The 72,089-nt window shown below is 41.0% G+C and overlaps 1 long non-coding RNA gene and 1 pseudogene across 1 annotated transcript; one reads left to right on the plus strand and one right to left on the minus strand.

Moving 5' to 3' along the window:
* The first annotated feature begins 18,222 nt into the window (after positions 1-18,222).
* On the plus strand, positions 18,223-22,232 carry LOC134808098 (uncharacterized). Its single transcript, XR_010150316.1, has 2 exons — positions 18,223-18,584; positions 20,988-22,232. It is a non-coding gene; the product is annotated as an uncharacterized LOC134808098 (long non-coding RNA).
* Positions 22,233-22,875: 643 nt separating this feature from the next.
* On the minus strand, positions 22,876-24,121 carry LOC134808097 (carboxy-terminal domain RNA polymerase II polypeptide A small phosphatase 2-like; annotated as a pseudogene).
* Between the last annotated feature and the right edge of the window lie 47,968 nt (positions 24,122-72,089).

Genomic DNA, 72,089 nt, shown 5'->3' on the forward strand with positions numbered 1-72,089 from the left:
AAACAAACAAAACAGAAAAAGAGAAAGAAGAAACATCCACTCAGTTAAAAAAAAAGAAAAGAAAAAGAAAAGAAAAGAAAAAAAGGCAAAAGACATTATTTTACAGGTCTAGTGCCCTGTGCCCCTCACTGTAATGGGGGTGGATATGGGCTTCACAGGACATGAAATTCATCAAACAGTTGCTGGTTGAAGGTGGGAAAATCTTGCCGGAGCGACCTCAAGAGCAGATCCTGTGGTGCACTGTTTCATCCTGTAGCCCTGGAAAGAAAACCTGGCTGTGCCATGCTTTATATTCACCTGCATTGGCCCTGTTCAGAGTCCTGAGCACACGTGCACACCTAAGTCTGCCCAAACTTTCCCCATCCCAATATTCTCTGTGGTATTGAGCATGACACCCTGTCTTCACTGAGCATGTGCTCATACAGTTTTGTAGCCAACTCTTCATTTTACAACAGGAAGACTGAGACCCCCCCAAAAAGGAAAAGACTGGTCCATATCCCAGAAATTGGGCAGAGCACAGAGTATTAGGGAGGGATCCAGCTTCCTAGGCCTTGCATGCACCCCACCCATCAGGTTTGCTTTGGAAATGAGAGCCCCTGAGTCCTGGAAAACCCTGTGCTCTACTTTCTACCTGGGCTTTCTACTCTTCAATGTTGTCACGTAGGCATGCAGGCATGCACACACAAACACATCACACACACACACACACACACACACAGGCTTCTAAAGTGGAGATCTAAAGTGGAGATTCTAAAGTGGGGTTAGGGAAGAGGAAACCAAAGAAGTGACAAAAGGGGAAGAAACAGTAGATGCAGCTTTGCCATGAGGCAGAAGCATCCACTCCCCCAGCTACATGACCAGGAGCTGACAGCATGCGATGAGGGATCCTCCAGGTTCCCTGGGTTCTTCCAAGCCTGGGGACCTTCCCAGCTGTTTCAAGAGGACAGGACAGGGGTTGTGACTCCCACTTCTGTGGGCACCTGGAACTAAAATGAGCTATGCCCTCCACCCACCACCCCGTGTGATATAAAGAGAGGCTACGGGAAAGAAAGCCTTTGTTTTCTCCCTCATAAATAGGGGTACTCAGAAGGAATAATACCAAGGATTCTAGATACTCATAGGTGTCTGCTGCCCTTGGCTTTTCATTGGTAACTCACTGTGCTTTGAGACTCTGGGAAGAGGCTTTTCAGTTTCTAGAGGTCCTTCAGAGAAGAGAGAGGCCTAGAAACTTGGGCGGATGAGGACTTGGAATAAAGCAGAATATGACAATGCACTGGGTTCTGGAGTGTGGGGCCCAGAAAAAATACTAGTTTTTTGGGCTGTCCTTGAGGTCCTCATTCGGAAGTGGAAGAAAATAATGTCGCCGAATGCTGTTAAAATGTTTAATGAGTGCACAGCACACCCAAAGAGGCTGAGGAAAATAGGAATCAAGGGAGGCTTCCGAGGTCACTTTTATGGCCCTTGGAGCCTTCAGATACTGCTCCTTTTCCCAGGGGTCCCTGAAGAGCCACTGCCTTGAGAATTCCCCAATGCAGGTACCTGTTTTGTGATGCTTCTGCCTGGGACTACAGTGCTAGCGGAGGTCTCTAGGTGGCGGCAGACCACGTGTTTCTTGTGCCCGCTGGCCTTTACTGGAGTAGCTGGAGCCGGGGGAGAGACAGGCTGAGGTCCTGCAGTTCCTGTTATCATTCTTGATCTCCACATTATTGGGTGACCGAAAGCAGGAAGGACTTTGTGATTTTCCATGTTATTTTACTCAGCGGCTCTTCCCCTAGCACTCACCCTGTGGCAGCCACCTTGGTAGGTTCACCATGTGGTACCAAAAACGATTATGTTATCCCTGCATCACCGCGGGGAGCCCACAGTCTGAGGACGGCAGGACAAAAACACTAAAGCAAGTACATGCGAAAGAAAAGAGCATTTTATAATGGAAATAAAGTAGAATGTTGGGAGGGAGGGCTGGGGAGAGGTTGCCTGGAGGGGACATGAATACCTCACTGAGCTGACATTATGTTGTGACCAGAATGACAACTGCGTAGGTGTGGAAAGTGTGTCAGGGAAAAGCCACTCTTTGTGAAGAGACTCAGAGGCACAAGTCAGTTTAGCAGAGGAGGTTACAAAGGGACAAGTGTGGCTGCAGGCAGCCTGAGAAAGAAAGGAACAGAGGGGAGGGTGTATCCTGGGGCCTGAAAGAGGAGGTTAGTCATTTGCCCGTCTCTGACAACATTGCCCTGAATTTTAGCACATTTTGACAACAAATACTATCTCACAATTTTTGTGAACCAGAATCTCGATATAGCTTAGTAGGGTGCCTCTGCCTCAAGGTCCCCTATGAGGCTGGGGCTGTGATTTCAACTGAAGCTGGATTTGGGGAGAGATCAGCCTCCAATCTGCCTCATGGAAATTGGCAAGATTCAGTGTGAACTGAGAACCCCAGTTTCTTCCTGTTGATTGGCCTGGGCAGTTCCTCAGTTCTCTATCATGTGGGTCTGTGCCTAGAGCATCTTAGGACACTGGAGATCACTTCCTCATCTTGAAGAATACAATAGAGAGATGGAAAATGAAAGAGATAGACAGACATATGCACAGAAAAAGAGAAAGGGAGACAGAGAGATTGAGAGACGAAACACAGGACAGAGCAAGTGGGAGGAAAATAATAGCTGTTTTAGAAATATAACTTTGGAAGTTGCAGTAGACTATGTGATTCCACACCATATTCACATTCCAGAACATTAATCCCCAGTGTAATGGCCTTAGCAGGTCAGAGGTAATTAAGTCCTAAGCATGAGGCCCTCCTGATAGAGATTACTGGCTTTGTAAAAGAAACCGCAGAAGGCTGTTTCTCCCTCTCTCTGCTAAATGAGAATACAACCTGAAGTCTGGAGTTTGAAACTCAGAAGAGAGTCCTTACCAGACCCCAACCATGCTGGAAGCCAATCTCAAGTTTCTAGCCTCCAGAACTAAAGTCTTTTGTTTATAAGTTGCCTAGTCTATGTTTTTTGGTATAGAAGTCTGAACTAAGTCAGAAGTGATAACCTATCATATTTGTTGTATTCTCTTTGACAGAAACTAGAACCAGGTCCCCAAAGAGTTCAACCAATGACTAGCAGAAATTCTTCAGTTTGCAGAATGACAGATAAGAAAAGATAGAACTTGTCGAAAGACTGAAATTTATTCCACTTATGAGACTTCTAAAAAGTGGCTAAAATTGGTCGGAACCAATATGGTCAACTGGAGTCTGTGTGAAATAAGCTCACTGATGTAAGAGCCCAAGTTTCCATCACATGTTTCATACTAACTGTCCCCAAATTTGCACATGACCTGTGTGTAGCAAGAAAAGATGGCTGTTCATGCCCAATGACTTTCCATACATTTTTCCTTTCAGCAATTCCCTGCTAAACAAGAAGCCACCTCCTAAACCTTTCTGAGAATATTACTACATTTAAGTAAGCACAAGGAAAGAGGCTTCAGCTGGAATCCAATGTCTTTGTTGGAAACCCGGTGTTATAGTACCGGCTTCTGAGGCACTGAGCGGTGAGCTGCGTTTTTAAATAACAGAGTCACTCACAACTTAGTGTTGTTCTGAGACTTTGTTGGGGGTGCCCACCACATAGGCTGAGATGAGGCAGATACATATGATTCTAAATATAATGCACAGCACTGGAATATTTAATGCCAGAAGACAGTATCTGATTTTCTTTTGATTTCAACCTCTTCTGCTGTAGAATGGAAAAATAAGGCAATATATAAAAAATATGTATCTTTTATGTATACAGATGTATGAAATATGTATCTTTTATACATAAAGGTTTATATGTATAAGTTTATATATTATATATAATATATAAATATAAATATATATATACATAGTATATATATTTTTTTGAGACACAGTCTCGCTCTGTCACCCAGGCTGGAGTGCAGAGGCACGATCATGGCTCAATGTAATTTCTGCTTCCTTGGCTCAAGTGATTCTTACACCTCAGCCTCCTGAGTGGCTGGGATTACAGGCAAGCATCAACACATCTGGCTAATTTTTGCATTGTTAGTGGAGAAGGGTTTTTGCCATGCTGGCCATGGCTGGTTTCAAACCCCTGGCCTTAAGTATTCCACCCGCCTTGGTCTACCAATCTGCTAAGATTACAGGCAAGAGCAACTACATCCAACCGATTTTGATTCATTCAATCTCATATATCGCCAATGACTGTTTTTGGAAGTTGATGCTAGCCTAATCCCATTATGCATACTTCAGGGCTGGGGAGACCTGAAGCACACAGTCATTTTCATATGGTCACAGAAATGAAAAGGAAAAGAAGATTTTAATCCAACTCTGTTCTCTCAAACCTGGGGCCCTGGCTGTATTTAGATCTTTTCGTGGAGTAAGGGGCATAATTGTGTTTTCATAACTGTTTACAGGAAAAGAGTTGAGATGGGAGAGGAGGGTGAGCAATCAGCAGCCCAGCAGGGCCTTCGCATAGATTTATGGAGGAAAAGGGCTCAGGGGATAAAACCTTGAAGAAGTTAGCAGACTTCCCTTGTGACAGAACCTAACAGAATTTAGAACTTTGGGAACTAGACACCCACATTCTAGAGACAGCCCTGTATCTAGCTAATTTCATGGGAGATGCTTGAGAGAGCACTGTGTTCTCATTGTGTGCTATATTCCCAAGCTGTTGCCTGAGAAAGGTTCAAAGTGAGAGCCTTTTCTGACAATATACATATTGGCTCAGCCCACATCCTTCATACCACTGGCCATTCGACAAGAGGCAAACACAGGTAACACAGTGAAGCCCAGGTCAGGTCCGTCCATGTCAGGCCACCCGTGTCATCTAATCTGGGCAACCCGACCCTGCCTACCATTACCCTGTGTTGCAGGGGGAGCAGGAAAGGAGGGGGCTCTTTCTCACAGGGGCAGGTTGTAAGGCATTGGAACCCTGGCGGGTATGTCATGTTCATACCAAGGTCATGGCTGGTGGAATAAAAAGTTGAGCATTGTGGACCAAGTGTATCTACTCAGATGTGAATCCCAAGGCCTTAAGCTGTCCTCGGGTTTCCTCATTGGCTGGGGGTCTATGCGGATACTCCTATGTTCCTGATCTAGGAAACAGAATTTCTAATGGAGATGTCACCTGGTGGTAAAAACAAAGGAGACAATTAACTTTTTTTTTTCTTTTTTCTTTTTTTCTGCTTCACTGCTGGGAACACTCTTTGTAGAGTTTCATTAAAATCATTGAGCAGATATTTGATGGGTTCAAGTCCCCCATCTCCTTGGACAACTGACAGGTTCACCACACCCCCAAGCATGGCATACAGTGAGTTACGGTGAGAGCAGGCACATGGGGGTCTCTACAGACAGGGGTCAGACAAAACCAGGGTGGGCCCAGGATCCAGACCCAAATATGGAATTTCTCTGCGCTCTCTCTTAGGGGATTTCCATGAGTGACCCAAAGATCTGCCTCCCAAAAATCTAGCCTTAACTAGTCCCAAAGGCCACTTGGTTAAGTGTAAAGTCCCTTTTTAAGTTCTTGTAGAAATATCAGAGAAGGCCTTTGTGTTGTTTTTATTTTACACTAGGCTGTATTTATTCATGTTACTACAGTTTGTATGGTTTTAATTATTCCCCCCGGTATCACCTGTATCAGGCAGCTTCACGGCACTGCCAGACCTTCTCCAAGACTTGAAAGCCACCACTATCACTAATACTCTAGAAAAATAGGGAAGAGTTTACATGAAAAGGGGGTTATATTGTTCCCTGCATTTGTCTGCAATGTGTCATCTCAGAGAACACATCCCTCTAGCCCATCAGGGCAGAAGTGGTGCCCTCACATATCTTTGTAACGTTCTATAATGGGGGTCACTTCCCAGAGTGGTTCAGCCTTTCAGTGACTATTATTTCGGATCAAAATGGAATAAAACTAGAAATTAATAACAGAAGAAAACAAAAATAGCAAGATATATATGGAAATTAAACAACTCACTTTTGAGCATTCTCATGTTTAAGGGTTGTAAGACTTGATATTATGAAGAATGCTCATGATGCCTTAAGCGAGTTACAGATTCAATGCAATCCCTTTTAAATTAGCAATTTTTTTGAAATAGAAAAAGGAACCAACAAATTATATGGAATCTCAAGCGACCATAAAGAGCCCAAAAATGTTTAAAAAAAAAAAATGTTAGTGGCCTCAACTTTTCTGATTTCAAAGCACATTACAAAGCAACAGCAATGAAAACAGTTTGTTTCTGGCATAAAGACAGACAATTTTTCCAATAAAACAGAAGGTAGCACAGACGTAAACTTCGCACATATGAGCAAATAGTTATTTGCACACCCATATTCATTGCACTATTCACAAAGGCCAATAAGTGAAAGCAACACAAACTTTCCTCATAGAATGAATAAATAAATATAATTTGTAATACAAAACTAATGGAATATTACTCAGCTTTTAAAGGCAGAAAATCTTGTACCATCCATAATAAAGAGAAATCTTGAGAACATGATGCTAAGTAAAATTAGTCACAATAAAACAGATACTCTATGATTCTACTTATATGTAATATCTAAAGTATTGAAACTTAGAAACAGAAAATAGAATGATTTTTATCAGGAGCCAGGTGGTAAGGAAAATGAGTAGTTGTCATTTCATGTGTACTGAGTTTTAGTTTTGCAAAAGAAAAAAGTTTTACAAATATGTTGCAAAGCAATGTAAATACATTAACATGACTGAACTGTATAAGAAAAAAATATTAAAGATTCTAAATTTTATGTTATGTATTTTTACCACAATCGAAATTAAAAATGACACCCAAGGGCCAAGAGAGATGGCTCATGCCTGTAATCTCAGCACTCTAGGAGGCTGAGGCATGCAGATTACTTGAGGCCATGAGTTCAAGACCAGCCTGGCCAACATGGTGAAACCCCAGCTCTGTGAAAAATACAAAAATTAACCAGGCGTGGTGGTGCACACTTTTAATGCCAGCTACTCAAGAGGCAGCAGCTGGAGAATTGCTTTAACCTGGGAGGTGGAGGTTGCAGTGAGCCAAGATTGTGCCACTGCACTTTGGCGACAGGGTGAGAGTCTGTCAAATAAATAAATAAATAAATAAAGATACCCGAAGAGAGAGAGTTACAAAGTTTTTGAAAAATTATCTTCAAATTGCATACGTCTTTCTTTCACACTAAGATAATATAAACAATAGATGTTGAAATTAAGACAATTTCCATGATTACTCACTTAAACAGAATCAATTATTGGCCATCAAACAACAAGAAAATACACAAGTCATAAACAAAATAGGGACAATATTTATACAAGCAAACAAACAATTAAATCATTATATTAACAAAATACCATAGGGATGGTTCATATTTCACTTTTGCCTCACAATGTCTTAAGGTGTACAGAGTTGAATATTTTCATAGAAAATTATATTATATAAATTAAAACTAAAAACAATAAACTGATGTAAGGTGCCCTACCCTAAAACATGAAACACAGAAATGTAAAATTGCAAAACAAACTTAAAAGAAACCATCCCCGAATTCTAACTTGAATAATGTAATTCAAACTCATAATAAATAGGTAGAAAGTAAAAACACAATTAACTACTGTGAGACAGCCTACTCTAAAAAATACAGAAACATAAAATTATAAAACATAATTAAGAGAAATTTTAATCTATAAAATCCTGAATAAACATAGTGTCCAACTGAAAAAGAATCCTAGGTAACTACAATTTTCAACTCTTCCTTTGAATCCATAAAAAGTATAAATTTTGAATTATTTGGATACAATTAGGGCAACAACATTTAAAAGAAGCCACATTATAATTATTAAAAAGAGATGTGATGAGAAAGTTTTAAGGAATAAAAATTTAAGTAATACTAGAGAAAGTTTTAAATTATGCTACGGATGCATTGTTGCTTTCCTTACACAAAAGGGTATGGCTGTAATCTAGCCTTTAATAGAAAGGTCTTACATTTTCATATATGGTAACAATATAAATATTGTAAATACAGTATAAAACATTGACAGATAAAATAAAAATTGGAAATAAATTGTACTATTAGTCAAATAAAAGTTGGGAAAACTGGAAGAAAATGCTAATAGTAACATTGTGCCTAGAGTCAATTAAACATACAAGCCAAATATTTTAATAATTAATTATATAATTTATACATAACATATACATTTGAGCATGCTATTTTACAACTTCTCAAACTGAAATTACAGAAAAATGTGACACATGATAATTCAGAAAGTGAAAACACAGTCATAGTAATCTTCATATTAAAGAAAACAGAATCATAAAATAATAAGTGAGAAATAAGGTAACAATTGTGAATTCAATATATGTTGAACAATATTCTAATTTCCCTTACGGAAAAAGTTTTTGTAAGAAATCTGTAAAATGAGTACTTACAATAAACCATCCTACAGTAGAGACTGTTGGCATACAGTGTTTAAATTTCTATGATTAGGTCCTACTAAGGAAAAGAAAATTTTAAAATAAAATAATTAGATTTTCCTATTTAATAAGATAATTTTTGCCTATAAAGTTTTTCAGTCTAATTTTTTTGTAGAATTAGGTTTTAGCCTTCATAAGACTTGACATTAGAAAGCAGAAAACAGGTGTCATCTGTCTCTGGTGTTCCTGGAATTTCTAACCCAAATGCCAATTCCTCCACAGCTCCCCTCACACACTTCTGAATTGAAGCACAACAGATTTATTAAAAATAGCATAACAGCGGTCTCCAGAAATATGCAGAGATTTTCCCAGATCCCCCAAAGCAATGACAAACTATTCAGATCATTTAGGTTCTCACAAGATTCTGGGAGGACTTTGGCTTTCAGTGTGAATGCACTGGAAGATTCTAAGAGAGAGGGGGAGAGAGAGAATGTGTGTGTGTGTGTGTGTGTGTGTGTGTGTGTGTGTGTGTGTATGTGTGTTGAAATCAGAACCCCACCTTATGTGTTTATTGTGGAATTTGGAAATGAAAGCCTTAAGCCGAAAATTAAAATCACACACGATAGCAGGTTGCAAACTGTTTTCTGTGCTAGATGGGTCGTTCTAGGGTGTAGGACCCTGGTAACACCGTTTTCCCCTCCTTCCGGAAAGAGCTACTCACACTGCTCAAAGCCTGCATCCACATGTACCATGTCAAAGACCAGCTCAAGAGCCTGGACCCATATGCCACCTTCAGCAGGGTTGACTGCAGCGGCTTCTTCTTCCTGAGCATCTTCTCCAATGGTGACCTGAGAGTTGCGGGAGGCACTGGGGCCAGGATTGAACAGAGGAAAAAGGAGCATGGAGGCCAGGTGCTGAGGACCAGGCCATCTCACCTGGAGAGTTCTGGCCCTGAGACATCCAGACCAGCATGACGTTTAGGTGCAGACAGCTGGCCCTGGGTGGCCCTATGCTGATCACCGGCCTCGGCCACTCAAACAGTGGGAAATGGAAGAATGGCTTGGAAATGGGCCCTGTCGAATGTGTGTCATCTGAGCATATTCTCCCAGGGGTCCAAGAAGGGCTATCGTGTCTCCAGAACCAGAACTGGAAGGTAAACTGTCAGGGGGGACAAGGAAGAGGGTCCTCAGTTGGGTGGAGGGTCTCACAGCAAGACGCCTGGCTTAATCAAGCTTGGCCATTCCTGAAGCACGTTCAGTGACTAAAAGTGCCTACCATGAGCAGCTGGAACCCACTCCCTGAGAGCTGCAAGATGCATGGGGACCTCATGTACCTGTTTGTAATTACAGCCAAGGACCAGCAGGCGGCATTACCGCATCCACATGGGGCTTTTGCTGGAACCAGTAAGTCTCTGCCAGCCCCTCCCAGGCTCCTGGGATGCCACTTGTTCTGGGTCTGTGGACAGATAACCAGGACACTTGCTCAGTGTCCGTCCACTCCTTGTGGCCTGAAGCCTATCGCTCAACCCTAGCCCCACCAGACCTGCTTCCTAAGCCATTCGTCATGCCAGAAAGAAAGGCAATGCCTTTGTCCCACAGCCCCTGCCTTGTGTCATGTCATGTGGGGGTATGGAATGAATTGGTCAGCCAAAGCTCCAGTCCTTCTGCCTGAGAAATCTTTCCCCTCTTTCTGAGTTACCCTCTAGGGAGCTGTCAGTGGGAGAGAGAGCAGCTGTGAAAGAGAGTCCCACCTGCTTCTGTTTGACTTCAGGGCAGCCTCTCAGGGCAAGAACCCAGAGCAGGTGGAGGCCTCACAGAAGCCTGTGACAGGGCTCTGGGCTTGATGGGCTGAGCATCTCCCTATCTGCTGCCTGCAATGGGGCCCAGAACCATCCATTCAAGAGGGTCACCACCATATTGCAGGTGTGCAGCTGGACGGTTCCCAAGGCAGAGGCTGCCATGGACTGCAAGCGCACAGAGGATGTACACCTTGAGGGTGGACTATGAGGAGAACATTTTTGAAGAGGTGCATGCAGCCTGGCCCTGCCTTCACTGGGAACCCCCTTCCTTCTGGGTACTAGACAGAATTCTGTACTTTCCTGGAGGCTCCATTCTGGTCTGTTGATTTGGAAGTTTCAGGCTGTCTGTGAGGAAGTAACAAAAGAGATGTCTCAAAGCAGGTTGTGGGGCACGGGCTGACCCCTTGTCTCCCTCCCTAGTCCCTCTGCAGACACGGGGCTGGAAGAAGGACCTGTGGATAATTAGGGAACTGCTCTTCGAGAACCGGCCTGAGCAGCTGCTTCAAGGAAGAGCCACATTAACGGTGCCTATAGCCCCTGATGAGGGAATGGCAGCCTCAGGCCCGCCTGCCATCTGTGAGCAGGTTTTCTTGCTAACAGGATGAAAGCAAAGAAAGCTGGAATGAGCCCAGCCCTCTCAGGCAGCTTGAAGGCTGTTGGGGTTCTTTCCAGGCCTTCTAGCCTTCTGCTTCTTGGCAGGCCACCCAAGACCCTTTTCCGGCCTCTGAGACATTCATGCTCTGGGAGGAGAGGGTCCTACTTTTCACCAGGCTATGGGGCCAGGCCTATCCAGCTCCCCGCTTCCACTAACAACCATGGGGCTCTCACCTGAGCACACACTGCCCAAACATGGCCCTTCTAAGGCAGAAGATCATGTGTCTTGCAGTTTCAGTTTGCTAGGGCTTAAAAGTTATCAATGCTGTTATTAAGATAGGGAAATGAACGGGGAAAAGATGCTTTAAAAAATTTCCCATAATCATACCACGGAGATCATCAGCACAGATGACAGCACAGGCAGGGCTGCTGGGGAGGCTGAGGGAGAGTGTCCAGCCTGTTCTGCCACCTGATTCATGCCAGGGGTGCCTCGTGACACAGTCCCTTAGAGAAGCATGCAGACATCTCAGGAAGGACCTGGAAGGTGCAGATCAGGGCCACCCAGCACCACTGATGGTGGAGTGGGCCTACCTCCCATCAAGCTGTGTCTCCACAGCTGACCCTTGAAGCCAGGAGGTGATTTACAACATGTGCAAGGCAGTGAGCTCCATCAGCTGTGTGGCCTTCAACATTCACTTCAACTCGGACATCTCACCAGAAAGCAGTGGGGACTGGCCAATGCAGAAGCCTGCAAAGTGGAACAGAGCGTCATGGGGTGGGGGATGTGGAGACTGCCTGCTGATCTGAGCACTGCTCCCTGAGGGTGTGATCTGCAGGATTCCTGAAGGAGGGCTGTGAGCTCATCTGCGAGGCCCTGAGCCTGTGGAACATGGCTGAGGCCAAGCACATGCGGATTTGTGTCTACTTGCACCTCCTTGTTCATCTCAGTACACTACAGTGACTGTGCCGAGGTGGGCCTTTAGCATCCCCTGGGCTGTGTCAGCAAAGGACTCTGGGTCTGGCCTGGCATTGAGGGATGGCAAATAAGGGGCCTGGGTTTGCATTGTCACCCCCTATGGTAGCATAAAATGAGAGAGTCCAGACCTGCAGCACTGGAACCCTAACAAAGGGGTTAGGAGGCTGCTCACTTTCCCTCAGGGACCCATGTGGAGGAGCTGAGGGAGGTTAAGGAGACCCTAGGGACTCACTTGTTCTGTCTGGGCTTCCCCCTGCTCCATCATTTGATGACCATTTTTTGGGAAGAGCTCCGGAACCTCCTGTGCTCTAGTGAGATGGGGCCTCCCCTCACAGGGTATTCTGAGACTGTGAGTGAGAAGCTAACACAGTGCCTTGCAATACTCATGGGAGCTGTCATCCTCTGTGACCATCACGTGGCCTTGTAGTGTTCAGACTGCCTGGCCTGCCTGGGGTTTGGTGAGGCTGTTTTGTGGTCAGCTGCTTTAGAATCTCACTTTCTCTGCAATCAAACAGTGACTGTCTTCGTGTCTGTTTATGGGTTTAAAAAATCCTAATATTTCATTTATAGTAGTTTCAGCTTGCATGTGTTTATTTGTATAAATTTTATTAGAATAAAGAGAGCTTAAGACAATAGCCTTTTAAGGTCTTAATGAGGCATAGACTTTCATGTCACAACAGCTAATGTTGACCTCTTTTTCTACCTTTGTGTAATGTATACACATAAAGTACAGCCAGAGGTGACTAGAGCTGAGCTGCTTGGGCTTGCTTGCTGGCCTGCAGTCAGGTGGATTCTGGCTGTGAGGCGGTGCCCACCCTGGATCTACATCCCCCACCCCCTCTCCTTAGTCCCTGAGTAACCAACAAGGCCGTGCTAATGAGAGGGCGAGTGATGGGCATCGGGTACCCCAATACTATCCGGGAAGATTTGAATGCCATCTGGGCTGGAGCTGTTGGGATTAGGGGCTGTGGCTGCCTTGGCTTGTCATGGTGCCACCCACAGATGTGCCTGCCCTGTGCTGCTTCTCCAGCAACTGGCTGCTCACGGCCCTGAGCCTGTCACACCATTCTTGCTACCTCATGCTGCTTGTGTTTGAAAAACCCATCCAGAGATGGCATTGCTGGATGTGAGTGCTGAAAAGGGGGCAGCACCTTTGTCCTGGGGGATTAGGAGCTGACCAGATTCCTCCTGACTCCCTTCCAGAACAAGTGGGGCAGGTGCTGTAACTAATGATGCCCCCCAGAAGATGTGTTTGCACTGGCTGAGCAAATACACGATGCAGAGACCTAAATGAAGACACGTGAATGGGGTGTGTGGACATCAGTTAGCAACTGGGAAATAGGTGCCTCTCAGGCCTCTCGTGCTCCAGCAAGTGTGGAATATGCCTGTGCCCATGAGTGTAGACATCTGGAGTGTATACATTTGGCTGCTGTTTTTGCTGCCACTATCCCCAGGTCCAACCTGGCTTAAAGTCCAGGTTTTAAGTAAAAAATAGGAGGTTTTTTGCCACACAGCTACTTGAGAGGCTGAGGTGAAAGCATCACTGCAGCCTAAGAGTTTGAGGCTGCAGTGACCCATGATTCAGCCACTGCACTGACACAGTGAGACCTGCATGTGCCCTTCTACAGAGGATAGCTCTGGGGCATTTGGGGATCCCTACAGTCTGGGACATCTCCCTGTCCCCTGCTGCCTGTGCTTCTTCCCTTGCCTGCTGTCAGAGCCTAACATGGAGGAGGAGGTTGCTGCCCTGTGAGCCTGAGGGAGCTGTGTCTGACTGGGGCTTCTGTCTGGGGTTTTGTGAAGAGCTACTTATGAGTATGGTCTGTCCAGATACCTTGTTTCAAAGGAAGTGAGCATGAGCTAGCAAGGGTAGCCACCCCACAGCTGATAAACAACTTTGTCTTGTTTTTAAATCATCAATCTTCATTTCACATTGGAATAAAGTAATTGAAACCTGCTACCCCAGCCTCGCCCATGTGTTCTGTAACCCAGACTCATTTCGTTGTGTGAGCTGTTGTCAGAAATGTTATAAAAAAATTATGCATAAATAAGATCAAATGTAAAATTATGCTTATAATGTCACTTGAGTGGGTGGTAAGAGGGTAGAGTCACAGGAAATCTGTTGGGGTTTACACCCCTGCTACTTACCAAGCTCATGAGAGTGTGGCAGAGGTGATCATCACCTGATATTTGTGGCAGAAGAGAAAAGTCTAGCGTGAAGGCCAGGTAGGGGAGAGGTGTCAGGCTGTGGGGCCAGGCCCTGCGCATGCTGGGCCTGTTATGTCACTGAACATCTAACTACCCGGGAACCAGCTCTTTTCACATCATCTGAGGTAAGAGGATGGAGAAGCACTCTCCAGAAGTCACACTGGGCTGGGAGAATGGAGGAGAGCCTACAACTCACCATCCTAAGGTAGGTTTTAGATTGAGCTGGACTGTCTTCGAGAGCTAATGAGATGGGAGGAAGACAGTCCCCCAGGTGCACCTGACAGCCAGAGCCTATGAAGTTAGGGGGGTTGTGTGGGGTGGCCTGTCCCTATGAGAGGAGGAGCTTAAAGCTACTAAAGCTGGTGGCTGCTGCTCTGCCATCCCTCTACAGAGCAGGCAGGTCCTCAGCTGCATGTATAGCTGAATGTCTTTTGGAGTGTTAGAGAGTCCTCTATGTCTTAGATATTTTGAAAAGAAAAACAAATCTCAATTTTAATGTTGATTAGTTTCTCTGAGCCGGTTGGGAAAAAAGATGTCCTTCACCTCAAAGGTTTAAGTGACACCGAAGGGTAGCCACCAGTGTCTCGGCCACTGAAGCCTCACCCATGCTCCTACTACCAGTTTGATTTGCAGCCCCATAGTTGTGTTGTACTAAATATTCTTTCCTCTGGCCTTGTCCAGTGAACACGGTTCACATGGCTAACACCACTTCTTGAGATGCGAGCACCATGCAAAGCTGAGAACGGATTGGGTTTTGTGACCATTGTGCCTCCTCCTCACCTGAGAGGCCCATTTTTCCTGGTTGATTCATTAAGTGTATTAAGGCTGTCAGTCATCTTTGGACAACTCATATGACAAGTGGCTGTTGATTCATAAAGAAAATGAAGCCTTTAGATGTGAAACCCTCGTTTTCTCTTGTCCTTCTCTTAGGTGAAAGATTTTATTTTTTCCAAAGGCTACATACTGGTATCCCAGCAGGTGTAGTGTGAGAACTGGCATATGTTAGGCTATGGTGTCAGTGTGGATGGGCAATTCTTCATGATGGAAAACCAAGTCTCACTGAGTTGCTGGAGCCACACTGACTTTTCTCCACATCCCCCACCATGGGCTTTCACTTTTCTCCTGTGCTTGAATTTTTTTCACATACAAATTCTTTATACACACACACAGACAGACACACACATATCTCACTCTGTCAATGCAGTGGCTGAATCATGGGTCACTGCATCTTCAAATTCTTAGGCTCCAGTGATGCTTTCAAATCAGCCTCTCAAGTAGCTCGGACTACAGGCATGCAAAGCTACACCCAGACAATTTTTTAATTTTTTTCTTGAGACTGAGCCTACTTATGTTGCCCAGACTCGTCTTGAACTCCTGGGATCAAGCGATAATCCCACCTTGGCCACCTAAAGTGTTTAGATTACAGGTGTGAGCTAGCACTCTCAGCAAAAATATATTTTAAAGAACCGTTACAACCAAATTATGAGTTATCATTATGCCACTGCCCTCCAGCCTGGGCACCAGAGCAAGACCTTGTATCCAAAAACTAAGCAAAACTAAACAAGAACAAAAAAAAACCTTATAAAGAAATTAAACTTTGAAGGTTGTGTCATCTGTGTCCTTCCCTGCCCTCCAAGCTATCAATGTTAAATATAATGGTTATTGAGAAAATGGTTAGATATTATTAAGAAATTTCTATATATCCTCCAGCTGAGAATAGGTATTCTGATGTGGCCCAAATATTTTCTCACCGCTACCTTCAGAGTCTAAACTAGGAAGTCAGGACACCTGCAGAGGACAGTTGACCATTTTCAAATAGAAAGAGAAATACCCCGTTCATGAGAGTAATCCAGTGATTTTCAAAAAGACAAGACACACTGACATCCAGCGCAGTCAGGGCACAATTACCTTGGAAAAATCACCTCACACAGAATGGTTGAGGAGACTTTCTAAGGTGAGCAAATTTGGGCAACATAATCCTTTCTTATTTATTTCCAGCCCCCGCTGCCCCCCTGATTCCTAATGGCCACACCACAGTGTGGTCAGCAGTGGGATGCAGTGTTGTGAGAGAGGGGCTCAGGGATGGGATGAAGGTATTTACCGCGTTACAAAAATGCAGGTTAAAAAGTTGCTAAAAAGATGTCTAAATATTCTAATTCCTACTGTTACATAGCTGCTAAGATGCATTATACAACAGACCCAGGTAAGGGAAAGAGCATGTGCATTTCAAGTCTCAGCTCACTTCTTAATTAGCTGTGATACTCTGGGCATGTGACCCCAAATATACGAGCCTGTTTGCCTGTCAACCCAAAACAATCCTAAGCAAAAACAACAAAGCTTGAGGCATCCTGCTACCAGACTTCAAACTATACTACAAGGCTACAGTAACCAAAACAGCACAGTACTGATACCAAAACAGATATATAGACCAATGGAACAGAACAGAGGCCTCAGAAATGACATCACACATCTACAACCATCTGATCTCCGACAAACCTGACAAAAACAAGCAATGGGAAAGATTTCCTACTTACCAAATGGTGCTGAAAGAACTGGCTAGCCACATTCAGGAAACAGAAATTGTACCCCTTCCTTACACCTTATACAAACATTATCTTAAGATGGATTAAAGTCTTAAATGTAAAACACCAAACCATAAAAACCCTAGAAGAAAACCTAGGCAATACCATTCAGGACATAGGCATGAGCAAAGACTTCATGAATAAAATACCAAAAGCAATCACAACAAAAGCTAAAATTGACAAATGAGATCTAACTAAACTAACGAGCTTCTGCACAGCAAAAAAAGCTATCACCAGAGTGACCAGGCAACCCACAGAGTGAAAGAATATTTTTGCACTCTATCCATGTGTCAGAGGTCTAATATCCAGAATCCACAAGGAACTTAAACAAATTCACACACACACACAAAAAAACCATCAAAAAGTGGGCACAGAATATAAACAGACTCTTTTCAAAAGAAGATATTTGGCTGGGCATGGTTGATCAAGTCTGTAATCCCAGCACTTTCAGCCGTGGAGGCAGGTGGATCATGAGATCAGGTGTTCAAGACCAGCCTGGGCCACATGGTGACACGGCATTTCTACTAAAAACACAAAAAATTAGTAGGATGTGTTGGCGGGCGGCCTGTAATCCCAGCTTCTGGGGAGGCTAAGGCAGGAGAATCACTTGAACCTGGGTGGCAGATGTTGCAGTGAGCCGAGATCCTTCCACTGCACTCCAGCCTGGGTGACAGAGCAAGGCTCCACCTTAAAAATAATAATAATAAATAAAATAAGTAGAAAAAGAAGAAGAAGAAGAAGAAGAAGATGGAGAAGGAGGAGGAGGAGGAGCAGAAGAAGAAGCAGAAGAAGAAGAAGATGGAGAAGGAGGAGGAGGAGGAGAAGAAGAAGAAGCAGAAGAAGAAGAAGAAGAAGAAGAAGAAGGGGACCTTTATGTGGTCAACAAACACAAAAAAAGAGAAAAGCTCATCATCACTGGAGACTAGAGAAATGCAAATCAAAACCACAATGGGATGCCATCTCACACCATGTTGAACGGCAGTTATTAAAAAGTTAGGAAACAACAGATGCTGGTGAGGCTGTGGAGGAATAGAAACACTTTTACACTGCTGGAGGGAGTGTAAATTAGTTCAACCATTATGGAAGACAGTGTGGTGATTCCTCAAGGATCTAGAACCAGAAATACCATTTGATCCAGCAATCTCATTACTGGGTATATACCCAAAGGAATATAAATCATTCTAGCATAAAGACACATGCAGTCATATGTCTATTGCAGCACTGTTTGCAATAGCAAAGACTTGGAACCAACCCTAATGCCCATCATTGATAGATTGGAAAGAGAAAATGTGGCACATATACACCATGAAATAATAAGCAGCCATAAAAAGAATGAGTTCATGTCCTTTGCAGGGACGTGAATGAAGCTGGGAACCATTAACCTCAGCAAACTAACACGGGAACAGGAAAGCAAACACCATATGTTCTCACTCATATGTGGGAGTTGAAAAATAAGAGCACATGGACACCGGCAGCCAAAGATCACACACTGGGGCCTGTTAAGGGGTTGAGGTCAAGGGGAGGGAGAAAATTGGGACAAATACCTAATGCATGTGGGGCTTAAAACCTAGATGGCAGGTTGATAGGTGCAGCAAACCACCATGGCACATGTAAAACTATGTAACAAACCTGCACTTTCTGCACATGTATTCCAGAACTTAAAGAAAAACAAACTAACAAAAATGCACTAAGGCTGAGGGGGAGTGGGGGTAAGGGCAGGAGTCACGCTCGGGTGGGTGCGTCCTGGAGTTTTATCCAATCATTGACACTGATGTGGGAACCGCCCAATCAGGCGCGCGGTGGCAGAGGAGAGGAAAGGAGGGCGTGGCTTCCTGCATTTGGCGGGGTCTTTGTCTCTCGCTGGCGCTGGCACAGGAACTTGGGATCTGTCTCCTCTTTCGCCTCCTGCACCTTGGGAGCCCCGGGCTACTCTCTCACAGCCCTTGTTGCCCTGTGATCTGAAGGTCCTTGGGGACGCATAGTTAAGGTGCCAGGACATCCTGGAAGCTGGGAAATGGTGAGTATACGGGGTTCGCCATCCCGAGAGGGGAGAACAGGCTGTGAAACCGGCAGGACCGGCCTCCCCACGGTTAGCTCCGAGTCTCCCGCAGCTTGGCCCTCAGTCCCCTGTGGCTGCAAGATGGCCGCTGGGCCAGCAGCGAGGCCCCCACGTCCCGCCCGGCCCATCCGGTCCTGTCCCTGGGCAGCGCCCTGCTCTGCGCCCACAGCCATGAGTATTTCCCAGATTGTTCAGGAGGCCAGATGGGTCATCAGGGAAAAACCGCGACTGGGTGTTTGCGTGGGAGGAGCTGCGGCCCGTGGGGTCCCCAGTCTCTCTTGTTAAAATTAACGGGAGTCTATGTTAAAAGTTTCATCAGTTTATCTGAACAAAGAGTGATTGGTGAAATGGAAAGCACCCAGCCATGATTTCTGGTCCACCAGAGGGGCATAAAGGAAAGGCTTTTATAAGATGCATGAGAAAGCAACCCAAATTCAAGAATTGGTTCCAGTTATATGGTAGCCTTATTTGAACTATCCAGATGGAAATGTCCTGGTTACATATTCAGAGGTTAATTGCATGTTTGTCATGGGTTAAACCTGCATTTTGCTTCAGGCTAAGATAGGGTTTTATAGGAAATGTATTTGAGTTAGGTTTTAGATTTTTTTTTTTTTTTTTACCTATGAACACAGGGCACTAGAGCCACTTTAGACTAATTTTCTGATCTTTAATTATTTTAACACTCCAGAGGAGGACTGGTTTTCTCCTGTGTTTTTTTAATGTATGGCAAGTGGAACCTCTAATCGACCACCCTGTTTTTCATCCTAACTCAGGCTTGCAGTAAAATTATCGGTTCCCACTTTCTTTGCTGCATTCTCAAATGCAACGCATGAGACCAGCTTTCCCTTGCCAATTTACAATGCTGTTAACTATATGTCCTTTATTATACATTTCATTAAAGTTTTCTATTATTGGGTTTCTTTCTACTTCTCCCTACAGTTCTGGCAATATTTGCTTTTTATATTTAGAAGCCTCCCTTTTGGGTGCATAAATATATAAAGCTATATTCTCTTGAGAAATTAACCTCTATTATTATTGTATGGTAAACTCATTTCATGCTTGTGAGAGACATTGCTAGAAAGTCTATTTTGTCTAATTTAAGCATTACCATTGCACTCCTTTGGTTATTATTGGCATGGAATATCATTTTCTATCCTTTCACTTTTAGCCTATGGTCTTAATTCATAATTGAGTCTCCTATAAGCAGCATATTACGAGGTTTAAAAGATTAATTTATCCACTCTGTCTGCTTTAGTCTCTTTTGGCTGCTATAACAGAATATCACACACTGGTAATTAATAAAGAACAGAATTTTATTTGACTCATGATTCTGGAGGCTGGGAAGGTAAAACAACATGATACTGGTATATGTTGAAGGTCTAGTTGCTGGATAATAACATAGACAAAGATGTGAGGGAGAGAGAGCTTTTTTTTTTTTTAATATATAACAGATCCATTCTTGTTATAATTAGCCCATTCCCATAATAAGAACATTAATCCATTCATGAGGGCAGAGTTCTTATAGCTTAATTAATTTTTAAAGGTCCCATCTCTTAATTCTAACATGTTGGCTATGAAATTTTATCCTAAATTTTGGAGATGACATTCAGTCTACAGCAGTATCTGTTTAGTAGATAATTTAATGTTTTTATTTGTAAGGTAGTGATAGGTAAGCAGTTACTATTGTAAATTTGTAGTTTTCTGTCCATTTTAAGTTTGCTTCTTTTTTTTCTGGTTCTGTCTTTCCTGTGGTATTGTTCATTTTTGTTGAGACAAAGTTATGCTTTCTTGCTCAGACTGAAGTGCAGTGGCATATCACAGCTCACTGTAGCCTCAACCTCCTGGGCTCAAATAATCCTCCCACCTTAGCCACCCAAGTAGCTTGGACTACAGACACGTACCACAACACCCAAGGAGATTTGATTCTTCCACCTTGGCCTCCCAAAGTGTTGGAATTATAAGCAGGAGACACCATATCCAATGTGTAATTTTTGTTGTTTGTGTATGCTTTAATTACTTTCTCTTTTTCTTTACTACTTTTTTTTTTTTTTTTTCCTATTGGTTATCATGAGACTTATGTAAAACATCTTGTATTTTAATAGTCTAGTTTAAGATGATAACAATTTATAGTATTCTGAATTTCAGTATGTATTTACCATTTTTAGTGACATTTATACTTTAGTATTTTTCATATTGTTAGTTAGCATTTCATCATATCAATGTGAAGATTTCTTCCAGCCCATGGCTGGAGAAGGAAAGAAGGTGTGTTTTGCCTGATTCAGGGACTATAGAGAGAACCAAGTTCTGCAGGCCTGTCACCTAAGTATCAGGTGAGTATGAATTCTCTTGTGTTTTTGGCAGATTGTTGCAGTGTCAGGACCAAGGTCAAATGAGTTATAGCCAAGTCTACAGTAAGATGTGGCAGTATTCTGTTTTGAAGCCGGGACCACGATTGGCAAGCTTGCCACTTGGTAAAGTGCTCACCCTCTGAAGATGTCTTCCTTGGTCTTTGCCTCCAGCTGGGTGTCACAAACTCTGAACTGGATTCCAAGGCTTTCATGAATGCACTTATGTTTGCTGTGGCAGCTGCATTATGTCGTGGGGGATGTGGATGCAGAACCTCACATTCTGTCGTCTTGCTTATGTTACTCTCCTTTATGTTTCACTTTCTCAAATGAATGTCAAGCAGGTGATTTTCAGATTCAAAAGTTCTAAAATAAATTGCTCAAATTTACACATTATGTAAGCTGTTAATAAAATTTCTTGTAGGTGCTACATATTTATTAAAATTTTTGGTTGTAATTTTAAGCTCACTGTAGGCAGAAAGGAATCATTAAGATTTCTATTCTTTTTTAGTCTGTATCTAAATGACCGTATATTTTAATTCCAAGTATTTACTTTATACTTCAGTAATGCTCATTGTATTTTGCAAAATTTATATTGTTCTTTTATTTGAAAATATAAGGCTTTTTTTAAGCTCCTGAAAGCTATATTATAGTCATATAGTTTTATTATAGTATTTGATAAGAAGAGCAGCAACATATTGAGAACAGAATAAAATTCTGCTGTCTTTTTAATGATTATTTATTAAATTCTTCTCATTAGAGCCTATTATTAATGATTGTAATGTATTTTCTGTATAATTTTACTGCTATTTATTAAATGCCAATGACTTCCAATGTCTGCTTTTCATGACTGCACACAGTTTAAAGCTGTAGATATCTAAAGGGTTATTTTTCAGCCCGGCACGGTGGCTCATGCCTGTAATCCCAGCACTTTGGGAGGCCAAGGTGGGTGGATCACGAGGTCAGGAGATCAAGACCATCCTGGCTAACACGGTGAAACCCCGTCTCTACTAAATATAGAAAAAATTAGCCGGGCATAGTGGCGGGTGCCTGTATTCCCAGCTACTCGAGAGGCTGAGGCAGGAGAATGGCGTGTACCCAGTGGGCGGAGCTTGCAGTGAGCCGAGATGGCACCACTGCACTCCAGCCTGGGCGACAGGGTGAGACTCTGTCACAAAAAAAAAAAAAGGGCTTATTTTTCATTGTATATTTATGTTGTATTCAGGATTTTATGCATTAAAATCTCTCTTTTTATTTTCAATTCTGTGTTGTTGTGTTTCTTTTCTGGGGGTTATGTTTTCTCAGATCAGTTAATTGTATTTTTGCTTTTAAAGCTTGATATCATGAGTTGAATGATAATTTTTTAACTCGGTACACTTTATGACAATGTGATATTTAATTTATATGTGAATTAGCCATGTTTGTTGCTTATAGATATATCTATGTGTTTTTCACCTATGTAAGTATGTCATTTTTTTCATCTTTTTTCCTTGTTTTTTTTTTTTTAAGTTTCAGATACGCTTTCTTTTTCTTTTTTTTGTTTTTTTTTTTTAAAGAGAATTTTAAAACAGAGTCAAATGAACAAAAATCAGTTATTTGTCCTCTTGCAGGGCGGGGAGACCTTCCTTCCCCACGGGTTTGAGACTATGGCTAAGTGGTGAGCCTTGGGGAGATGCAGAAAGGATCCATCCCAGGCACTTGGCTAGAGGTAAGTAAAAATAGCCTTTGGGCCAGAAGACCTGATAGTTTGGGTACTCGTCTGAACATAAGTCCCCATCTTCCCAGAAATGTCGTCTTTTGTCTGCAACAACTGGCTGGAGAAATATTTCAGAAAGATGTGTGCCTGGAACACCCAAAGGCGTACCTTTCCTTTCTCCTTGGCATAGGCCTTGCAGCACTGAAGAAAGACCAGGTTTGCAACGGAGCCTTCAATACTCTTCATCCCTATGGATCTCAGGGGCTCATAGGGTGACAGGAGAGGAGACAAGCTAGCTTGGGAAGAGTCTTTGTCCTTCAGCTTCTCCCCAACTGAAACACTATATACTTGGGGCCACAGTTCATAGCAAAACACACATGCTCTCTTTCTTTGTCTCACACTCACATCTCGGGAACCCAACAACTTGATGGCAGGTAGCTCTGGGTATCCTTGGTCTGGCATTCACCCACTGGGCATCTAAGCTGTCCTAAAGCTCTTTTCAATCACTTCTCACTCTTTCCAGGCCCATGTGGGTAGGTGTTCCAGGCTTCACTCTTTCAGGCTGATCATAAAGGCACAGTGTTGGAAAATCCCCTACTGTGATGGCCATTGCTGGGAAGCAGGGAAGGCTAAGGGCCCACTGCTGCCCAAGGCTAGTGCAGACATCCTCTGCTCCACTCATCTCCTTAAAGATTGATATCAGGTGCAGCAGCTGCTGTCTGGAATGTTATCAAACCAGGACTGCACAGGCACTGCATTCTCTTTGTGGAAGATGTAAGAAGCAGGCGAGTTGTCCAGGATGAGTTTTCCTCAGGTCCCTCCCCAGATGGCTGACGTCCTTGACATAGCAGCCCTGGTGAAACAAACATGACTCATGGGACAGGCAGCCCCAGAACATCCCATACCCGTCCAGCTCACCCGTCACAGGATCTGCCTACTTGTTCAGGCTGGGAAGAAGAGAGCAATGAAGAAAACACATTTAAACATTTCCTCCATTCATGTCAGGAACTCATCCATATAAGGCCTCATGAGCACATGGATCTGGTGCATGGTCCCCTCAAGCTCTACAGGCACTAGGCAGTCAGCATTGCTGATTGGCTTAAAGGAGCTATGCACAAGGGTTTCATCCAGGTCAGTGACCATACAGATCCTTCCTTGATTTTTCTCTGTCACCTCTGGGAGCAGGCAGGTTCCTGGGATCTGATAAAACTGATACTGGAGACGCTGGAGCTGATCCGACATAGCAATGGTGTTGACTCCCTCCTTATGTGTGGATTGCTCAGCGAGGGAACTTGACTGTCCAACATGCTGGGTGCAAGAACAGCAGAAAGGGGACTTTTAAGATGTGACAAACATGAGGCCTCTTCGGAGAGGACTTTGGAAACCAGGCCTTGCTTGGTAAGGACCAGGGCATCTTCCCTCCATGCCTGGGTGATGATGGAGCCTTGTTCCATCTAACAATCCTGAGGGCTGGGCTGGCTGTGTGGGAAGACTGGCAAGCACGCTGGCTGGACTGGGCTGGGGGGCATGGGCTGGGGCCTGATTCATTTCCCGAGATTCTGACCTCCACAGCTGTTCACATACCCCTTCTCCTTTCCATACTGGCCGGGAAGGGAGGTGGCTTGTAGGGAGGGTTGATGGCCTTGGCAGCGGCTCCCCAGTGTGCCCCCAGCCCCGATTCCCCCAGCGAGAGCTTAAAGATCCTCAGTTTGGGTTTAACATAGAGAATCCACCAGAAACACATTTTTTTTTCAAGTTTTATTTTAAGTTCAGGGGTCCATATGTGATAAAGTTTATTTTTCAACTTTTATTTTAAGTTTAGGGGTCCATGTGCAGAGTATGCCGGTCTCTTACATACATAAATGCGTACCACTGTGGTTTACTGCACAGATCATCTCATCACCCAGGTACTAAGCCCAGTATCCGCAGCTATTCTTCCTGCTGCTCTCCTTCCCCTCCCCCATGCCATGAAACAGGTGTCCAGTGTGTGTTGTTCTTCCTGATTTGTCCATGTGTTCTCATTGATCTGCTTCTGCTAATAAGTTAGAATAATAATAGGTGGTGTTTGGTTTTCTGTTCCTGCATTAATTTGCTGGGAGTAATAGCTTCAAATTCCAAACATGTCCCTGCAAGGGACATCATCTCATTACATTTTATGGCTTCATAGTGTTCCATGGTGTATGTGTACCACATTTCCTTTATCCAGTGTATCATTGATGGGCATGTAGATTGATTACATGATGTTGCTATTGTAAATAGTGCTGCAATGAACATATGTATACATGTATTTTTAAAATAGAATTATTTATATTCCTTTGGGTGTATACCTAGTAATGGTATTGCTGGGTCAAATGGTATTTCTGCTTCTAGGTCTTTGAGGAATCTCCACACTCTCTTCCTCAATGCTTGAAATAATTTACACTCCCACCAACAGTGTAAATGTGTTCCCTTTTCTCCACAACCTCGCCAGCATCTGTTTTTTTTTTTTTACTTTTTATTAATAGCCATTATAATTTGTGTGAGATGGTATCTCATTATGGTTTTGATTTGTATTTATCCAGTTATCAGTGATGTTGAGTTTTTCATGTTTGTTGGGCACATGTATGTCCTCTTTTGAGATATATCTGTTCATGTTCTTTGACCCTTTTTTAATAGGGCCTTTTTTTTTTTCTCTTGTAAATTTTGTTAAATTCCTCTTAGATTCTGGATATTAGACATTTGTGAGATGGATAGGTTGCATAATTTTTCTCCCATTCTCTAGGTTGTCTGCTCTGATGATAGTTTCTTTGGCTCCGCAGAAGCTCTTCAGTTTAATTAGACCCCATTAGTCAATTTTTGCTTTTGTTGCTATTGCTTTTTGCCTTTCTGTCATAAAGTCTTTTCTCATGCCTATATCCTGAATGGTATTATCTAGATTTTTTCTTCTAAGGCTTTTATAGTTTTGGGTTGTACATTTAAGTCTTTAATCCATCTTGAGTTAATTTTTGTATATGGTGTTAGGAAGAGTTCCAGTTTAAATTCTCTGCATATGGCTAGCCAGTTGTCCTAGCACCATTTATTGACTAGGGAGACCTTTCCCTAATTCCTTGTTTTTGTTGACTTTGTCAAAGATCATGTTGTTGTAGGTTTTTGGCTTTATTTCTAGGTTCTCTGCTTTGTTTCATTGTCTATGTGTCTGTTTCTATAGCAGTACCATGCTGTTTTTTTTACTGTACTCTTCTAGTATAGTTTGAAGTTAGGTAGAGTGACACTTCCAGCTTTTTTTTTTTTTTTTTTTCTTAAGGTTGGCTTGGCTATTTGGGCTCTTTTTTGGTTCCATATGAACTTTAAAAGTTTTTATTTTTCTAATTCTCTGAAGAATGTCAGTAGTTCAATGGGAATAGCATTGAATCTATGAATTACTTAGGGCAATATGCCCATATTCATGATACTGATTCTTCCTCTCCATGAGCATGGAATGTTTCTCCATCTGTTTTGTGTCCACTCTGATTTCTCTGAGCAGTTGTTTGTGCTTCTCCTTGAAGAGGTCCTTCACTTTCTTTCTTAGCTGTATTCCTAGGTATTTTTTTCTCTTTGTAGCAAATGTGAATGAAAGTTCATTCATGATTTGTCTCCCTGCTTGCCTGTTGTTTGTGTATGGGAATGCTAGCTACTTTTGCACATTGATTTTATATCCTGAGATTTTGCTACTCTTGCTTATCACCTTAAGAAGCTTTGGACCTGAGACAATGAGGTTTTCTAGATGTAGGATCAGGTCATCTGCAAACAAAGAAAATTTGACTTCCTCTCTATTAGAATACTCTTTATTTCTTCCTCTGGCCTGATTTTCCTGGCCAAGGCTTCTGATACTGTATTGAATGGTAGTGGTAAGAGAGGGCATTCTTTTCTTGTGCCAGTTTTCAGGTGGAACGTTTCCAGCTTTTGCACATTCAGTATGATATTGGCTGTGGGTTTGTTGTATATGGCTCTTATTATTTTGAGGTATGTTTCTTCACTTCCTAGTTTATTGAGAATTTTAAACCTGAAGGAATGCTGAATTTTATTGGATGCTTTTTCTGCATTTATTGAGATAATCATGTGGTTTTTGTATTTAGTTCTCTTTATGTGATGAGTCACATTTATTGATTTGCATATGTTGAGTCAACCTTGCATCCTGGGGACAAAGCCAACTCCATTGTTGCGGATGAACTTTTTAATGTGCTGCTGGATTTGGTTTGCCAGTATTTTATTGAGGATTTTTCACAGTGTTTACCAAAAACATTGGCATGATGTGTTGTTGTTGTTGTTGTTGTAGTATCTATGTTAGGTTTTGGTATCTGGATGATGCTGGCCTGATAGAATGAGTTAGAGAGAACTTCTTTGTCTTCAATTTTTTTTGGATGGTTTTAGGAGAAAAGGTACCATCTCCTCTTTGTACCTCTGGTCAAATTCAGCTTGCTTGGTAGGCTAGTTCTTACTGCCTCAATTTCAGAACACATTATTGATCTATTCAGGGTTCAGTCTTGTGGACGGTTTATTTTGCAAGGAAATTGTCTATTTCTTCTAGATTTTCTGGTTTATGTGCATACATATGTTTATAGTGTTCTCTGATGGTTGTTCATATTTCCATTGGATCAGTGATGATATCTCCCTTATTATTTCTAATTGTGTTTGGTTCTCCTTTCTTTTCTTATTTATTTGCCTAGCTAGTGTTCCATCTAGTTTATTAATTTTTTTTATAAAAACAGCTCCTGGATTTGTTGACTTTTTTTTTTTGGAAGAGTTTTCAGTGTCTCTATCTCCTTCAGCTCTATTTTGATCTTGGTTATTTCTTGTTTTCTGCTACCTTTCTGGTTTGTTTTCACTTGGTTTTCTAGTTCTTTTAATCAAGATGTTAGGCTGTTAACTTTAGATCTTTCTAGTTTCTCTTTTTTTTTTTTCTTGTGGCAGAGTCTCACTCTGTCACCCAGGCTGGAGTACAGTGGCATGATCTCCACTCACTGCAACCTCCACTTCTCAGTTTTAAGTTATTTCTGCTGTCTCAGCTTCCTGAGTAGCTGGGATTACAGCTGTGCATCACAAAAACCAGCTAATTTTTGAATTTTTTTTGTAGAGGTGGGGTTTTGCTGTTTGGTCCAGACTGGTCTTGAACATCTGGCCTTAAGTGAATTGCCTACCCCAGCCTCCCAAAGTGCTGGAATTACAGGCATGAGCCACCATGCCCAGCGCTTTCTAGCTTTTTGATGTGAACATTAGTGCTATAAATTTCCCTCTTTTCTTGGTTTCCAGTGATTATTTTATTCTATCTTGGTGAGTCATCAGGGAAATAATCTTAAATTTACAATCAACATATAGTTTAAATCCATATAATTGTGTGAGAAGAACCCTTTGTTATTTGAAGGTGATGTTTGAAAGATTTTCTAACTGTGCCTTTTAGTTAGTCTTAAATTTCTAATTGTAGTTAAAAACATGCCATTGTCATTTCTGACATTTTAAGTATATGGTTTAGAAGTGGTTAGTATAGTTCTATTGTTTTTCAGTAGGTTTTAGATAATTTTTGTCTTACAAAAGTAAAAGTGAATACTCATTACTTGTGAAAGAACTTAGTTAGCTTGCCTTAGGTAGATAGCAAGAGAAGAGTCCCTGGAAAGTCCCTGGTCAGTGCCTCATCCCTGCATAACATATAAAGAAGCCTGGAAAAAATCAAGCTGCAGACACTAACAAGGGAACTAGCATATGTTGTTGTGCTTGGAGACATGCCCGTGGCTGCACAGATAGAAAAACCTCTGGCCCATTTGGATAAAAACTTGTACAAACCTCCAGCTCACTCAGATAAAGGAACAAGAACGACCTAGCATAGAAATGCCTTTGTTTGGCCAGGCACGGTGGATCATGCCTGTAATTCCAACAGTGTCGGAGGCAGCTGTGGGCGGATCATCTGAGGTCGAGAGTTTGAGACCAGCATGACCAATATGGACAAACTCTGTCTTTACTAAAAATACAAAACTAGCCAGGCATGGTGCTGCATGCCTATAATCCCAGTTATTTGGGAGGCTGAGGCAGGAGAATCGCTAGAACCCAGGAAGCAGAGGTTGCTGTGAGCCGAGATCGCATCATTGCACTCCAGGCTGGGCAACAAGAGCAAAACTGCAAAAAAAAAAATAAAAAAAATAAAAAAAGAAAGTACATCTCAAAAAAAAGAAAGAAAGACAAGAAAAAGAAAAAAAGAAACACTTTTGTCTTTGTACAGTCAGTGGGCTCCCAGGAAACTGTTCCTTCTCTTTTTGTTGGCATGGGCACTGTGGGATCTGGTGCGTTCCGGTCGACACTCTCCTTTATTTGGACTGTAAGTCTGACCTCTATGAATAATTACTTCAGCCCCTGATTGCTCCCGGGCCAAGCTCCTTGGCCAAACTTTCACCTTAGCTTCTGATAAGTCTTGGGCCAAGCGAAGCAGCATCTATCAATCATCCCTTCAGCTCCTGATTGGTCCCGGGCCAAAGGCCTGGGCCAAGCTGAGCCACACGTTTTTCAAGACAGCCTGTGAATTAGGCACATTTCCTTCCCTTCCCAGTCCATAAAAACCCTGGACCCAGCCTCGTAGAGGGCACCACTTTCAGACACCTATCTCTGCTGGCAAAGAGCTTTCTTCTCTTGCTTCTTAAACTTTCACTCCAACCTCACCTTTGTGTTCACGCTCCTTAATCTCCTTAGAGGTAGAAAAAAGAACTCTGAATGTTATCTCACACTACGAGAGACTGTTACATCTTGGTGCACTGCTGAGACTACGACACTTGGTTTCTTTGAGTTTGACTAAATATTTTACATGAGTGTAATTATACAGCTTTCCTTTTTGACTGTCTTATTTTACTTAACAGAATGTTTTGAAGATTTGTCCTTATTGTAGTACTTTTCAAGATTTCCTTATTTTTAAGGCTGAATGCTATCCCAGTGATTGTACGTGCCCTGTTTGCTGAATCTACTCATCCTTAAGGGTACATTTGCTTCCAGGTAACATGTTTGTGAGTAATACTACAATGTGCATATATCTATTCCATGTTCTGCTTTGTCTGTTTGGGATATTTTTCATACACTGATTCAGTACCATGTGTATTCCCTTGCTTTTGTTGTCTCATCCGTTGATGCTACGTCCCCCAAATTATTGCCAGGACCAATTGTCATGAAGCTTCACCCTTCTGTATTGTGCTAGGAATTTTACAGCTATAGGTTTTACATTATAGTCTTCATTCATTTTTTAAAATTGACACATGTAATTGTGCATATTTTGGGGAAACAATTATATATATATGTTGTATAACAATAAAAATCAGAGTACTTCTATATTTGTTGCCTCATGCATTTGTTATTTTTGTGGTGAGAATATTCAAAAGCTTCTTCTCTAGCTATTTTATTTTATCTTTATGTATTAATTTTTTTTAGAGACAGGATCTTGCTCTAACACCCAGACTGGTGTGCAGTGGTGCAATCTTAGCTCACTGTAACTTCAAACAGTCTTCTAACCTTAGTTTCCCAATTAGCTGAGACTACAGGAAGCTGCCACCATGCCTGGCTAATGTTTTAATTTTTCATACAGACGGGGTCACACTATGTTGTCCAGGCTCATCTTGAACTTCTGACGTCAAGTGGTTCTCCTACCTCAGTCTCCCAAAATGTATGGATTGCAAGAATATGCCACCAAAACTGGTCTCTTTTAGCTATTTTGTAATATGAGATAACTTTTCATTAATTATTATTATTCTACTGTGTAATAAAAAACAAAAACTTATTTCCCCTATCTAATCATAACACAATACCTGTGAAGCAGCCTTTTCCCATCCTCCTGCTTCAGTCTCTGGTAACCCCTGTTGTACTCTTTGCTTCTATCAACCCTTTTTTTCAGGTTCCTCAAATGAGTGAGATAATAAGATCATAAAGTATTTGTGTTTCTCTATGTGGCTTATTTTACTTAACATGGTATGCTCAAGGTTCATCCATGCTCTTTTAACTGACAGAATTTTATCCTTATGGCTGAATAGTATTTCACTGTGTATATATAGTACATTTTCCTTATCCATTTGTCTGTTGCTGTACATTTGAATTGATTCCATATATAAGCTATTATAAATAGTTCTGTAATGAACATGGGAATGCAAATATCTTTTTGACACAGTAATATCCTTTCTTTTGGATATACACCGAGAAGTAAAATTGCTGGATCATATAATAGATATATTTTTAATTTCTTTCAGAAACCTCCATACTATTTTCTATAATGGCCATACTAATTTACAATTCCACCAACAAGGTATACATCCACTCTTTTTTATATCCTCATTAGTTCTTGATTTATTTATTTATATATTTTTATTATAGCCATTCTAATGGGAATGAGGTGGTACTTCATTGCAGTTTGGATTTGCATTTCCTTGGTGATTAGTAATGTAGAGCATATTTTGTGTTCCAGTTAGCCATTTTTGTATCTCTTTTTGACAAACATCTATTAAGATCTTTTGCATTTTTTAAATTAGATCATAAGTGTATTTTATTTTGAGATTTTAAAGTTTCTTATATATTCTGAATATTAGCCTTTTGTCACATGTATGTGAAAACATTTTCTGTCATCGCCTAAGCTGTCTCTTCAAACTTTTAGTTGTTTTTTTAATATGAAAAAGCATTTTAGTTTGACATAATGTTGTTTGCTTATTCTCGATTTTGTTGCCCATGTTTTGAAATCTTATTTCAATAATCCTTTCACCGTCCAATGTTATAAAGCATTTTTTAATGTTTTTCTCTAATAGTTTCATAATTGATGGCATTACATTTAAGTCTTTAGTTTTAGTTGATTATCATATATGGCAAGGTACAAGGGTCTAGTATTATTTTTCTGCATATAAATATTTAAATGGCCCTGCACCATTTATTAAAGAGATTAGCTTTTCTCTAAAGTGTGTTCTTGGTAATTTTGTTGACAATCAGTTGGCTTTAGGTGCATAAATTAACTTCTGGGCTTATTGGGCACATTAGTCTATATGTTTGTTTTTATGCCAGTACAGTGCTGTTTTGGTTACTGTAGCTTTATAGCAAGTTTTGAAGTTTGATGAGTGATGCCTTTAGCTTTGCTTATTTTGCTCAAAGTTGCTTTTTCTATTCAGAGTTTTTTGTGGATCCATATAAATTTAAATTTTTTTATTTCTGTGAAAAAATGTCATTGGTATTTTGATAAAAATCACATTAAGTCTGTAGATCACTTTGGGTAGCTATATCAACAGTATTGTTCCAGTGTATAAACACAATGTTTTTTCATTTATTCATTTGTATTTTATATTTTTTATCCATGTTTTGTCATTTTCAGAGTAGAGATCTTTTACCTTTTTAGTTAAGTTTGTTGCTAGGTGTATTAGTTGGGCTTCCCTAGAGAGATCATGAGATCCCACAATAGGTTGTCAGCAAGTTTGAGGAGCAAGGAGAGGCGGTCCATGTCCCAAAGCTGAAGAACATGGAGTCTGATGTTTGAGGGCTGCAAGTGTCCAGCACAGGAGAAAGATGTAGTCTGGGAGCTTAGGCCAGTCTCTCTTTTTCACGTTTTTCTGCCTGCTTTATATTCACTGGCAGCTCATTAGATGGTGCTCACCCAATTAAGAGTGGATCTCCCTTTCCCAGCCCACTGACTCAAATGTTAATCTCCTTTGGCAACACCCTCACAGACACACCCAGGATCAATGCTTTCTATCCTCCAATCCAATCAATTTGACACCCTGTATTAGCCATCACATTAAGTATTTTCATTTTTGTAGCTTTTGCATATGCAGAAGAAGAATTGGATGAAATTCAGCCTTGATTATGATGAAAACTCTCAACAAGTTAGGAATAGAAGGTATGTGCCTTAACTCAATAAAGGCCATTTATGAAAAAGCAATGCTAATTTTATACTGAATAAGGAAAAGTTGAAAGCTTTCTCTCTGAGATCTGGAACAAGACAAATCGTCCAAACTTTCAGCCCTCTTATTCAACATAGTACTGGAAGTCCTAGCCAAGGAAATTAGGCAAGAGGAAGAAATAAAAGTCATACTAATTGGAAAGGATGAAGTCAAATGGTCTCTCATTGTGGACAAAATAATCTTATATGTGAAAAACTCTAAACACTACACCAAAAACTATTAGAACTACTAAACAAATTCTGTAACATTGCAGAAAATTAACACAGTAGTAGCTTTCTGTATGATGATAGCAAACTATATGAAAAATAAAATTTTAAATTCCATTTTAATAGCTACCAAAAATTAGTTATTTTGAGTTTATTTCTTTATTTGTGGTGGAGTCTTTCTCTGTCACCAGGCTGGAGCACAGTGACATGATCTCAGCTCACTGAAACTCTTGCCTCCCGGATTCCAGAGATTCTCCTGCATCAGCCGCCCGAGTGTCTGGAACGACAGGCATGTGCCACCACCGCCAACTAATTTTTGTTTGTATTTTTAGTAGAGACGTTGTTTCCTCATGTTGGCCAGGCTGGTCTTGATATCCTGACCTTGTGATTCACTTGTCTCAGTCACCCAAAGTGCTGGGATTACAGGTGTGAGCCACCACACCCAGCCTTGAGTTTATGTTTTTATCTGGTGCAAGTTAAGGTCTAACTTTGTTATTTTTTCCTTGTAAATTTTTATTATTCCCAATACTGTTTGTTGAAGAGACTGTTCTTTCCTTTTTGTGATTCTTGGAACACATTTTAAAAATATGTTTACTATACCCATGAGGACTTATGTCTGGACTCTCTCATCTGTTTCTTCATTCATTTGTCTTTATGTCAGTACCAAACTGTTTTGATTACTATGTGTTCGTAGTATGTTTTGAAAATAGAAAGTATGATGCCTCTGTCTTTATATTTTTTTCCCAATATTGTTTGGCTGTTTGTGATAACTTGAAATTCCATAAAAATTGTAGAATATTTTAAAACTTCTGCAAACAGTTTCATTGGTATTTTGATAGAAAGTATATTGAATCAGCTGAGGGTTGTGGCTCATGCCTGTAATCCCAGCACTTTGGGAGGCTGAGGAAGGTGGATCACCTGAGGTCAGGAGTTCCAGACCAGCCATGGAGAAACCCCATCTCTACTAAAAATACAAAATTAGCCAGGTGTGGTGGCACATGCCTGTATTCCCAGCTACTCAGGAGGCTGAGGCAGGAGAACAGCTTGAACCCAGGAGGTGGAGGCTGCAGTGAACTGAGATCACACCATTGCACTCCACCTTGGGCAACAAGAGCAAAACTCTGTCTCAAAATAAAAAGAAAGAAAAGAAAAGAAAAGAAAGAACATTGAATCCGTAGACCACTTTTGGTAGTAGTGACATTTTAACAATATTAAGTCTATAACCTCTTGAACAAGAGTGTGTTTGAGAATTTGTTGTTTAATTTTTACTTATTCTTTGACATGCTACTGTTTTTAACTTCTTGTTTTATTGTATCATAGTTAGGAATAATTTGTGTAATTCCATCTGCTTAAATTTGCTAAGATGTGTTTTTTAACTTAACAGGTGGTCTATCTGGAATATTGTGGCTTGTGTGATTAAAAGTATTGCCTATTCTACTGTTGAGTGGAGAGATATAAATGTGACTGTTAGGTCTAATTGTTCTATTGTGTTGTTGAAATCCTCTGTTTACTTATTCATCTTATGTTTGTTTTTTAATTTACATTACTAAAAGTCTGATAAAAAAGTCATCTACTGTTATGTGCTGGCTACTTCATGTTTCAATTCTGTAAAATGTTGCTTCATATTTTGGGAACTGTGATGTAAGGCACATACATTACTGTTGCTTTTATTGTTGTAGGTTGTTTTATTGTTGTTGCTTTTATTGATGTATGTTGTTTTTTGTTGCTTTTATTGTTATTTTTATTGTCCTTTTCTTCTCTCTTGAGGAAGTTTTTGATATAATATATATTTTGTCTACCATGACAGTATTTGATTTTGCATTTAATTTTTTTTATTCTTTCATGTATGGCTTATGCGTGTTCCAGATCATAATGTGGTCATTTGTAGGAAGCAGAGAGTTGAATCTTGTTTCATGAATTTATTTAGTGAAAGTATGTTTTCGATTGACATAATTTATATATAAAAAATCATTACTAAAAGGGAATGATTTCCTATGACTTTCTATTGAATTTCGTTTCTTTTTTGTTTTAGGTCCTGTAGCTTTTTCTTTTGAGGCGGAGTTTTGCTCTGTTGCCCAGGCTGGAGTGCAGTGGTGCAATCTTGGCTCCCTGTAAGCTCCGCCTCCCGTATTCACGCCATTCTCCTGCCTCAGATTCCCCAGCAGCAGGGAATACAGGCACCCGCCACCATGCCCCGCTACTTTTATTTTTATTTTTTTTTTTAGTAGAGACAGGGTTTCACCGTGTTAGCCAGGATGGTCTCAATCTCCTGACCTCGTTGATCGACCCTCCTCGGCCTCCCAAATTGCTAGGATTACAGGCGTGAGCCACCGCTCCTGGCCGGTCCTGTCGTTATTATTTCCTGTTTTTCTCTCTTGTTCTCTTTCTTAGTGTATTATTGATTTTTATAGTGACATGTTTTACTTCTTTTCTCACTACTCTCTCTGTGTGTATGTCTTTGTGTGTGTGTACTATAGGTGTTTCCTTTTTTTTTTTTTTGACAGGGTCTTGCTCTGTCGCCCAGGCTGGAGGGCAGTGGCACAATCTCTCCTTATTGCAAGCTCTGCCTCTCAGGCTCAACTCAAACAATCCTCCCACCACAGCCTTCTGAGTACCTGGGACCACAGATGTGCTCCACTACTCCTGGCTAATTTTTGTTATTTTTCATAGAGACAGGGTTTTGCCATGTTGCCCAGACTAGTCTCAAAATCCTAAGTACTATAGGTATTTTCTTTGTTGTTACTATAGATATTACCAAAAATAACTACTATCGCATATAAAACCCTGCCTCTTTATGGCTCCCTATGTATTTTATTGATGTCGCGAATTACATCATTTTGTATTGTGAATCTATTGGCACAGTTATATAGTCATTTTTAAGTCTTTGTTATCTCAACTACATAGCAGAATTAAAAGTATTCTGTGCATCTTCATTATAATAACAAAGAATACTATAATTGTGTACATAATTATCTGTTAGAAAACTTTATGTTTTACATAATTCTATGTTGCTCTCATCATTATTTTATTTTTTAATGTGAATGACTAGCTTTTTTTTTACAGGCCTGTGCATAAATTAATACAGTTTTCATTGATCTTGAATATTCTTTATTTTTTTTTTAATTCATTTGAAATGATAGCTTTGGCAGACATAGTGTTCTTGGTTGGTACTTGCCATTTTTTCCAGCATTTTGAGTATGTCATCCTACAACCTCTTGCCTGCATGCTATTGGCTGAGACATCTGCTGGTCATCCTATAGGGGTAACATTGCACATGCTAAGTCATTTTTTCTTGCTGACTTCAAGATTCTCGGTGTTTTAACTTTTGAATCTCTGATTAAAATGTGTCTTGTCATGGGTCTCCCTGTGTTGCTACTAGTTGGTAAAGTTTCATTAAATTTTAGGCCATTTTCTCCCTCAAATTTTGAGAGTTCTCAGCCACTGTTTGTTTCTTGAAATAACTTTGCTGCTCTCTTTTCTCTCTTTTTATTTTAGAATTCCCATTATAAGTATATTGGCCATCTTAATGGTATCCCATAAGTCCCTTAGGCTTTCTTAATTTTTAAAATTATTTTTAGCCTCCTCACCATATAATTTCAAATGACTTCTTATCAAGCTTGCTGGATTTTTTCCTGCTAGATCAAACCTGTTGTTGGACCTTCTAGTGACTCTCTAAATTCAGGTATTTTATTTTTCAGCTCCACATTTTATGTTTCTATTTTGTACTTTTAATCACTTCGTTGATAATCTCATTATCTTCATGAATTGTTTTCTTTTTCTGTTTAGCTTTCTATGTTCTTCTTTAGCTGAATGAGCATCTTTAAGCTAGGTGTTTTAGCTAGGCACAATGATATTTGTGTCTAATTCCAGCTACTTTGAAAGCTAAGGCAAGGGGATTACTGTATTAATAAATTCTCAAGCTGTTAATAAAGACATAACCAAGACTGGATAATTCATAATGAAAAAGGTTAATGGCCTCACCGTTTCACATGGCTGGGGAGGTCTCACAATTATTGGAGCAAGCAAGAGACTTTGTTCAGGGGAACCTCCACTTATAAAACCATCAGATCACGTGAGACTTTTTTGCAATCATGAGAACAGCATGGGAAAATCCCACCCCCATGATTCAATTACCTCCCACAGGGTACCTCCCAGGACATGCGGAGATTATTACAATTCAAGGTGAGATTTGGTTGGGGACAGAGAGCCAAACCATATCAATTACTTAAGGCTAGGAGTTTGAGACCACCCTGGGCAATATTGTGAGAAGCTATATGTAAAAAATATTTTTACAGATTAATCATGCATTGTGGAATGTTCCTGTAGTCTCAGGAAGTTGGAGGCTGATGTAAGATTATTCCTTGAGTTCCCAGGAATTTGAGGCTGCATTGAGCTATAACCATGGTATGGTATTCCTGTCTGGGTGAGAGAGTAAGACTGCCTTTTAGAATTTCAAATTTGTTTTAGATTTAGGAGGTACCTACACAGGTTTTTTACATGGGTATTTTGTATAATGCTGAGGTTTGAAATATAAGTAATTCCATCACTTATGCAGTGAGCATAATACTAAATAGACAGTTTTTCAGTTCTTGATCCCTCCCTCTCTCCACCCTCTAAGAGTTGTCTTTTATTTTTATTTTTATGTCCATGTGTACCCAGTGTTAATTTCCATTTATAAGTGAGAACATCAGTATTTTTGTTTTCCATTTCTGCATTAATTTGATTGTAGAATGACCTTTAGTTGTATTAATGTTGCTGCAAAGGACAAGTTTTTTGTTGTTGTTGTTGTTGTTTTTTTTTTTTTTTTGCTAAGTAGTATTGCTGTACATGTGACACTTTTTAAATTCAATTTACCGTTAATAGGCTGGACACGGTGGCTGATGCCTGTAATCCCAGCACTGTGGGAGGCCAAGGTGAGTGGATCATGAGGTCAGGAGATCGAGACCATCCTGGACAGCATAATGAAACCCCCATCTCTACTGAAAATACAAAAGTTAGCCGGGCGTGTTGTCATGAGCCTGTAGTCCCAGCTACTCGGGTGGCTGAGGCAGGAGAATTGCTTGAACCTGGGAGGTGGAGGTTGTAGTGAGCTGAGATCGTGCCACTGCACTCCAGCCTGGGCAACAGAGTGAGACTTCATCTCAAAAAAAAAAAAAAAAACCATTAATAGGCACGTAGGTTGATTCATGTCTTTCCTATTATAAATAATGCAGTGATGAACCAACAAGTGCATGTGCTATTTTGGTAGAATAGTTTATTTTCTTCTGGGTATATACGCAGCGGTGAAATTGCTGAGTTGAATCATAGTTCAACTCTCAGTTATTTGGAAAATCTCCAAGCTGCTCTCCACAGTGGCTGAACTAATTTATATTCCTATAAACAGTGTATAAGTGGTTTTTTTCCCTCTAAAACCCCATCAACACCTACTATCATTTTACTTTTTAACAAAAGCCATTCTAACTGGTGTGCGATGGTGTCTTACTGTGGTTTTTATTTACATTTCCTTGATGGTTAGTGATAAGCTTTTTTCATGTTGTTTGGCCACTTGTATGTATTCTTTTGAACATTGTTATTGCCCACTTTTTCATGGGGTAATTTTTTGCTTGTGAATTCTTTAAGTTTCTTATAGATTCTGAGTATTAGATTTTGTCAGGTTTATAGGTTGTGAATATTTTTGCCATTCTGCCAGCTTTGGGGTTAGTTTGTTTTTGGTTTTCTAGTTTCTCTAAGTGTGATGTTAAATTTTTAGTTTGAGATCATTCTAACTTCTTGATGCAGGTATTTAGCACTCTCAACTTTCCTCTTAACAGAGCTTTTCCAACAACCCAGACATTTTAGTATATTGTGTCTCTTCATTTATTTCAAATTTTTTTTGTTTCTGCCTCAATTTTGTTGTTTACCCAAAATTCATTCAGGAGCAAGTTGTTTAATTTCAATGTCATTCTGTGATTTTGTGAGATTTTCTTGGTATTGATTTTTATCTTTTTTCCATTGTGGCCTGACAGTATGGTTGGCATAATTTTCATTTTTTAAAAATGTATGGATAATTGCTTTATGGCTAGGAAGTGGTCAATCCTAGAGTATATTCTGTGAGCGATGAGAAGAATTTATGTTCCTTAGATGATGTGTGGTGTATACTATAAATGTCTATTAGTTTCAGTTGATCAAGTGTGAAATCAAACTCCAGAATTTCTTTGTTAAGTTTCTGCCTAGATAATCTGACAAACACTGTTATTGGGGAGTTGCGTTTCCCTACTATTGTTGCGTGGCTACTTGAGTCTTATTGTAGGTCTAGCAGTACTTGTATAACTCTATGTTCCCCAAAGTTGGGTGCATCTACATTTAGGATAGTTAAGTCTTCTTGTTGAATTGAACCCTCTATCGTTATGCAATGCCTTTCTTTGTTTTATTTTACTATTAATGATTTATAGTCCTTTTTTCTTAAAAGAGAATCAATTCCAGGTATGGTGGCTCATGCCAGCACTTTCAGACTGAGGCAGTAGGATTGCCTGAGACCAGGAGTTTGAGACCAGCAGAGGAAACATGACAACATTCTGTTTGTACAGATTCTTTTAAAGAAACTATACAGGTGTGGTAGTGTGCCCAACTGTGGTCATATTTACTCAGGAGACATAGGAGGCATGACTGCTTTACTTCAGAAATTTGAGGTTACAGTGAGCTGTGATTGCACCACTGCAATCTGTCCCAGGAGATAGAGTAAGATCCTGTGCATAAAATGAAAAAATAAAGAAAAATAAAACGATTTTAAGTTAAAAAAATAATTCATAGATCTCCACTTCTTTAGGGTCACTTGAATATATATTTTTCTCTTTTGATTAAGCTATATTTCCTGGTTGCTTTTACATACTGTGGTTTTGTTAAGGTTTTGGTCAATTAAGAAACCACTACCTATTTTATCCTTTATGAAAAAGCTTTGTACATGGGAAAATTGACAACATTCAGCCACACTAGTCATTCTGGGAGCTTCTCCAATCTGTTGTCAAAATGTGTCTTCTTTGGACTACTGTATGTATTTTCTTGTTAATAAGGTTTACCTCTCTTTCCTCTTAGGAGCCTTTAGTCTCTTCCCTTTGTCACTGTTACAGGCACTACAGTCTCTGTTGTTGTAAGAAACATTTATCTTTATTCTCAGTTGACCCAAGCTGTCATTTAAACTCTATCTCTATTCTGGTCAACACTAAATGTTAAAGGTATAAATCAATAAGTCAGAAGTTTGCATACACGTTTCACTCTGTTTTCTTTCCCGAGGGAGAATCATGGAATGGACAGAATTTTATCTAACTGCACTGTTCTGTTGTGCACAAATGTAACCAAATTTTCTTTCTTCTAAATGTGGTTATGGTTGGCTTTTTTCTCATGAGGGGTGCTACAAACTCAACTGGCTTTGCTCACCCAATTGCAGTTAAGTTCATACATCCATTGAGAGAAACAGGATCTCAGGTTCTGCTTCAACTATCATTGTGTTCTCAGCTGGCCTCATTTTGTTCATTAGATTTATAAAATATATTTACCTTAATTTCATCACCGAATTTTTTAAAAAATTATTATTTTCCAGCTCTTTTAGCATTATATCCAACAAGACCCAGAGAAAACAGTACATAGAAGCTTCTTTTCAAAAAGTAATATTGGGAAGATATGGGAGCTCTGGCCTTGAAAATTTACACTTAAGGAGAGTGGGAAATTGAAGAATAAGTGTAAAGGGCACAAAGGATGCTATGATGAATATACCAGATATAGAGCAAATAGCTACAGCAAAAATGTCACTGCTAGAAGAGCTCAAAACCATAAAGTATTTTGGAAAAAGCACAATTAATATTGATTCTTTTTTCTGAACTATATATTTGTATAATTACATATCAATAACAATTTTTGAAACTTATCATGTTTTTGAAACAAAATTTAGAAAATCAAAATAGTGGCCTAGGCCAAGAATATTTCTTCTAATGCTATCCCTCCCATAGTCCCCCACTTCCCGACAGGCTCCAGTTTGTGGTGTTCCCCTTCCTGTGTCCCTGTGTTCTCTTTGTTTAACTCCCAACTATGAGAGAGAACATGTGATGTTTGCTTTTCTACTCTTGTGTTAGTTTGCTGAGAATGGTGGTTTCCAGCTTCATCCATGTCCCTGCAAAGGACATGAACTCATTCTTTTTATGACTGCATTGCATTCCATGATGTATACATGCCACATTTTCTTTATTCATTCTATCACTGATGGGCATTTGGTTTGGTTCAAAGTTTTTGCTCTTGTGCACAGTGCCATAATAAACATATGTTTGCATGTGTCTAAGTAGTAGAATAATTTATAATCATTTGGTTATATACCCAGTAATGGGATTGCTGGATCAAATGGTATTTCTCATTGTAGATCCTTGAGGAATTGCCATACTGTCTTCCACAATGGTGGAACTAATTTACACTCTTACCAACAGTGTAAAAGTGTTCCTATTTCTCCACATCCTCTCCAGCATCTGTTGTTTCCTCATTTTTCTAATGATCACTATTCTAACTGGTGTGAGATGGTTTCTCATTGTGTTTTTGATTTGCATTTATCTAATGACCAGTGATGATGAGTTTTTTTTTCATATGTTTGTTGGCTGCATAAATGTCTTCTTTTCAGAAGTGTCTGTTCATGTCCTTTGCCCATTTTTGATATGGTTGTTTGTTTTTTTCTTGTAAATTTGCTTAAGTTTTTTGTAGATTCTGCATATTAGCCCATTGTCAGATGGATAGATTGCAGAAATTTTCTCCCTTTCTGTGGGTTGCCTGTTCACTCTGATTATAGTTTCTTTTGTTGTGAAGAAGCTCTTTAGTTTAATTACATCTCATTTGTCAATTTTGGCTTTTGTTGCCTTTGTTTTTGCTGTTTTAGTCATGAAGTCTTTGCCCACGCCTATGTCCTGAATGGTAATGCCTTTGATTTTTGGGGGGTTTTTATGGTTTTATGTCTTACATTTAAGTCTTTAATCCATCTTCAGTTAATTTTTGTATAACTAGTAAGGAAGATGTCCAGTTTCATTTTTTTGCATATGGCTATCTAGTTTTCCCAACACCATTTATTAAATAAGGAATCCTTTCCCCATTACTTGTTTTTGTCAGGTTCATCAAAGATCAGATGGTTGTAGATGTTTGATGTTATTTCTGGGGCCTCTGTTCTGTTCCATTTGTCAATATATCTGTTTTGGTACCAGTACCATACTGTCTTGGTTACTGTGGCCTTTTAGTATAGTTTGAAGACAGCTAGCCTGATGCCTCCACTTTTGTTCTTTTTGCTTAGGATTGTCTTGTCTATGCAGGATCTTTTTTGATTCCATATGAAATTTAAAGTAGTTTTTTTTCTAATTATGTAAAGAAAGTCAATGGGAGCTTGATGGGGATAACACTGAATTTATAAATTACTTTGGGCATTATGGCCATTTTCACAATATTGATTCTTCCTATCCATGAGCACGGATTGTTTTTCATTTGTTTGTGTCCTCTCTTATTTCCTTGAGCAGTGGTTTGTAGATCTCCTTGAAGAAGTCCTTCCCATCCCTTTTAAGTTGGATTCCTAGGTATTTTATTCTCTTTGTAACAATTGTGAATGAGAGTTCATGCATGATTTGGCTCTCTGTTTGTCTTTTATTGTTTATAGGAATTCTTGTGATTTTTGAACACTGATTTTGTATACTGAGACTTTTTGAAGTTGCATATTGGTTTAAGGAGAGTTTGGGCTGAGACGATGGCGTTTTCTAAATATACAATCACGTCAGCTGCAAACAGAGACAACTTGAGTTCCTCTTCCTATTTGATTACGCTTTGTTTCTTTCTCTTGACTGATTGCCCTGGCCAGAACTTCCAATACTATATTGAATAGGAGTGGTGAGAGAGGGTATTCTTGTCTTGTGCAGATTTTCAAAAGGAATGCTTCAAGTTTTTTCCCATTCAGTATATTGGCTGTGTGTTTGTCATAAATAGCTCTTATTATGTTGAGATAAGTTCCATCAATAGATAATTCATTGAGAGTTTTTACCATGAAGGGGTGTGGAATTTTGCTGAAGGCCTTTTTTGCATCTATTGAGATAATCATGTGGTTTTTGTCATTAGTTCTGTTTATGTGATGGATTACATTTATTGATTTGCATATGTTGAACCAGCTTTGCATCCCAGGGATTAAGCTGACTAGATCGTGGTGGATAAGCTTTTTGATGTGCTGCTGGATTCGGTTTGCCAGTATTTTATTGAGGATTTTCGCATCGATGTTCATCGGGGATATGGGCCTGAAATTTTCTTTTTCTGGTGTGTCTTTGCCAAGTTTTGGTTTCAGGATGATGCTGGATGCATAAAATGAGTTAAGGAGGAGTACCTTAACTTTTCTATTGTTTGAAATAGTTTCAGAAGGAATGGTAGCATCTCCTCTTTGTACCTTTGGTAGAATTCGGCTGTGAATCCTTCTGGTCCTGGACTTCTTTTGGTTGGTAGGCTATTAGTTACTGCCTCAATTTTAGAACTTGTTATTGGCATATTCAGGGATTCGACTTCTTACTGGTTTGGACTTGGGAGGGTATATGTGTCCAGGAATTTATCCATTTCGTCTAGATTTTCTAGTTAATTTGCAAGGAGTTTTTTATAATATTCTCTAATGGTAATTTTTATTTCTGTGGGATCAATGGTTATATCCCCTTTATCATTTCCTATTGCATGTATTTGATTCTTCTCTTCTTCCTTATTACTCTGGCTAGCAGTTTATTTATTTCTTGATCTTTTCAAAAAAACAGCTCCTGGATTCGTTGATTTTTTGGACGGGCTTTTTGTGTCTCTATCTCCTTCAGTTCTGCTCTGATCTTAATTATTTCCTGTCTTCTGCTAGCTTTTGAATTTGTTTGCTCTCGCTTCCCTAGTTTTTTTAATTGTGATATTATGATGCCGATTTTAGACCTTTTCTGCTTTCTCTTGTGGGCATTTAGTGCTATAAATTTCCCTTTGCACACTACTTTATCTGTGTCATATTTTAATTTTTAAGCCCTCAATCTTTCTTTTTCATCATGACAGTCTTGACTGCTTTATGTTTATGAAAACTGTAAAATTGTCTACACAGTTTTTACAAAGACTTTACCAAAATATTTTATTGAGAATGTACAAACCTGTCAGTCAATTAGGGGAGAAGTTGCATTGAAGTAATAAATAGCCACAAAACAAAACCCTGAAGGACATCCAAACCAGAATAAAACAAAACATTTTAACAAAGAGAAAAAGAACAATCTCGCAACAAATATGTGCAGTTTATATCACAAAGATGTTCACATCTCCACTTTAAAGAGAGCTTTTAGAAGTTGATTTAAAATATGGGGAAAGACATTATCCCACACTTCACAGAAAAAATAAATTTAAGCAGCTCTTAACACATGTACGTATTATCAAGCTCAGATGGAATCAAAATTAAATATTTGACAACAGATTCTACAGTTTGAGAGAAATAGAAAAGTGTTTTTTTCTTTTCTCCAGGTCCACAAGTCTAGTTTCTTGGACTCCCTCACTATAATGGAGGTTGTCATCAGCTCCGCAAAATATGGGAAGCACAGAGCAGATGGTGGCTGAAGGTGGGGAATCCTGTGAAATCATATTTAAGATCAGAGCCCGTGGTCCATTGTATTGTAATCAGCTGGCTCAGGAAAGAAGATCTGGATCTCCTGAGCTCTACACCTACTGCAATGGATATGTCAGGAGTCCCGAGAACCCCTGCGGCCCAAACCCACCCCACCAAAATATATCATCCAGTATTGAGGACTCTGACACCAAATTCTCACAGAGCATATGCTTATGCAATTTTACATTTAATTTCTTATTACATTACAATTGGGAAAATGAGGCCCCAAAAGAGGCAGGGACTGATCCAGATCTCAGGAGGTGGGCAGGCTCCAGAGCATTAGAGAGGGCTCCAGCTTCCTAGGCCTTGGCTCCATCCCACCTATCAGGTTTGCTTTGGAAGTTAGAGCCTGTAGCTTCACATTCAGGGGCACAGAGAATGAGCAGATCCAGGGTTCTGTTCACATGGGGACCTCTCCATGTCAGTTTCAAGATGACAGGACTGGGGTTTTGCATCCAGCTCTGAGGGCACCTGGAAGTAAAATGAGCTATGCTCCACCTCAGCCTAATGTAGACAATGCCTACAGGAAAGCCTGTTTTCTTCCTCATAAATAGGGCTGTTTGAACTGGGTGACCTCGATGATTTCACATACTCGTAAGTGTCTTCCAGCCCTGATTCTTGCTCTGAGACTGTGGAAAAATGCATCCACTCTCTGTAGGTCCTTCAAATCAGAGGGAGGCATGGCCACTTCAGAGGCATCTTGGGTAGATGAAGATGAGACGGAGCTAAATGTTCCAGAGCATTGGACTCTGAGGCTGAAGTCCACGGAAAATCCCAGCTCCTGTTGGGTTCTTAAGGTCCTCATTTGAAAGTGGTAGAAAATAATTTCACTGGATAAGGGGAGGATACCTCATGAATAAATAGCACAACCTAAAAGGCAGAGGCAAACAGAAGGCAAAGGGGGATTCCAAGGTCACTCATTGTACTTGGGGCCTTCAGATTCTGCTACTTTATCCCCTAGGACCTTGAAGAACCAGTGTCTTGAGGACAGAAAAATCAAGGTACCTGATTTGTTCCATAGTGCTCCTGCATTGGGCCATAGAGTTAGTGATGGCCTGGAGGTGGTTACAGCCAGCTCTGTTTCTGGTGCCCACTGAGCTTTGCTGGAGCAGCTGGAACAAGAGTCACACACCTCATGTTGTTATCAATGATCTCCACATTATCAGGTGGTCAAAAGAGGAAGGGATATTAGAGATCCCCCATATAATCACTTAGCCAGTCTTTTTTCCCTTGCGCTCACCCTTTGCCAGCTAACCAGGTGGGGGCAACGTGGTACAGAAAATTATTACATGATGCCTGCACCCCCCAACCCAGGACCAAACAGTCTGAGGACAGCTGAAAAGCACTAAAGCAAGTATATGTGAAAGAAAAGAGGAAGGACTATAATATAAAGTGGAATGTTGAGAAGAAAAGCTGGAAAATTATTGCATGGGAGGACCTAAGGCCTCAGTGAGGTGATGTTTAATCCATGATAAGGATGACAACAGGGAGACATCTCTGCACAAGTATGTGTCAGGGAGAAGCCACCCTTAGTGAAGAGATTCATAGGTGTGAGTTTGGCAGAGGTTAGAAAGTTTGGCTGCAGACAGCCTGAGGAAGATATAAGTAGAGGGATGGAGAATCCTAGGGCCTGGGAGATGAGATTAGATATCTGCTCCATTCTGACAACATTGCCCTAAAAGTCAGCACTTTTCAACAACATATAATATCTCATAATTTGTGTGGACCAGAATCTGGACACAGTTCAGTTGGGTACCTCTGCCTTCAGGTCTTTTATGAGACTGGGGCTGTGGTCTTAACTGAAGCTGGACTGGGAAAGCATGAGCCTTTAAGCTGACTCATGTGAAAATTGGCAGGGTTTAGTGTGGCTGGAGAGCCTGACTTTCCTTCTCTCTACTGGTCTGAGCACCCCCTCAGCTCTCTGTTATGTGGGTCTCTACATGGGGCATCTCATAGCATTGAAGCTTGCTTCCTGTGTTTGAGGTATACAATAGAGAGAGAGAATTAGACAAAAAGGTGTACACAAAAAGAGACAGAGAAAGATTGAGGGCACAAACAGGAAAAACCCAGTAGGAGAAAAATGAGAGCTTTAAAAACATCTTGACAGGGTGCGGTGGCTCACACCTGTAATCCCAACACTTTGGGATGCTGAGACGGGTGGATCACCTGAGGTCAGGAGCAGCCTGGACAACATGGTGAAACCACCGTCTCCTCTAAAAGTACAAAATGAGCAAGGTGTGGTGGTGCATGCCTGTAATCCCTGCTACTTGGGAGACTGACTCAGGGGAATCATTTGTACCTGGGAGGCGAAGGTTCCAGCAAGCCGAGATCACACCACTGCACTCCTGCCTGGGATACAAGAGCGAAACTGTCTCAAAAAAAAAAAAAAAAAAAAAGGAAACAAAAATCTTCAGAGTTCCAATAATTTTTCTCCTATATTTGTGTTAAAATTGTAACCCCCGTTGTAACGCTATACGGATGAAAGATGTACTTAACTCCTGAGGGTGGGACCTTCATAATAGAGATTACTGGCTTTATACAAGGAACCGCAGAGGGCTCTCACCCTCCTTCTGCAAAATGAGGATAAAACTTGAAGTGTGCAGTCTGAAATTCAGAAGCGAGTCATCACCAGAGCTCAACCATGCTGACAACCTGATCTCAAATTTCGAACCTATAGAAGTATGAGAAATTAAGTTCTGTTGTCTATAAGCTGCTTATCTATGGTTCTTTGGCATAGCAGCCTGAACTAATACAAAAGTGATATCCTTTTCTGTATTTCATTGGACAGAAGCTGAATTTGTACCCCTATGCTGTTAAAAAAATGACTTGAAATGGATTTTCAGAATGAAAGATAGGAAATGGCTTGTTGAAACACTAAAATTTTATCTGCTTATAAGATTTTTAAACATTGGCTGAAATTGTTGGAAACAGTATGGCCAAATGAAGTCCATGAAGAACCAGTTTGCAGATGTTAGAGCCCAAATTTCCATTGTGTGTTTCATACTAACTCTCCCTGAATTTGCATGTCACCTGAGAGGAAGCAAGAAGAGATGACTGTGTATGTCTCATGACTTTCCATATTCCTACTTTCCTTCCAGCAATCCCTTACAGAACCCACCTCTTAGGCCTTTTCTAATCACTGTCTTAAAGCCAGTATAAGAAAACAAATTTCAGCTGGACTGCTATCTCCTTGTTGGCCAACCTACAACATGATATTTTCCTCAAAACCCAAGGGCCATACTACTGGCATCAGGCAGTAGGCCATTTTATTCAATAAAAAACTGAGTCACTAACCATCTAGTACTGTGAGATTTTGTGAAGAGTTCCCCTGTCATAGACGTGAGAAGTCACATGGATATGATTCTAAATATAAAGAGAAAGTACTAGAAAGTTGAATGGCTGTATTAGATCATTCTCATACTGCAATGATGAAGTACTTGAGACTGGGTAATTGATAAAGAAAAGAAGTTTAATTGACTCACAGTTCCACATAATTGGGGGGGGCACCTCAGAAACCTTCCAATTACAGTGGCTGACAAGTGAAGTGAGTGAGGGCATGGGATGTACCAGATGCTTATGAAACTATCAGATCTCATGAGAACTCACTATCACAAGAACAGCATGAGGAGAACCCGTCCCCATAATCCAATCATCTCCCCTCAGGTTTCTCCCTTAACACCTGGGGGTTATAATACACAGAGAAGTTTGGGTGGAACACACAGCTAAACTATATGAAAGCCAGAGGACAGTATCTACATTTAATTTCAACTTCATACTGGAGCAGAATGAAAATGAAGCCCAGTGGAGAAGTGACATTCCCAAGATCACCCTGCCAGATCCAGGACTGTTTGAGTTGTGGCCCATGCTACCTCCTACGTATTCTCCTAATGCTTCCATCTCTAAGTGTGTGCATTATCTACAGGTAACACCACATCATGATTTTTATGTTTTATCTTATATACATCTAATACAATCCCTAGGAAGTTGATGTTAGCATCATCCCCACTGTGCATGCTAGGAGGCTGGGGAAGCCTCAAATACACAGTGACTTTTATTGGGTCCCAGAGATGGTAAGAAAAACAAGGTTATGTTCCAGCTGTCTCTTATATCCTGGAACCCAGGCTGCATTTAGTTCTTTCCAGGGAATTAAGGGGAAGTTGTGTTTGCATTTTTGTGTACAAATGAAGAGTTGACATGGAAGAGGAGACTGAGCAATTAGTAGCATTGTGGGGCTTTTGGGTAGGTCTTACAGAAAGAAGGGGCCCAGTAGATGGAACCTTGAAGAGTTTAACACACTTTCTTGGTGACAACCCAACATCAGTTAAGAAACCAGGAACCCACATTCTTGAGACAGCTCTGTACCCGCCTCTGTTAGTGAGAGATGCTCATGAGAGTGAGATGTTCTTTCATTGTGCCCTGAAATTTCTGAGTTTTGACCTTACAAAGGCTCAGTGTAAAAGCCTTATCTGAAAACACGGATGTCAACTCAGGCCTCATCATTGATGCCCCTGGCTATTGGCCGGGTGCACCTACAAATAACACAGGGCAGCCCAGGACAGGCCCCAGAGCCAGGCCTCTCTTGTCAACTCATCTGGGCAGTCCCACACCATTTCTTAGTACCATGAGTTGTATGGGGAGCAAGAGGGAGGGCACTCTTCTTTTACTGAAGCAGATTGTCAGGTGTTGGAACTCTTGTGTACCTGTCATGTTCATACCTAGGCCATAGCTGGCAGAATAAAAAGAAGAGGGTTGGAGAACGAGTCTGTGTACTCAGATGTGAATTCCAAGACTTTAACTTGTCCTCTGGTTTCCTTCCTTGCTGAAGATTCATACAGATTCTCCTTATGTGCCTAATCTGAAGAGCACAATTTCTTTTCTTTTCTTTTCTCTTTTATTTTCTTTCTTTCTTTCTCTTTCTTTCTTTCTTTCTTTCTTTCTTCTTCCTTACTTCCTTCTGTCTTTCTTTCTCTCTTTTTCTTTTTTTTTTTTTGAGGAAGCCTCGCTCTGTCACCCAGGCTGGAGTGCAGAGAAAAGCAGAATTTCTAGTGGAGGTGTCACATACGGTGAAAACAAGGCAGACCACTGACTTTTCTTTGGTGGTTTCTAGGCACTTTTTACAGAGCTGCATTCAGACTGATGAGGAGCATCTTGATGTGGCCAACTCCTCCCTCTTTTTGGAAAAAGAGCAGGTGCACTAAACCAGCAACCACAGCCAGCACCGGGCTGTGGTAAGAGCAGCCACATAGGGGTCTCTACAGACAGAAACCTGAGAAGACCGGGACAGAACCAGTACCCAGACTCCAATATGAAAACTCCCTGGGCTGTGTCCTATGATCTTCCCATGAGTAACTCATAGTCTTGATCCAGTGGAATCTGGCCTTCATTAGTCTCAGTGGCAAGTTGGTTATGTGGAAAGTCTCAGTTCACTCACTTGGGTGAATAACAGTAAAGACCTTTCTATTGTTTTCACTTTACATTAGGCCATGAGTATTTGTGCCTGTGGCTGCAGTTTGTGTTAGTTTCCTGCCCCAGGTATCTCCTGCAGCATGCAGCTTCAGTCCTACCAGACCCTCAAAACCTAAAAGCTAACACTATTATTAGGGAGGATTTCGCAGGAAAATGGAGAAAGGGTTACACACAGAAAAGGTTAAACTACTCTATGCATGTTTCTGCAATGTGTTATCTCAAGAATTCATCTCTGTAGCCCATCAGGGCAGGAGCTGGTCTCTCACCTGTTGATAATATTCCATAAGGGAGGTTCTTCCCCACAGTGTTTAGTCTTCCGACGCTGGTATAGCATGACATGATGACATTCTACTTTCATGTCGGTCATGCTGCAGGGAGAATTCTGTGAGTGTCCTAATAGGCTGGAATCACTTGCTAAGGTGAACCCCATCTTTGGTCCTCACTTTTCTGTTATCTTATAATTAGCTTTATTCTAAGCAAATCCATGTCTATTTTATTTATCTGTTTATTAACTTATTTTTATGTATGGAAAAACACATTTTTTTATTTGCTTATTTATTTAGAGACAGGGTCTCCCTCTGTCATCCAGGCTGGAGTACAGTGGTAGAGTGGTGTGATCATGGCTCATTGCAGCCTCAAACTCTTGAGCTCAAATGATTCTCTCACCTCAGCCTCCTGTGCCACCATGTCCTGCTAGTTGATTTTAATTTGTTATAAAGAAAGTGTCTCATTATGCTGCCCAGGCTGGTCTCAGACTCCTGGGCCCAAGCAATTCTCTCATCTCAGCCTCCCAAAGCACTAGGATTAAAAACATGAGCCACTGTACTGTGCTGTGCCTACTTCAAAGGACTGAAAATAAAAAATAAATAAATCTTTGCCAAATTAAAAAACAAAGCAATAGTTTCCAGGTCTTAGATAAAGACAATTCTCTGTCATGAAGAATGACAAAAGGCTTATTTAGCTGTTAAAATGATTTGCTTATATTTCAAAGAAGCAGAGAAAAAAAGGTACATATGAAAGTTTTCCAGGCCAGTCATGGTGGTTCATGCCTGTAATCTGAACATTTGGGGAGGCCAAGGCATGAGGATACCTTCAAGCCAAATGTTTGAGTCCAGTACAGGCAACATGGTGAAATTCTGTCACTACAAAAAAATAAATAAATATGGCAGGGCATGTTGGCTCACACCTGTAATCCCAGCACTTTGGGAGTCTCAGGCAGGTGGATAATGAGGTCAGGGGTTCGAGACCAGCCTGGCCAAAATGGTAAAACCCATTCTCTACTAAAAATAATAATAACAAAAAATTAGCCAGACATGGTGGTGTGTGCCTGTAATCCCAGCTACTCAAAAGGCTGAGACAGGAGAATTGCTTGAACCTGGGAGGTGGAGGTTGAATTGAGACAAGATCATGCCACTACACTCCAGCCTGGCCCACAGAGCAAGACACTGTCCTGAAAAAAATAAAAACAAAAATAAATAAAGCTAGCCAGGCATGGTGGTTCATGCCTATAGTCCTAGGTAATTAAGCGGTTGATGCAGGAGGACTGCTCAAACCCAAGAGGTTAAGGTTACAGTGAGCTATGATTATGCCGTTGCACTTCAGGCTAAGTAAAAGAGTAAGATTCTGCCTCAAAAAATTACTAATAAAAGTTTTCCAGATTACATTGTTTAAGGAAAGGGAAAAGAAAAACATCTTTTTTTATTTTCAAATGGGAGAATAGAGCCTCTCATTTCTAATTTGTATTGCCTTCTGCAAAAACTTAGTCTAGGCCCATGGTCTTGAACTACTGGACATCTGAAATTTGGTAGGTGCTGGATTCAGGCAACTGAGGGGTGGCCTTGGGCACACTGTGTGCACATAAAAGAAAGGGTTTGAGGTGAACTAAAAGGTAAAAGAGGGGAAGGTGCTATTAAGAAACCACAAGTGAGAGACTGTACAGGGTTGGTGGAAGGACTGGTTCATGCTACAGATACTGACCCAGGTGAAACTTTGCTCTGAGTTATTTCTATGTTCATGCAGGAAGACGAGATTATGATCAGGTGGCACAGAAATCTGGGATGGTGAAAAAACCAGGTTGCCACTGCAGATTCGGTGTCTAAGATAGAACATATGCCAGGGGTCTTGTAGGCACGTGTGTGGGTTTTTGGTGGGAAAGTCTATGAGGAAAGGTAGGATGGGCAACAATCTTGATGCCAAAGCCTTGTCCTGAGAGGGGCTTGACCACATCAACATGCAGTGTGTATGTTCAGTGGGTGAAAAACATGTGGTGGCCTCAGGTTGGCAGGAGGGTAGAAGGCATCTGTTCTCAGAACTTCTTCCCTCAGAGTCTTCAGTCTTTCTTACCATGGGAGGATGCCTGGAACCACAGGGCAGTGCATGGTGTAGCGGCCTGTATGCAGAGCAGAGTCTACCTTCCCCGAGACACCTGGAGTCTCTCTCCAGCAAAGGCCCCCACATTGTCTTTCTCCTTACAACACTTTTGATCCTAAATGTGTAAAGTTCCCTGAAAACCGACTGATTCTCCAACACCCATTTGTTGCCCAAAAATTTAATTCTGACACAACTTAGAGTTCGCACAGACCCCACAAATTCAGGGTTCAGTCCCACATCACCCCTCTCACTGCAGAGGTTAGTCACATGTCCCAGAAGCCCATCTATACTTCTGAGCTACTGCCTATAAATCTGAGACTCCCATAAACCCCTTTTCAAGTTAAATAATTTGATAGAATTACTCAAAAAAATTCAACAAATAAGTCTAATTATATTTACCACTTTATTATAAAAATACAACTCAGAAACTGACAAATGGAAGAGATGTCTAGGACAAGGAACAGTTGTGGGTGAAGGTAATCCTGGAAATAGCTATATTTAAAGAAATTCCCCCATTCTTTGTGTTCTCAAAGAACAGCTTAGTGAAGAGAAACGTGCTTCCCATTATGACTTTGTGGATGTTCCCCCCCCTTTTTTTTTAACCTATCACAAAGACGGACACAGATTAAAAATTCCTATTTTTAAAAATGAACAACCATTCTGTAATTTAGTCTTCAGTGGTCAAAACAGAGTACTTGTTAACAAAACTTTGCTTGTTCCCCTTCTTCCCTCAGCCCCTGAACTCTGACTCACCCACAGCCTCAGAGAACCTACAACCCATATTTATACATATCCCTCCTAAGAACAGGCTGACTTCAAGATGAAACATTATCTTATCTGGGATCTGATTTTGCTACCCTCCATCCTGTGCTTCCCTTCCAACCTTCTTTGTAAACTTGCTTTCTCCTCCCTATGAAATAAAGCCCTTTTCTACCTGACCTTTGAGATCCTCAAAGATCTAATCATTTGTACTTTTTCCTTGTTACAACACTTCTTAAGTAACTTCTTAGACAAAGTCTGTAAACAGTCTCAGGACAATAACAATTCCATTCTAGAAAGAATATCCCAACATTTCTTCTATCTCAACCTTAACTGCATCTGCCTGTCAACTTCCAGCTTACCAAAGCTCTGTATCTTTTGACAGTGACAAAGGCTCCTTCTATGGTTGGTGTGAGCAGACTTTGACGCCTGCAGGGCAGACACCCAGGAATAAACAACTGGGCCTTCAGTGGCCCCCTTTTGCAGGGTCAACGTTAGCCTTAGCTTTTAGTCAATGGTCTAAGACTTCTACTTACCAGTTAAAGTCATTCAATTAGTTTTCAATTTAAAAAATACTTCATGTTTGAAGAATCCAGCAAAAATCATTCAAATCTAAGGTTTAAAAGAGAGGAAATTATGGCCGGGCATGGTGGCTCATGCCTGTAATCCCTGCATTTTGGGAGGCTGAGGCGGGCAGATTACCTGAGGTCAGGAGTTCGAGACCAGCCTCACCAACATGAAGAAACACAGTCTCTACTAAAAATACAAACTTAAACGGGGGTGGTCGTGTATTCCTGTAATCCCAGTTAATTGGGAGGCCGAGGCAGGAGAATTGCTTGAACCCGGGAGGTGGAGGTTGCAGTGAGTGAATATCATGCCATTGCACTCCAGACTGGGTAACAAGAGTGAAACTAAGTCTAAAAAATAAAATTAAAATTAAAAAAGAAAGTTATAAGGGGCTTACATTTTATAACTCAACAAGAAAAGCCAAAGTATCTATCCCTTTCAGAAAATAAACATGTAATTTAATTATGTTCATAACAAATCATTTAGTAAACAATTAATCATATGTGAACACTTCCAGGAGGTGCCAAGTCCCAGCTCCTACAACTTAGCATTACCCTCAAACACCCAGATGGCAGCATATGGAACAGAGATATTCACTTTCAGAAGTTCTCTGTTTTGAAAAAAAGAATAACTGATGTGATAAATTTATGTAATTTAACAATTAATCTACCTCACGTGCTTGTAGGTATGTATTCATTTCCTACCACCGTAGTGGAAGAGAGACTATCCCTATCTATACACCTGGTAACATTTCCAACAGTAAGCTGTGAGATTCTGCTTGAAATCACCTCTCAAACAAATAAAAAACAGTCCTGGGAAATGTACTACACTCATTCTGCTAAAGAAATAGGCAAGTAACAATTTTTAACAAGTGAAATATATTACTACTTAGTTTTATTCAAAATTCACCAACTTAATGTGCTTTATAAATATTTTCATACCTTTCAAGCTCTACTGATAAAACATAATTTACAGTTAATTAAAAAGTGAAGTTAAAGTAAGTACAAAAACATTTTCAAGGTGACAAAATTAGAAGGTGACAGTGACGATTGAAACACAGACATATCAGACCCAAGGGTCAAGTCAAGCCATTCTATTACTTGGGATATTTTCCCCACTCACATCTGGTTCAGTGAAGTGGGTCATGAGCGTCCTACCAGGAGCCGCTACCCTGTGCTCCTCTGTGTCCCTGAGGTGAATTTTACTTTGCAGGCTTTTGCACTGCCTCACTAGGTTGGGTTTCTTTGTCCTTTGAAATATTTTCTCTCCCTTCACCAATCTGAGAAAATTTTTTCCTCAATATCAGCTTCCATTTGCCTGGCCTGCAATGTGTCTCTAAGGAATGGAAACTAAGCTTTGGGGTAAGAAAATCTTAATGTCCTAAGGGGTTTGCTTTTAGTGCAAGGGTATACCTGGAGATTCCTTCCAGGCACAGTGCATCCAACCGCTCCACAGAGAGGCTGCATTCCCATACCTTGGGCTGTTCCCTGAGAGGAGATGACATAAGGGATGCTATTTACTAGACACTTCAAGAGTCATGGCCACTGTTGGCATCTTGGGGAATCCTCAAACAGTTTTGAAATTCAAAACCAAGAAAACAACAGGATGGCTGAGGATGTATTGCCCTGTTAAGTTTCCAAAATGAAACCTCAACCCAAAGGCTTTCTGATGGGTTGTCTGTGCCAAGAGAAGTTTAAAGAAAGGGGCACAAAGGTTTTCCGCTTTTTATTTTTTTTTTTTTACAGTGGGGTGTCAGGGGATTATTCTCTGCTTTCATCTCCTGTAAAATGTTTACAAATGAAAAAAATTTTTTTAAATGACATCCACTGCTTTTTGAGAAAAAGAAGAATTGAAATACTGTGTCTGAAATGTACAATAAAGAACGTTGATAATGTTGTGAATTATGGAAGGTTAGTTAGTGTTGGTGAGTGTCAGGAAAGAACTGGAAATTTAAAATCTGATTGCAAGCCAGAGTTAGGCTGGGGCAACAGGGAGGTGGATTTGAGTCTCTGCCTGCCACACATTTGGAAAATGCATGAGAAAACTAGTTCCCTTTTGGAGTGTTAAAATAACTAAAAAACAGGTGATTATGTTGAGGTGGCTCTAGTGTCCTGAGCTCTGAGTGGAGAGACAAGCCAAGGCGCCCGTACTTCCAAAAAGCTGCCCATTCTTCTCCAGCTGTGCACCTGATTAGATAGTTTCCACTCCAAGACCCATGATTGGATGTAGTTCAATTCCCTACCCTGCCCCCTCAGACCATGAGTGACATATGTGATTTGACACTGGGTTGAATAAAGCAAGAATTATAGGTTTTTCCTGGATCCTTTTCTGGCAGGGCTTCCTCTGTGAACTAGAAACTGGCCCTCCCTGTAAAATATTTGCATTTACATTTGTATGTAAGATTATTTGTATTAATGAATAATATCTATGTGTTATTCATATATGGAAGCAATACAATGACAATTATTTTAAAATTTCAGATGTTTTACTTTCCTGGCACATCCAGGTTTTAGAGCAGGCAGCCTGAGATTTCAAAAGGGAGGCAACTCTCTAAGAAATAATATGAGAGGCACATGTGAATTTTAAATATTCTAGTAACTACATTTTAATAAATACAATGGGCATGCTTCCCTGTGCCTGTAGGTAGAACTATTAGGGAGACTGAGGTGGGAGGATCACTTCAGACCAGGAGTTTGACACCAGCCCAGGCAGCATAGAGAAAGCTATCTCTTCAAAAAAAAAAAAAAATTGAAAAAGTAGCCAGGCCTGGTGGTGCATGCCTTCAGTCCCAGCTACTCAGAAGGCTGGAGCTGGAGGATTACTTGACCCTGGGAGGTCAAGGCTGCAATGAACCATGATCACACAACTGCACTCCAGCCTGGCTGACAGAGCAAAACCCTGTCTCAAAAAACTGATCTCTGGAAAGGCATTTTCTTTTTCTGCAATGTAGCCAAACAGCTAAGTATGTATTGAAGCCATCCTTTAATTTTTAACAGTGCAAGAACTTTTTCTAAGACCCCGAACTCCAGATATGCGATGGGGCAAATCCTGAAGTGTACATGGATATCTCTCACAGCTAAAGCATCCCTCAACCCTATCCAGGGCTTCTTACCCCTGGCGCAAGAGAATCACCGGCGGGGAGGAAAACTTTCAAAATCCCTTAAACCCAAGTTGTAACCGATCAATTAAATCAGAATCCTTGGAGCTGGATCTGAAAAAAATATGGTTTAAAGTTGTGCAGGTGATTACAATGTGTAGGCAAGCCACAAAACCATGGCTTTAACCAGCAGCTTTTGTTAGAAATGATTTCTCAAATGAATGTGAAAACTTTTGCTGCTGAATTGTGACCTTTCAATTTTACCTGCTTTTCCTGCAAAGTATATTTTGCAGACCCAGGCAGTGCTGCTCTCTCTGTTCCTGATTCATCCAGTGCCATGTGTGCTCAGTGCATCCTGTGCAGGGATCACTGTGTGCCCTGGCCTGGGTGAGCATCATTCTTCGGTGAGAACCTTTCCGAAAACAAAGCTGCATTCCAAAAAGTTAAAACCATTCTACTTACTGTGTTGAAGTAAAAGCAGCGGGGCTCACCCAAAAGTTAAAACATAAATAAATAACTTGGAACATTAACATACACCTGATGATGTCCTGAGTGAACACGCCCCACTTTAAAACAAAACAAAACATTGCTATTATTCTAAAATATTAATTTAGGATTGTTATGCAAACATGCACTCTTTACATTTTTATTGATGTATAACATGCATACAGCAATATAGGCACAAAGCATTTAGGGAATGTTTGATGAATTATTACTAAATAAATACACTTGTGTAACTAAGAATCAGATTTGTTCATGCCCCTGACACTTTCTCCTTCCCAAAGGTAACCAAGACCTTAAGAGCTAAGTGTAGATAAATTTTGTCATTTTGTACAAGTGTTTTATTACAGATCATTAAAAACATATACACAATACAAAAAAAGTATAACAGACCAGTCATCCAGCTTTAACATCTGCTAGTCATGTGTCATTTTTGTTTTATCTATACTTCCAGCCATGCCCCCACCCCCAATTTCATTATTTTTTAGGCTTTTTGGATAAAATTTATATTCATTGCAAGGTACAATGCGAACTGTAAATAGTAGAGAGATGGGGTTTTACCATGTTGGTCAGGCTGGTCTTGAACTCCTGACCTCAGGTGATTCACTCTCTTCGGCCTCGCAAAGTGCTGGGATTACAAGCGTGAGCCAATATACTCAGCCTGAGAATTCATATTTCTAATAAAGTACAAATTCATAGGGCACATGACAACTGCAATGTCTATCTACAGTAAAAACAGTTTGATGAATAAAATAAAAGGCAATTGACTTAAGGTGGGAAAAAAACAATCAAAGCATGGTTACTATGTGCCATCTGTAGGAGCATTTGGTTAAGAATAACAAACAAACCAATTTTATTGTTTTAATAACAGAAATTGGCAAAATTTCTAGTTTTTCTTTCATAGGAATGCTCTTAGCAAGAAAAAATTTTCATATGGTGAGAGCAAAAATGACAACCATTTGCAAGTAAATGTCTTATGAAATTAAGTAGCAGATATCAAGCTCATGACCTTCAGATAGTTACCCCTAACTCAATCATTTACATAGCAAGTGCAGATAATTTTCATAGCTCCCTATTACAATTATATTTTACTCCCCTTACAAATTGTGACTGTTTTTAAATAAAGTTCACTAACTAAAATGTTGTATATGACATATGATAAATTCTCCTTCAAGTCACCTTATATTTACTTAATTGTGTTAGCCAGTGTCTGTCTACCTCCCAATAATACTTGGGGATTCTCCCTCCATTTGCACAGGCATCATAGCTGGGAAACAGGGATTCAAAAGACCCAGGCTGTTCCCTACATATGTTTCCTCCTCAGACATCAGTTCATCAGTCAATCAAGTCATGTGTGAGTGGAGGCCATGTATTCCCTCTTATTCTTGGGCACTCTCCTCCAAGGAGGAAAAGGCCAGGAGGTCCTGTTAGAGGATGCACTCTGAGAGCCCGGGCTCCCTAAGGTATGAGAGTTCTAAACAGCAGGTGTAGACTTTTCAGGAGTGAGGAATGAGGCAGGCATTCCAAACCTGGACCGTCATCACCTTTTGTTTCATCTCAAGACAATTCTGAGGGGCTGTTTCGGAGCGTGTCTGGAAGGTGAATGTTGAAGAAGAGTGTGGGCTTTGATGTGACTCAGATGAGATCTTTCATGGGGAGGCAGCAATTCAATGCCCAGAATCTGGGCTGGTGTCTTTGAGGTCAGTAGGTTGCGTCTTTGTATCCAAGTCCGTTGTTACTAGGTTGGAGGCTGGAGATTCTAAATGGCTTCCAGACCGCCTCTCTGATTCTCTTTGGGAGATGGGGTCTCAAAAAGACAATGTCAGTATTTTGGGGAAATTCTAGAAAGTCTGCTTGGAAACCTGGGAAGACCTCTTGCCTAGTGCCTAAATGCTCAATGTGCAGCTCTAGCCACGTAGATGCTTGGTAGATATAGAGCTGGGTTTGCATTTATATCAGCAAAACCTATGTCAGAGTTGAAGAAGTAGTCAAGACAAAGTGTCTGGGTTGCAGGCCGGGGAACATCTTAAAAGCAGACTTCTAGCCTGCTGACTCTTGGCAATGAGTGTTGGGTCCTGGCCAAAGTGCCTTGAAAGCAGCATGAGTCCAATCCATGAATCCAACTTCTAATGGAGAAATGTTAATATGTTTTCAGTTTGAATCAATCAGGGTGAAATTACCTTGCTATTGGTTTGGTTACTTTTTATTGTTTCATATAAAATCTATGACTAAATACATTAAATACTTATTGATATATGTATTTATTCTTCATCTGGCTCATAACATTTGCCTAATTTTAAAATTTCTTCTATTTTGTAGGTTTCAACTTATTTTATTGTAAGATATTGTTAAATCTAATACAGGCATTGTCACTTTTACAAATAATTTTATTTTATTTCATATATTTCCTATTCACTTTTTACATTTAAATTATAGACAATTTCATCATATAAAAAGCTCCATTTCTATTTTAAAAATAAGTCTTTGGGTTTTTTGGTCTTGTAATTTCCATATTACATAGTAATGAGATAAACGTTAATGTTTTCAGTGTATTTTAAATTTTAAATAATTACTCATTGTATCCACGTGAAATTTGTTTTTACTGCATGCATGAGTTGGAGAACCGTTTTCACTTCTGACTCATCTTTACTGTGATCTCCTCAGAACTCATACCTCTTGTAGTTGGGAGATTGCAGTATATAATTCCAATAAATGGGGCAAATTCAATAATAACATAATACAAATGAGTTTGAAAGCAGGACATGTCTTCAAAGCATACACAACATGGGCCTACATATGTACAACAATAATAATTTATAAGTTACAGTTTGGATGGAAAGTAAAAGTACAGAAAATTTGTTAAAATAAATTAAAATGGAGATCACTTATCAATAATCTCTGAGCAGACAAAATTTGTCTCGATCTCCCGACGTCAGGTGATCCGCCCGCCTCCCAAAGTGCTGGGACCACAAGCGTGAGCCACCACCTAGATAAATTGGGCAGATTCCTAGGTATACAAGACTTGATTACAAAGAAATACAAAATCTGAATAGATACAAAACTACTAAGGAAATGGAATCAGTAACTAAAAACCTCTTCATGAAGAAAAGCCCTTGTCTTGTTGGCTTCACTAGTGATTTAGATCAAGCATTTATAGAACAAAAATCCTTTCAAAAATCTACCAAAAGCCTGAAGAGAGCAGTTCCAAACTTATTCCATGATGCCAGCATTAGCTCATACCAAAGCCAGACAAAGAGACTACAAAAACCCATAGACTAATATCCCTTATGAACACGGATGCAAAACTACTCAGCAACAACCTAGCTAACCACATTCAGCAGCATACTAGGAAGATTACACCACATGACCAAGGGGAATTTATTACTGGAATGTAAGGAAGATTTAGCGTATGGATGGTTTCAGTGCAATGGTGTTTACAACTAATTGATCACAACCAGCATAGATTTCTTTATCCTTTTTCCAGTCTCACTGGTTCACTTAGCTAGCCTTTCTTAACAAAAGTTTTAGCATATGAAAAATAATCAATGCATATGACACATTAACAAAATTTTTAGAAAACATTATCTTATTAATACAGAAAATGTATTTTACAAAATTCAAAATATTTTATAATAAAAACACAATAAATTACGAATAAAAGAAAACCATCTTTGTAAAATTCACGTATAAAAAACCCACAGCAAACTACATGTTCTAGAGGAAAAGACCAAAATTATTTCGTCTAAGCTCAGAAGACAGAATGTCTGCTCTTGCCAGCCACTTTTATTCAACACTGTATTAGGAGTTTCATTCAGAGAAATTAAAACAGACAATGAAATAAACTGCATCAAAGTGTGTACAGAAAATATATTCTTTTGTGTAGAAAATCTTAAAGATTCCACACAAAAAATATTAAAATTAATAAATTCAGCAGAGTAGTAGCATACAAAATCGACATAGAAAAATAAACTGTATTTTATGTAGTAATACGAATAATCTGAGAAGAAAACTATGAAAACAACTCAATTTACAATAGCATCAAAAGAATAAAATACTTAGGAAGTAACCAAGAAGCAAAATGCCAATTATTTTGTGTAGATATTAAAAAATCAATTTTTAAGTTTATGAGGAATCTCAAGGGGCCCTAATTGCAAAAATAATTTTGAAAAAAAATACCAAAGTTAGAGAAGTCACACTTAATGATTTCAAAACTTACTACAAAATTCCAAAATAGCATGCTACAAATAGACTAATGGAGTAATATAGAAAGCCAATATAAATAAACCCTCATACATATGGTCAAATGATTTTTATGGGAAATGAACTGCCTTTACAACAGTTAGTGCTGGGGAAATTGGGTACCTACAAGTAAAAGAGTGAAGCTGTTCCCTTAACTTATACCATAAGAAAAAATTAACTAACTGGACAAAAACCTAAATTTAAGAGCTAAAACTACAAAATTCTTAGTATAAAATGTAGGTAAAACATCATAACGCTGGATTTGGCAGTGATTTTTTTTTAACAGGACACAAAAAATGCAAGAAACAAAAGAAAAATAAAGAGGACTCTATCCAGAATATACAAAGTACAATTCAGCAATAATAAAACAAACTGCTTGTTTAAAATATGGGCAAAATACTTAAACAGACATTTCTTTAAAAATTATGTGAAATGGCTAATAAGTCCATGAAAAGGTGCTCAACAAAACTAATCATTAGTAAAATGCAAATATAACTCCAAATGACATATCACTTAATACACATCAGCATAGTTACTACCAAAAGAAACAAAACAAAACAGAAAATCACAAGTGTTGGTGAGGACGTGGGTCAATTAGAACCCTTGTACACTGTTGTTGGAAATGTAAAATGCTGCAGCTGCTATAAAATAACAGTATAATAACTAAAAAATGTACACCTAAAGTCACCATATGACCCCACAATTTCACATCTGGGTATGTAGCAAAAGATGCGAAAGCAAAGACACAAAATAATACACGTACACCTAGGCTCATAGCAGCATTACTCACATCACCCAAAAGGTTTTTGAATTACCCGTGTTGTTTGAATTATCATCAATGAATAAATAGATAAAATGTGATTTATACATACATTGGAACGTTATTCAGTTATGTAAAATAAGAAAATTCTGACACATGGTACGTTATGCGAGAACCTTAAGGACATTGTGCAAAGTGACATGAGCCAGTCATAAAAGGACAAATACTGTATCATTCCACTTATGAGATACTTAGAGTAGTTAAATTCTAGAAATCCAAGTAGAAGAGTGGTTCCTAGGATCTGGAGGGGGAGTAACAGGGAGCTGTTATTTAACGTAAATTAAATTTTGGTTTTGGAAGTTGAAAGAAGGTCCCTATGAATGGGAATAATAGTTGCAAAACAATGTGAGTGTAGTTAATTTTTCTGAGCTGCACACTTAAAATAGCTAAAATGGTTAATTTTATGTATACTTTGCCACAATGTAAAAAATATTTTTTAAATAAACAAACTATAGCTATCTGCAATAGGATGAATTAATATCATAAATATAAAATTGCATAGAAGAAAGTAGATGTAAAAGTATACATGTTGTACAATTTCACTTATATAAAATCCAGAAAGTGAACACAACTGAGGTTCTGGCTTCCAGTAATAATGAAGTAGAGTAGATTGTTCAATAACTGTTTCACAGATACTATAATAAAGTTTAATAAAATACTATATTTTGCTATATAGAAACGCACACTGTTTAGAAGAACTGAATGAAGATTTTAGCTGTGCCACTGTAGAAGAGATAAGGATTGGGGTTTGCATCTATTCAAATTAACTCTCTCATAAAATAATAATTTTCAAAGAAATACAACAGAATCCAGAGTCCCTGTAGTTCCTATCACACAATTTAAAAATTTATGAGATGCGTGAAGAAGCATGAAAATGTAATCGATTCACAAGATAAAAAGCAGACAATAGAACCTATTCTCAAGATGTGCAAGATGCTGTAATCTGTAGATAAGATTTGAAAGAAGCTATGGTAAGTATGTTCATGGGGGTAAAGGCAAACAGTCTCATGACAAGTGAACAGATATGTAACTGTGCACTCCCAGTCCTTTGGTCACAGGGCTGCAGGACTAAGGAAGGAAATTAAAGAAAAATGAAATTAAAAAGAAAGAGAAATAAGTTTTCTTGTATTAGGCTGACTTGTCCCAGAGGCAGCAATAGGCACAGCCCAGACCCAGGAAAATTCTTGATAATATTATGTAATGTGCTCTGGAGGTTCTGCCAACACTCCCCCAACACAGGGAAAAGAAAAACAAATTCCCTTTGTTTTATGGAATGAGTTTATAGATTCTTGTTCTCTGTAACTAGTGACTTCAAATATTGTGTTTTATCGAAGAAGTACAATGAAAGTCAGGAGAAGCCTGAGTAGGCTGAACTACAGCTGTTTGGGAACCATAGTGAGAGTTATAGGATAAGCCCATGCCCAGGGAAACCTAGATAATGGACGTGTGGGTTGCTTGGCAACGGTCATGTGCAATCCTGTCTTTGTCCTGCCTCTGTATTCCTGCTTTCACGCCACTGTAAGCTCGCTTCAAGCTAGCCCACCCCCTTTTGTGAAGTGTGTATAAAAGTCAGGTGTTGTCTCTGTTCCGGGCCCAGTCTTTTTGACGTGAGTCAGCTGGTCCTGAGTGCACTCAATAAAGATTCTCCTGTTTCAACCTGAGGTCTGTCTTGTCCTCCTGAATCCCGCAACAGGAGAATTCCAGCATGAACCATGTTCACGGGACAGTGCGCGTCACTGAAGGAAAAGTGGGGCGGGAGGTGGGGGTGCATGGCTGTGAGAGCCTCTTGGGCTTGCTGGGAGATGTAGTCTTATAAAGATTCCCAGCCCCTTGGTCACAGGGCTGCAGCACCACAATCCCAGCATACAACGGAATCAGGCACAGTGCGCGTCGCTAGAAGAGGTAGAGCTGTGCATAACTCGCTGGGCTTGCTGGAAAATGTAATCTCATTAACACTGCTTAGTGAACAGTGAGCCTCACTGGAGGAAAAGGCGGGGCTGTGCAGGCCTTGCTTTACTTGCTGAGAGATGCGGTCTCATAAACACTCCCAGCCCTTTGGTCACAGGGCTGAAGGACTACATTTCCATCATGCACCGGGATCAGGGATAGTGCGTGTGCCTGGATGAAGAGGCAAAGCTTTGTGTGCCTCCTTTGGCTTGCTGGGAGATGTAGTTTCAGAAAGTCACCCAGATCTTTCATTACAGGGCCGCAGAACTACAATCCCAGTATGCACCAAGATCAAGGATAGTGCGCGTTACTGGACGATGAGGAGGGATTGTCCACGTCTCGCTGGGCTTGGTGGGATATGTAGTCTCATAAATACTCCCAAACCTTTGGTCACAGGGCTGCAGGACTACAATCCCAGCCAGCACCGGGCTCAAGGAAATTGCGCGTCACTGGAGGAAGAGGCGGGGTTGTTTGTTACTCGCTGGGCTTGCTGGGAGATGTATTCTCATCAATCCTCCCAGCCCTTTCATCACAGGGCTGAAAGACTACACTTCCAGCCCCAGCATGCACTGGGCTCAGGGACAGCACGCATCACTGGAGGAAGAGGGAGGGCTGTGCGCTTCTCACTCTGCTTTTTTGGGAGATGTAGTCTCATTAACACTCCTAGCCCTTTGGTCATACATCGCCAAGGACTGCAATCCCAGCATGCACCCAGCTCAGGGACAGTGCGCTAGTCACTGCAGGAAGAGGCAGGGCTGTGTGCACCTCCTGGGAGTACTGGGAGATGTATTCTCATAAACACTCCCAGCTATTTGCTCACAGGGCTGCAGGAATACATTCCTAGTATGCACCCAGCTCAGTGACAGTGCGCTAGTCTAAGGAGAAAGAGGCAGGGCAGTGTGCGCCTTGCTGGGTTTCCTGAGAGTTGTCGTCTCATGGCCTCTCCCTGTCCTTTGGTCACGGTGCTATAAGACTACAATCCCAGCATGCTTGGGGCTCACGGACAATCTACGTCACCGGAGAATGAGGGGAAGGTTGTGTGCACCTCGCTGCACTTGCTAGGAAATGTAGTTTCATAAAGACTCTGAGACCTTTTGTCACGGGACTGCAGGACTACAATCCCAGAATGCATCAGGATCAAAAACAGTATGCGTCACTGGGAAAAGATGTGGGGCTGTGTGCGTCTCCCTAGGTTTTCTCGGAGATGTAGTCTCGTGTCCTCTCCCTACCCTTGGCTCACAGTGCTATAAGACTACAATCCCAGCATGCTTGGGGCTCACGGACATTCCCCTTCACTGGATAACGATGGGAAGGTTGTGCGCACCTCGCTGCGCTTGCTGGGAAATGTAGTTTCATAAAGCCTCTCAGACCTTTTGTCATAGGTCTGCAGGACTACAATCCCAGTATGTATCAGGATCAAAAACAGTATGCGTCACTGGGGAAAGATGTGGGGCTGTGTGCGTCTCCCTACGTTTTCTGGGAGATGTAGTCTCATAAACACTCTTGGCCCTTTGGTCACAGGGCTGCAGGACTACAATCCCAGCATGAAGCGAGTTCAGGGACTGTGTGTGTCCCTGGAGGAAGACGTGGAGCTGTGCGTGCCTCGCTGGGCTTGCTGGGAGATGCATTCTGATAACCAATCCCAGCCCTTTCATCACATAGCTGTAGGACTACAATTCCAGCATGCACGGGGCACCGGGACAGTCCGCCTCAATGGAGGAAGAGAAAGGGGTACGTGCGTCTCGCTGGGCTTTCTGGAGATGTAGTCTCATTATTTCTCCCAGCCCTTTTGTCACAGGGCTTCAGGACTGCAATCCCAGCATGCAACGTGCTCAGGGAGAGCGCGCCTCAGTGGAGGAAGAAGTGGACCTGTGCTCTTCTCGCTATGCTTTTTCGGAGATGTATTCTCACACACTCCCAGCCATTTGGTCACTGGGCTGCCCTTTGGTCACAGGGCTGCAGCACTGCAATCCTAGCATGCATGTGACTGAGGGAGCATGCGCTAATCAGTGGAGGAAGGGGCGAGGCTCTGCACGCCTCTCTGGGCTTGGTGGAAGATGCAGTCTCATAAACACTCACAGCCCTTTAGTCACAGGGCTGCAGAGCTACCATCCTAGCATGCACCGGGCTCAGGGAAAGTTGGCGTCACTGGAGAAAGAGGCAGGGTTGTGTGCACCTCCTGGGCTTGGTAGGAGATGTAGTCTCATAAACATTCCCAGACCTTTCATCACCGGGCTGCAGGACTACAATCCCAGCATGCACCCGGCTCAGGGACAGTGCGCATTACTGGAGGAAAAGGCTAGGCTATGGACGCCTCCTTCTGCTTCCTAGGAGATGTAGTTTCATAAAGACTCCCAGAACTTTCATCACAGGGATGCAGGACTACCATCCCAGTATGCACTGGGGTCAGGGACAGTCCGCGTCAGTGGAAAAAGAGGAGGGGCTGTGTGCGTCTTCCTAGGCTTGCTGGGAGATATATGCTCATAAACACTTCCAGCTCTTTGGTCGCAGAGACTCAGGACTACAATCTTAGCATGCACCTGTCTCAGGGACAATGAGTGTCACTGGAGGAAGAGGCGGGGCTGTGTGCTCCTCCCTAGGATTGCTGGGAGATGTATTCTCATAAACACTCCCAGCCCTTTGGTCAAATGGCTACAGGACTACAATCCCAGCATGCGCCAGTCTCCGGGGTAAAGCATAGCCCTGGAAGAAGGGGCAAAGTTGTACATGCCCCACCTAATATGCTGGGGGCTGTAGTCCATTAACTGCTGTCAGCCTATTTGTCGGTAGGCTTCAGAACCATAATCCCAGCATATACCGGGATCCGGGGTGCATAGCCCTGGAGGGAGGGACAGAGCGGTGTGGACTTCCCAGTGTCCAAAGCACTGCTGAGTTCTTATGCTATGCCGACTCTTTGTCACAGAGAGTGAGTACAGAGGTGGAACTGGAGGACAGGTCTGGGCTGAGCATTGAGGAGGGTATTACCCTATGTAGGCACCTTACCTTTGCCCAAATCGGGCGGGTTGTCCTCACCCGATTGGCCCTATGCTTCTCAGGTTCCTCTTTCAGCTGCACCCAGGGTTCCTTCCAGAGCATTGCACCTTCTGCAGCTCAGGGCACTACCTTCTTTCCTAAACTGCTGTGGAAACTATCCTGATGTCTGAGACACTGTCCATTGTGCAGCAGCCCTCTTTTTTGTCTAGCCAGAGCGCGTGCTCAATCGCTTTTGAGAGAAATCTTCCACATGGCCTGCTTGTGAACAGCTTCAGAGCTCTGCAGGGGCTGACAAGGGCTGAGCCTTCCTGGAAACGTCACTCTCAATGGCGCCTTTTTCACGAATGTGAAAGTCGAGGCATCAGGAAGGTTAGTTTAATGGGTTGCAGAAAATCTAAGAGCAAAGGAGAAAACCCCCTTTCCAAAGCGTGAGCTTTGGGAGCCATTTTCATCAACCCATTTAAGTGGACAAGCTCCAAAATATAACCTGAAGCTGCTGACTATTTAGGCATTTTACAATTAAAATCATCCGTCTCATCCCAAGTCGTGCCTGACTTGCCAGTGTCTCAGAGACACAAATGGGACCTGATCCCTCAGGAACAGATAGTGTTCCAGGTTCGTGGGAGCGACTTTTTAGTTGTGGAGCACTTGGGGTCGTTTGAAACCCACTATCTTCAGTAGGGACTTTTACGTCTAGAGAGCATGTGCATTTTGATTTTATCTGTCCTCAAGCTGAACCTTTGCTCATTTTAAGAAGTAAAAAGACATTCCTGGGTGAAATGTCATTGCATGCTAATGAGACATGCAACATATGCAAAAATATGTACAGCTACTGCGCATGTGCACCCAGAAGACCACTCAAAGCATGCCTTCTATAACACTTCTTTCCACCTTCTTATGAATAATCATGTAAAACTCCCTGAAGGAGGGTTTCTCCAGCAACAATTAATGCTGTCTCACTCTTATGAGCAGGCTGCCCTGGAATCTCTTTCTCAGACTGTACCGTCTATTCTGCACTTGATTTTCAACGTATTCTTTTCTTTTTTGTGTGCAATAAATTACTCTATGTTGTACTTCTTTTGCTGCATGTTTCTTGTTTAAATTCTTTTAAGCTAAGAAGATAAGAACCAAGATATTACATCAGCCATCAACATTTCTTTTGCCATGGCCCGGAGAGAGGTTTGTCTGCTTCATTAATTTCAGTTTCCCTTTACTTGCAGTGAATACTATGGCACTTCCAGACTACCTGGTTAACTATCGCTGCTTGTTCCAGCGCTGTTTCACTAAAGTTCTGGGGGAAACGTGTTTAAATCACCTATATTCTCTAGAGAGAGAATATATGTCTGCTCTCCTTTTGGCTGCTGCATCTGTACTATCCATAAATGACACTCACCGCATGGGTTGCTCTCAACATTTCATATTCGGGCTAGTTTGCTGCTTAGTTTCACATCTTTCTGGCCACAATTCAGACTCAGCTTATCGTTTGCTGTCCCTTCAGCAATACTCGATCGCCACCTAGTGGCTATTGTACTTTATTTTCTGATCGGGTTTTCTGTTTACAATTTTGTTTTGTTTTGTTTTGAGTGGAATATTAAGAGAATCCTGTCCCTTCAGGCTTTATGCATTTCCCACCTCCTTGAAATTGTTCTTCAACAGGTTTTCTTTGCTGAACAAACGACTCAAAGTCATGTAGATGCCCGGTCGTGGGGTTTGAATCTGAGCATTGCAGGTGTTATAATTGGGCATCATAAATGGCAAACCAGTAAATTAGGGAAAGGCTTGTCAGCCAGACATGTGCCCCCCAGCCAGCAGTGGGGGTCATCTCGGCAGGGCTGGAGATGGGCAGTGCTGATGAGAGATAGGACGGTGTATGGCAAATGCCTATGACCTCCTAGAGCTTCAGTTAATGGGGTCTTGAGGGGATGTGCTGGACACCTTGGTGGTTCCACTTGTCCCATTGTGATGCCCATGGCCTCCTGGACTTTAGTACATGTTCTGACATTGCAAGATTCTGTCGGCACCATGGGAGCCGCTTCCTCTACTGTCATTGAAACACCCCTGAGATGTATATTTAAAAATTGAAACAGCTTTTGGCTAGATGAACCAAAAAATAATAATAATAATAATAAACTTATCTTCTTTTGTAATACTATTTAGCTTGCATACATATTATCTCACAAAACATGTCTGGGGAATGAGACTGTGAACTTTAACACCCTCCTACAGCTAGATCTTTTCTGTAGAAATCAGGGAAAATGGTCTGAAATATCCTATGTGCAAACCTTTATGGACTGACAACAAAACCCAGCTCTATGCAGCACCTGTGGGCTAAAGCCTAGTAAGCCACAAAGCCCCTCAGAAGCATTAGAAGATCATCTCTTATTAAGGGGAAGGGACCCCAGACCCAACAGCCCAACACCAGCTCCAGATAGGGACCCTCAGGGGCCTACACCTCCTGTAGAATCCGCAGCATCCCCACACTATCAGAGTCTTCTGTAGAATCTAAGCTTGTTTCACCTCCTCCTTATGCTCCTCTCTATCAGCCTTTGCCAGGTACAATAGTGACCAGCCCAGCTGTAGTTACTCACGGTGGAACTTCACACCATGCAGGGCCAGAGAATTTGATCCCCTTACAGAAAGTCCCAAATGGAGAGAGGACCATCAGAGTGCTTGTTCTCTTCTCAATAAATGATTTAATCCAATGCAAGCAACAGCTCTGATGGCTCCCAAAGAACTTCAGCGCATTTACTGAAGCCTTCCAGGCTCTAAGTTTGACCACCATTCGACTTCACCGTCCATAAATGGACCCAATGACTGCTGACCACGTAGCTGCAGAAAACTTTTGCTTATTGGCAAAAAATAGAAAAGACTTAAAACTTTTGCTGCTTTCACCATTTTAATGCAGAATTCCTTTGCAGCACAAATATCACCATAAGGTGGAGCCTCGGGAATCCAATAGAAACTATCTCAGGAAAACTCAATGGGTCCCCAACAAGCAGCAGAGGGCCTCAATAGACTTCAGCAACATCTGGACTCCATGGCCACTGTAGTCTGACAAAACCAAAGAGCCTGGGATCTTCTCCCAGCCGGGTAAAGAGGAACATGTTTATATCTAAAAGCAGAATGCTGTTTTTGATATCAATCAGTCTGGTTTAGTCGAAGAAAATATTAATAATATCATCACCCAGGCAGACAAAATTGAATCTCTAGGAACTTCCATGGGAACATGAAAGCAATGTCCATTGTCTGCCTTGCTCTCTTTAATAGTACGAGTCATTATTATATTTTCAGCTTTTAGTTTTGTTCCAATTTTGTTTAAAATGTTAACTGATTTCTTGCTCTCTTGCTTACGGCAACTCCATGTTTGCATGATGGTTTTGCAAGGCTTTCAACCTTTGGCTGCCAACATCTTCCCACTGGTTCCACGAACGACATGGTTTACACCCTGTTAGATCACACAGGAAGAAACTTTAAGGCCCAGGCTAGGCAGAAGTAACACCCACTCAGCAGGAAACAGCTCCAGAAATAATGGCCTAACCCCTCAACCTCCAATATGATTATTGCCCTAAAATCTCTTAGGGGGAAATTGAGGCAGAATAGATAGTACAGAAAATGACCATGATCTCAGGATACAGAAACCATGGTGACTGTACAGCCAACACAATAAGCCGTAGCATTCGCATTGTAATTGGGCTTATTCAAGCAAAGTTATCCTCATCAAGGACTTTCTGTTCTAGAAAGCATGCGCATTTTGATTTCACCTGTCCTCAAACTTAACTTTTGCTTATTTTAATAGCAAAAAATATAGGCCCTAGCCAGGCAAGGTGGCTCATACCTGTACTCCCAGCATTTTGGGAGGCTGAGGAAGATGGATCACTTCAAACCAGAAGCTTGAGACTAGACTGGCCAACATAGTGAAATCCCGTCTCAACTAAAAATACAAAAATTAGCAGGGTATGGTGGTGCATGCCTGTAATCCCAGATACTCTGGAGGCAGAGGCATGAGCATGGCTTGAACTCAGGAGGCGGAGGTTGCAGTGAGCAGAGATCACACCACTGCACTCCAGCCTGGGCAACACGGGGAGACTCTGTCTCAAACAAACAAACAAACAGAAATACACTCCTGGGTGGAGATCTAAGATGCTAACGAGACATGCAACATATGAACAAGCATGTACAGTCACTGCGTATGTGCACCCAGAATATCACTCAGAACATGCTTATTAGCAACTCCTCTTCCCTCCTCCTTATTAATAATAATGTAAAACTCCCGTAAGCGGGTTTCTCCAGCGACAATCCACGCTGTCTCACTCTTACGAGCAGCCCACCCTGGAGTATCTCTCTCAGGGTGTACTGTATTCTGCACTTAACTTTCAAATATTTTCTTTTCCAATAAATTATGCTGTACTTTTTTTCCTTGTGTCTCTTGTTTAAATTCTTAAAAACTAAGAAGACAAGAACAGAGGTATCACATCAGTTGTCAACACAGCAATAAGTCAGCCTCCTTCTTGTAAGCATAGCCCATGCAGAAAAGGAGAGTCGCATCACCTAGGTGCTGGATCCAGAGATGTGTCACAACTTATCCCAGGCACCAAGTTAAGGTCATTGAAGAGAGTCGTGTTAAATAGTTTCTGGGCCCAGGGATATGTCACAATGGCTCCTGTGAGCAGAGATCAGGCAGCATAATCACATAACCAGTGTGCTGGACACAGCGATAAGCCACTCTTTCATCTCTGGGCATGACCCAGGCAAGAAAGAAGAGCCACAGCATTTAGGTGCTTGCTGCAGAGGTAACAATCTCTCTTATGGGCAAAACTCGGGTAAGAGAGGAGAGTCAAATCTCCAAGGTGATTCATGTAGAAATTTGTCACAAGAAACTTTTTAGGCAGGGCCCA

The sequence above is a fragment of the Pan troglodytes genome, chromosome 14 (assembly GCF_028858775.2).
Source record: "Pan troglodytes isolate AG18354 chromosome 14, NHGRI_mPanTro3-v2.0_pri, whole genome shotgun sequence".
Taxonomy (NCBI): Eukaryota; Metazoa; Chordata; class Mammalia; order Primates; family Hominidae; genus Pan; species Pan troglodytes.